Genomic DNA, 71,554 nt, shown 5'->3' on the forward strand with positions numbered 1-71,554 from the left:
CTTCTGTCACACGCTATGTAGGAGAGACTACAGAGATGAGGATCAAACAAATAGTCTTTATTATATTCCAGAACAAAGGGGTAATCCACAAGGAAACAGCAGATACACACAAGACAATAGAGACCTGACCAGAGCCGCTGCTGGCCAAATGGGTGCCCTAAACAGAACTGTATTATTGAAGCCCTATGGCTATGATTTTATTAATACAGTTGTCTGATTGATTTTTGTGTCATCTATACCAAAAGGTGGCCAAAAATGAAAGATTAAGTGGATATTTGAATTAAATGTTTGGTCAATATTAAACAAGGATTTGATCGTCATTAGTATAATAGCAGCAATTACCAGGCCTTTGGCTCCCTTTGCAAGCATTTGTAATAACATGTAATGTACATAAATTGTTTATTTTGTATTACATTATGTAGCTATTTTAAGTGTTATTCAATGATACCATATTATTATGAATTAATCATTATTGCCGCTTTGTTTTATATAATGCATTTTAAGTCATTTTAAAGGCTGTTGTTGGTTTAGGTCTGTTTTTATAACCAGAAAAAACAATATTATCTTAATACTTCTTTGTAAATTATTATTTGAAGTAACAAAATCATGGTTAATTTGCAGTTACCATGGAGCTGATATTATTATTATTTAAAAAAATTTTTTTTTTTTGGACAACTGGGATGGTGCCCCACTGGAAGTAGATGCCCTACACAAACTGCATACTCTGCGTAGGGAGCAGCGGTACTGGACTCAACAAACACAGACTGAACAGAATGGGGCTTAAATGCACAGGATAACAAGGGACAGACAGGTGCAGGGAATCAACTAATAATCAAACTAAACGAGGACAGGAACACGACACAAACAGTCCAGAATCCTGACAAAAATAGCTGTTTTCTATTTTAAAATATTTTAATTCATAAATTCCTGTAATGGCAAAGTTGAATTTTCAATAGCCATTATTCCAATCTCCAATTCTTCAGTTTTAATACGCTGATTTGGTGCTCAGGAAACATTTTTTATCAATAGACCTATCAATGTTGAAAACTGTTGATTTTTGTGGAAACTGTGGCACATTTCTTTCAGGAATCTTTAATGAATAGAAAATTTAAAAACAGCATTTATGTGAAATAACAGTCTTTGGTGTCACTTTTGATCAATTTGATGCATCCTGTGGGACTCAAGCCAAAAACTAAAGCTAAATGGCAGATACATGCTAACTATTTATTATTAGTTATGTTGACAATTGTTAAAGGCCACTCTAAACTGGAAGGATTTGCACACTTATATATAACATCTCTGAAAAAGTTGATCAATGCAGGCATTTGAAACTGCCAAGCAGGCAGTAAACCCATTTACCAACAGCATCACTTTTCTTGTATAAATCTACATTTAATGACAAACCAAAGTGTGAAAATATGCCATAAATCAGTTTAAAAGTGTCCAGTATCAGAGTGCATACAGAAGTAAACACCACAGCAGGCACAAATGACTGAAAGTTGGGCAGTTAAAATGACAACACATATCTCATCCAAACATACAGATGTACACACCCCTTACTGACAATACAGCTGCTGCATGTGTCAAGCACATTATGTTCTTAAATACACAACCTGCCATAGGCTACGTGTGAGAAAGCATAAAAGTTGCAAAATTGATTGTGCAAACATAAGCTAAACTCAACAGTGCACATTTAACTTTTCAAAAGCTCATTAATATTAAGATATGATTTTATTGTTTATTTTGGTTTGAAATGTGCATTTGGTCTTTGAACAGAAAGAAGTCTTCAGGCATGTAACCATCAAATCCAGATTCGTTTGAAGGGTGCGACGCATACCATTCATAGTACCTGGCTGAACAGTCATTGAGGCAACAACAGCCACGTTTCCTTCATCACCCACGGAACGAAACTATGAAAGGCACTAACAAGATTACCTTTATACAGGCCTCTGCATGCACTTATGAATCAGTTTGCGGTGTCTGTCACCTTTTGATATAAATAAACTCTTATATTCCTTTAAAGCTTTATGGTTGCCATTTGTCATGTCTAACGAAGACGCAGTTTGTGAATGTGAATCCGAATCCGAATCCGAATGGACATACTGGTTTGGTAAGAAAACACAGAAGTGAAATGAACAGGCTTTTCTTTACCTCAAATGAATAATGCCAAAATGTGTCATTAATTGAAAAAAAAAAAAAAAGAACAAAAAAAGTAGGCATGTCCTAAAAAAAAATTTACGCAAGAGACACTGACAAAGTATTCGCAAGACTATGCAAACAATGTGCAAACAATAACTATGACAAAAAACAAGACAAAAGACAGAATGAAGGGAATGTTGCAAGTCACAGGAAGTACATACAGAAACTGTAAAAATGCTATATGTAAAAAAAAATAAAATAAAAAAAACTTTATTGTTAGTTAAGTACATTTGGGTTTTGTGTTACATCATGTTGTTAAATGAATATTTGTTGGATCATTTTAGTGTTGTGTGTTACCATGATTGTGTTTTGTATCTGTATGAAATTTAGATATTTACCTCAACTTGTGGGAAAGCTACGTGTGATGCGCTTTGATTCTACATGTGACTTTCTTATTACAACCTGTGTTTTTAGGTTGTTGTCAGTGTATTGTAAAGGTACAAAACAGATTTTAGTACTTCTGTAGGTTAACATTATATTAGTTAATAAAATAGACTTTTTGGCTTTTTTATTTGCCATAAATTTCACTTATTTTTCTACAAAGCACTTTTCAATTACAAAAAAGCCTTGTGATACTGTAGCAAAATTAAGCAATGAAACTCTAATATGAAATCAAAGGTTTGACATTTGAGACTTCCAGTAGTTTTATCTTTGAACTGCCAAGTTGTTGTTTGGAAAACTCCCTGGTTGAAGCAGCCAGCTTTTATTTCCCAGAAAGGTGTGGGAAGACGATCAATGAATGCCAGAGTATGAGGACATCAAAACATCAGGCTGTCATTGCCAAACAGATCAGACTAGGCCAACCTGGTATCTTCAAACAAAACAGGACAAGTTGTGTCACGCTATAGGTGACATTACAGGAACTGTACAGTGACAGAAGTGTAGCTCCACTGTGTACATAGTACATTTCTGTGAGGCTAGAGCAGCATTTGAAACTGCAGGCCTACTACCAATGAATGTACTGAGATATTGAAATGCTTAAGGTGAAAATGACAACAAAGCCCTGCTGGAAATGTGTTTCTAAGTAACTAAACCCTGCATGGGAAAAAAGACAAGAGATCAACTGAAATAAGAGTCGGTCGTGGGAACAGAGCAGTGACAAGCTCTCACGTGTTTACAGTTACTGTCAAGTTCGCTGTCAAGGTCAATATCTTAGTGTATAAATAACATGAGCTCAATGTTGTTTGGGCTTTCTTGCAACAATCTGAAGTATTTAAGCTTGACTTTTTTTAAGACTGTAAAACATGAGAAATCCATCTGAAAGTCAAGATGGCCATTTTTTTAGTCAAGGAACTATGCAACCTGATCTTATTATTCAGGTATTATTTTGTAACTCTTTAGCTTAACATGATTCAGTCATGGAAAGTGGTTCCACATGATTGAATCATGTTATTTGGACATGTCAAATTTTAGTTTAGTTTACTGAATTTACTTTAGTTCATCCTACATTCAATATTTATGTAGAGATAACATGTTTCCATCATGTAGAACCACTGTCCATGCAAGTTCAGCCAAAGTGTTATAACAACATATTAGCAAGCATGACTATTTTGCATAAAACATGAGAACATGAGAAATCCATCTGAAAACTGCATCAAGGAACTATGCAACCTGGTCTTATTATTTGTATAATTAGCACATAAACCCACACATTTTTTGTGGATTTGGATATACACCAGTTTAAATGGAAGAATACAAAGACATAAAGCAGCCTATTAATTTGGGGTGAAATTATTATATAATCTTGCTCATGTATTATCTTTGGGTCTGCATGAATTAGTTTACTTTGTTAGTGCACTTTTCTATATTAGTCTTGTGGTAAACAATTAATGCAAGTGAATCCACAAACACAAAAAAATCTAAATCTGAAAATTTGCTTACCTTCTGGAATAACGTTTCTTTTCTGATGACATCAGCTTGATCAGAACATCCTTAAGCACTTGCTTCCAACCGTCTGGCTGTTTCATTTGGAAATACGTCACAGTACTGAAGCTGGTAACAATTTCTGATTCACACAAATACATTTTTTATACAATGTACAAAATAATCATTCGTGCAACACAGACATTGCAACAATGTTATACAAGTCATTTTATAAGTTTCAGATGAGTTTCTTCATCTGAAAATTTTGAAGAAATCCACAAGTAACCCACAGGACTCCAGTCTATCAATTAACATTTTGTGAAGTAAAAAGCAGCATGCTTGTAAGAAATAAATCCAAAATTAGGGCATTTTTAACTTCAAACCACTGCTTTCCACTAAAATATGAGTCCTCTATCCTATTGCTTTCTACAGTGAGAAGGTTATCTCAACTCAATCAGGAGAGAAATATGCACAGATCAAGCAATTCTGCGAGATGTCGCAACTGACCAATCGGAATCACATAATCCAGAGAGCTGTGTAATAAATTTCTCTCCAACCCTAACCTCTCCCCAACAATACAAAAAAAGCAATAGCAGGTAATTTTACAATGATGACCATGTTAATTGGAATATTCTATACTGTAGATTTACCACCACACGTTATGCACTGTAATAATAATGAGATCACGTTACAGGATGTACATTTAACCATAATCCACCAATGCAGCTGAGACTCTAAGGTCATCGGTCACTTCACTCAAGATCATAAGGTGGATAAGGGAAAAAAAAAACAAACAAAAAAAACATTTAAACATGTTAAAAAGACCATATGGAATGTATTATTTCTATATACAGTGAGGAAAATAAGTATTTGAACACCCTGCTATTTTGCAAGTTCTCCCACTTAGAAATCATGGAGGGGTCTGAAATTGTCATCGTAGGTGCATGTCTACTGTGAGAGACATAATCTAAAAAAAAAAATCCAGAAATCACAATGTATGATTTTTTAACTATTTATTTGTATGATACAGCTGCAAATAAGTATTTGAACACCTGTCTATCAGCTAAATTCTGACCCTCAAAGACCTGTTAGTCTGCCTTTAAAATGTCCACCTCCACTCCATTTATTATCCTAAATTAGATGGACCTGTTTGAGGTCGTTAGCTGCATAAAGACACCTGTCCACCCCATACAATCAGTAAGAATCCAACTACTAACATGGCCAAGACCAAGAGCTGTCCAAAGACACTAGAGACAAAATTGTACACCTCCACAAGGCTGGAAAGGGCTACGGGAAATTGCCAAGCAGCTTGGTGAAAAAGGTCCACTGTTGGAGCAATCATTAGAAAATGGAAGAAGCTAAACATGACTGTCAATCTCCCTCGGACTGGGGCTCCATGCAAGATCTCACCTCGTGGGGTCTCAATGATCCTAAGAAAGGTGAAATCAGCCCAGAACTACAGGAGGAGCTGGTCAATGACCTGAAAAGAGCTGGGACCACCGTTTCCAAGGTTACTGTTGGTAATACAGTAAGACGTCATGGTTTGAAATCATGCATGGCACGGAAGGTTCCCCTGCTTAAACCAGGCCTGACTTAAGTTTGCCAATGACCATTTGGATGATCCAGAGGTCATGGGAGAAAGTCATGTGGTCAGATGAGACCAAAATAGAACTTTTGGTCATAATTCCACTAAACGTGTTTGGAGGAAGAAGAATGATGAGTACCATCCAAGAACACCATCCCTACTGTGAAGCATGGGGTGGTAGCATCATGCTTTGGGGTGTTTTTCTGCACATGGGACAGGGCAACTTCACTGTATTAAGGAGAGGATGACCGGGGCCATGTATTGCGAGATTTTGGGGAACAACCTCCTTCCCTCAGTTAGAGCATTGAAGATGGGTCGAGGCTGGGTCTTCCAACATGACAATGACCGAAGCACACAGCCAGGATAACCAAGGAGTGGCTCTGTAAGAAGCATATCAAGGTTCTGGCGTGGCCTAGCCAGTCTCAGACCTAAACCCAATAGAGAATCTTTGGAGGAGCTCAAAGCCAGAAACCTGACTGATCTAGAGAAGATCTGTGTGGAGGTGGGCCAAAATCCCTCCTGCAGTGTGTGCAAACCTGGTGAAAAACTACAGGAAACGTTTGACCTCTGTAATTGCAAACAAAGGCTACTGTACCAAATATTAACATTGATTTTCTCAGGTGTTCAAATACTTATTTGCAGCTGTATCATACAAATAAATAGTTAAAAATCATACATTGTGATTTCTGGATTTTTTTTAGATTATGTCTCTCACAGTGGACATGCACCTCGATGACAATTTCAGACCCTCCATGATTTCTAAGTGGGAGAACTTGCAAAATAGCAGGGTGTTCAAATACTTATTTTCCTCACTGTACATAGAATATATAGCGTCTGAAAGCGTCAGATAGTTCTCTTGAACATGGTTCTTTCATGAAACAGAAAGGAATTTGAAAGTATCCGAACATGTAATAGCAAGTTTTTTGAAAGTAAAAAACACCCACACATTTCATGGTAATACTTTTTCAACAGAAAAAAATTAATTAATTAAATAAATCTAAATATCTTACATAAGCTGTATGGCGATTATGTGCTCACATGTATGAGTAAAGAAACAAAAGACACCTGCAAGCTGCTGACAACCTTTGGCCTATTTACAATATCGTGCAGCACATGCAAAACAGCTGACAGGTGAAAAATGATCCCTTTCTATTTATCGTGCCTTGCATGTGTTTACATTTTATCATCTGCAACATAAACCTTCTGAGGATTTATTAGTCAGAGTGAAATGTTTCCTCATTTACATTTCTTCTCAGGAGTTATCTTGCACGCCCTAGAACAAACATGCTGCAGCAAGACATTCCATGTCAACACCTTTTCCAAACACAACACTTTGCATTTAGGCTGCTTTTCCAGACATGCATTTTGACATTGGGAAAAGAATTTAAAAAAAAAAAAAAAAAAAAACTTTGCATCATGCAAAATAATTACAAATAATAAGTAAAGGGGAATCCTGGTTTTCTGATACCTTCCTGGATGTAAATAGGTGTGGTTTTGGCAGTTTCCTTGTAGAAATTCCCAAAGACCACAGATATGCTGTCACGGTGCACACAGCAGGGAGGAACAAGGAACACTCAGACGAGGATAAACTTCAAAATAATAGTCTTTAATGAGGACATCAGGACAGGGCAAGACAAGGCAAGGTTGACACAGACAGGAACACCGGGGAATAACGAGTAGACCAGACCAAAACTAACTAAACAGGCAGGAACTAAATACACATGACAATCACTGATAATAACTAAAACACAGCTGGACAAGACTTAACTAATAATCACACTTAACAAGGACAGGAACATGACCAAATATGGAAACAAGAGGCGGGAACACATGACAGACACAACAGAGGACTGACATATGCTAAGAGCTCAACCCACTATTAAATCTAATGTATACACAAAAGATAGATTTTTTGTGTATACATTAGATTTAATAGTGGGATGCTTTTAAAAGAGAAAGAAAGAAAGAAAGAAAGAAAGAAACAAAGAAACAAAGAGTGTACCTAGTTTTCCACAAAAAATATCACAACATCTACTTCTCGATATTTCATATGACAGCATGTGACAAAAAATCCAGACATTACCATGATTATCAGCTTTAAAAATAGCAGAAAGGAGAACTCAGCTGAAAGAAGAAAAATTCCATAGGACTGTATTTGCAATTTCCCCTTGTAACATGATCTCAAAAAAAATTAAATCCATTACATCATGATTACCAACAGTTTTGATTGGATGACTTGTAATAATTGAAGAGTTTCACTTTTAAACACCTCACTCCAGTAGATAGGGTAGACAGATAAATCTTATATAGATCAAAGTTCAAGCCACATACAGTGTGTGTTCAGTCTATGGACCGTTCTTGAACGTCATCCTTCTATGACACGTGTGTCCAATTCCAATCCTAGAGGGCCACTGTCCCAGAGTGTAGCTTTCAACCATCTCCAAAACACCTGCCTGCAAGTTTCTAGTAATCCTGAAGATGCTGATCAGCTGCAGGTTTGTTTTATTAGGGTTGGAACTAAACTCTGCAGGACAGTGGTCCTCCAGAAACTGATAACAGCTGGCAATTACAATTATCTGTATCTTAGGGGCATTTAGTATATTATTTTCTTCATTTGTCTGGAAGACCTTTTCTGTGCATATAATAAAAAAACTGTTCAAATATTATATTTAGTTATATTATAGTTATTTTATTACATTATAATGCATAGAGTCACAAGAATATGTCCTTTCTTTGAGCATTTACAAGTTTGGAAAGTAGTAAAAGTACAGAGAAGCTAATATTACCAGAATCTTAAGCAAAAGTGAAAGTAACTCAATAGATTTCTGCTTTGGTGAAATAATTGACCTACAAGCATTTACAAAGAAAAGAGGATGAGACACTAGTATTAATAGCATTCGTTTTTATTTGGCGGAAAAGATAGGAAGATGAAATATACAATGGCAGCAGACTAGGCCTATATGATATATATGATATAGAGATATAAAAGTGCTTGAATTAATACAAAAATTATTTTCTTCATCCCCATCATCCATTGCACTGATTACACACAGCTGTAACCAATCAAACACACACTATATTACACCCATTCAGATCCTTCTCAAACTGCCGAGTATTGTTTAGCGTTCATCACTGTTTAGTTGGTAGCTACTTTACGGAGACTACCTAGCTTTCTCAGTTTAGTTATAGTCTTGCCTTGTCTGTTTTTCCCGTGTTTTTATTCTCGCCTGTGTTTTGGAATTACCCTTTGCCTTGCTGTTTCGGACTGTGTTTGCACCTCGCTTGGACTCTAGCTTGTCTTGTGGATTCCCCGTTTGCCTCGCCCTCAGGATTCTGTTCGCCGTCGACTGACTCATACCTTCCTTTGGATACTTGCTCTTGTCTTGCCTGAACTATTCCTGTTGTTGTCGACCTATGCCTGTTTCATGACCACGCCTTTAAATAAAAGCATGCAGATGGATCCGCATGTCTCACGTCTCTGTCGCCCCGTAACAGATTACTCGGCCACACAAGGATCCCGCGGCTTTTCGAGTGAACACTGGCCAGGTATGGACATTGCAAAACTGTTATTAGCCCTCGAACAGGGCACACGATCACTCGAGGACTATATTCAAGAGTATTTGAACATTGCTTATTATTCTGATCTGCCAGCTTCAGTTAATACAACTAATTTTGAGCTGACCAGTCTATACCATATCAGCCCATGAATCTGTTTGTGAACTACCTGCCAGTCCAGTTTCCTTCAATGAGTCTGATTTTTAACTGTCTGTCTTGCCAGTTTCTGTCACTGAACGGTCTACTTCAGCCTCTGTCCATGCCCTGGATTGTGAATTATCTGCCAATCACTGAACTGTCTGCCAATTCAGTACCAGTCAAGGCATCCAATTGTGAACTGTCTGTTGGTTTAAATTTTGCAGTCAAATCTGATTCTGAATTATCTGTCTGTCCAGTCTCTACTAATGAGCCAGAGTGTGAATTGTCAGCCTGTCCAGTTTCAGTCTATGAGCCTGATTTTGAACTGTCTGTCTGTTCAGTTGTCATCAGGGAAACTATTGAGGAACCTTTTGTGTTCCCTGCCTTTGGCCCTTGGGGCCATAAATGCTCCGTCTGTCTTGTGTGTCTCAGTGTTCCCTAGGTCCCAGTCCCTGCCGTGGTCTTCAGTTCCGTCTGCTCCGGCCTGGTGGTCTTCTGCTCTGTCTGCTCTGGACTGGTGGTCTTCTGCTCTGTCAGAGCAGCCCCCCGTCCCCATGGCGGAGATGTCACGAATCCAGATCATGGATTTCCATCCAATTGCCACCAGAGGTCGCCCCTCCATCATATTGACCCTCACACCACACAGACTGTTACATGTCACTCTGGACTGCATTCCCCATCATCCATTGCACTGATTACACACAGCTGTAACCAATCACACACACACTATATTTCACCCATTCAGATCCTTTTCAAACTGCCGAGTATTGTTTGGTGTTTATCACTGTTTAGTTGATAGCTACTCTACGGAGCCTGCACTAGCTTTCCCAGTTTAGTTATAGTCTTGCCTTGCCTGTTTTTCCCGTGTTTTTATTCTCGCCTGTGTTTTGGAATTACACTTTGCCTTGCTGTTTCGGACTGTGTTTGCACATTGCCTGGACTCTAGCTCGTCTTGTGGATTCCCCCGTTTGCCTCGAACTCAGGATTGTGTTCGCCGTCGACTGACTCACACCTTCCTTTGGATACTCTCTCTTGTCTTGCCTGAACCATTCCTGTTGTTGTTGTCGACCTATGCCTGTCTCATGACCACGCCTTTAAAGGGGTGGTTTACTGCCATTTCACTTTTTTCATTTTAAATAGTGTGTAATGTTGCTGTTGGTGCATGAACAGTATCCGCAAAGTTGCTGCGCTGAAAGTTCAACGTAAGCGGAGATATCGTCTTTTAAAAATCAGGAAGTTTAATGCCTACAAAAACGACTCATATGGGACTACAACGAGATACTTCCCGGGTTGCATATGTAAAAAACCCATAAATTTGCATCAACCCCTCCCTCCGGAACATGCCAAAGAGGGGGCAAGGCCATGTTCTGCGGCTTTGTCGAAGAAGAAGAGTTATAGTGGAGAGTTGTAGCCATGCCGTCGAAACGGTGTTATTTTCACCCAGCTGTCAGGTCTTCTGTGTTCGGGCTTCCTACGGATGCTGTAGTTCGTCAACAATGGTTAAAATTTATGTTTGATTATGTTCCTGACAATTACAATCCTAATTTAGCTCTCTGTGCTGCGCATTTTACGGAAGACAGCTTCCAGAATCTACACGAGTTCAATGCCGGATTCACACAGAAACTTACTAAAACATGGAGCGGTTCCAACTTTAAAACCAGAGGCAGCAGTTGTAGTGCCACAACCTGTAAGTAAGATTTCATAATTTTAAATGTATTTGCATCTATAAATTCAGACGTAATGTTTTAGTTTTATCAAGGACGTAAACAAATGCCAACGCTGGCTTTAGCCAGTTAGTTAAATGCTATTTCGTGTGTCTATGACAAGCAGCGTACAAACATTTTGGACCGAATTTGTAATTATGTACTAATTTTGTAAATGTATTTTCCATGTATACTTTATGACGTAATTTTTCGATTTGATCAAGACTGTAAACACAAGCCAACGCTGTTTGGTTATAGTGGCCAGTTAGTTCGATGCTATTTTGTGTGTATAAGACAAACGTGTACAAACTTCAAATAATTATATGTAATCACAACAGCAAACTTCCATTCAGAAACGTTTTGTAAGAGCCGTGCTTGCGGAAGTTCTGCTTGACTCTCTTCATTACCGCTTTCTGGGTCTGATTCTGGCTCAAACTGATATTGACTAATATTGACACCATTATTTACATTTGACCGCAGCACATGCAACTGTCGCCCATAAAGGTAATGGGCGTGAAGTTTCGGACAATGTGCAGTACGTAGTTTAGCCAATCATAAATTTTTAATTTATGGGCCCAACTAACCAATCTGAGCCCATTGCCTGTTTCTGAGGGAGTGGTTTCATAGAATCAGGAAGTCAAGCGGTCGTTCAAATGACAGAGGAGAAAGCGGCTTACAATAAAGGTGAAATATATGAAAAATAAGGCGTTTTTTAACAAACGAAACACGAAGACATGTTATATTGCACCCCATAAACACAATCAAGCAAAGAAAAAAAGCAGTAAACCACCCCTTTAAATAAAAGCATGCAGATGAATCCGCACATCTCATGTCTCTGTCGCCTCGTAAAAGAAGCTTTGTATAGATTATATGAACTATATGGTTAAAAGTTAGGTTATACATAATACACAGACTATATGGAATCATGAAGTGCTTGAATAAATACAAAAATATTTTTGTAATTTTCATGAGTTATGGTATTACATCAACAAAATCTGAAACTTTAAGAAAAAAAATACATATTTAGTTTTTATTTATCAGAAAAACACAGGAGCTTATACAATATATGAAATGTATATTAAAAACAGACTTTTATATAATACACAGACAATATGAAATCATGAAGTGCTTGAATGAATACAAAATGATTTACATAAATCTCATAAGTAATTGTAATACATCACCAAAGAGCTGAAACATTTTTAGGAGAAAAATAAATATATTTCTCAGAAAAACACAGGAGCTTATACAGTATATTAAATATAAATGGATGAAAGCAGTTATACATAATATACACACTATATGGAGTTGTGCTTAAAAGTGCTTGGAAAAGTGCTTAAATTAATACAAAACGATTTACATAAATCTCATAATTGTAATGCATCATGTAAAAGCTGAAACATTTTTAGGGAAAAAACATTTATTTTATATTTCTCAGAAAAACACAGGAGCTTATTCAGTATATGAAATATGGATACAAGCAGACATATACAGAGACAACATGGAATCATGAAGTGCTTGAATTAATACAAAATGATTTAGATAAATCTCACAAGTCATATTTTAAGGACATTGTGGCATCACACAGTACAGTTTTGCTATAGTGAATTATTATTAGAGAAACTGTTCAAAGTATATCAGAATAATGCAGAATTATTAATGAATCAATCAATAAGATAAAGACTTCAGAAGCAATCTACAGAAAAGACACTTACTGAAAGTATTTAATTTCTTATGTCATGCTAATAAGCTCAAACCTGGTGGAAACCATATTTCATACAGCTGGAGTTGCTAGAGGTATAAATCATAGCAAATACACACATTTTTGACCACTACATTTTTCACAACATCAGTCAGTCTCATATGTTCCGAGTTTGAGTCAGTAAGTTATTTTGACAATGAATGTGTGTCATAGGTCAACAAACCTTTGTCCTTCTTCACCTCAAACATTTTACAGCCTGAACAGAATCAGACCAGACCAGACCACATTACCACTAAAGACTATGTACCTGCTGCCTGTCAACCACACATCATAGAATAAGGTTTACAGTGATGATGAGGATTTAGAGTAAAATGTCCACAAACATGCTGGCGTCTAAATCTAAGAATTAGTCTTCCATAATGGCTATACCTGCCACTTACTCAATAATCTTCTATGTAAACAGTTATTTTAACCACTTGCTTGGCGTTCTCAAAGAGTATAACAATCAAAACACTGTTACGTACAATATGAACACAACAGATTTTCGAAACTCTTTTGCTTATTTAAAAATTGTACCAGATTGTATTTCAACAGCCATTGAAACATCAGTAGTAACAGAGTAGAAAATGTCCAGTTGTTACCAATGTAACAGTTCAACACGTCAGACTACCAAGCACTTTCTTCTCAAACATAATCACAATCTTGAGCAATATCTGTTGTGCATCCTTGGTATATAAGCTCTCACAATGGAAACACATGATTTGTATTACATTTACATATGCATGGAATAAATGACCCAGGACAGAAGTCTCCACAAGAGGAAAAAACGTGAGCGAGGGTCAGAATAAGGGAAATCAGATGAGATAAGATGAATTTATTTACACCATGTATGCTATTCGACAGCCTACCACATGTGCCTTGTGAGTTTTGCCTCATGCGTTTGTGTACACAGTACATAAACCAAGGAACACTCAATCCAAGACACAAGTCAGGTGACTCGAAGGTAACAGTGAGTCAAAACAATATTTTTCTCCTAATGAGCTGACTAATATAGACCACTAGGAACTGTTTAACCATTTAATCAGAAGATAAAATATTAGAAATATTTATCAAATACACAAATTACGCATAAAACCCATTACCTGAGGGGTCAGAGGGCGGCACACTTTTTCTGATTTTAGAGCGGTTATCTTTATGACAGCGTGTGGAAATGATGTGTTTTCCTTGTGGAATTACGTGTAGAGGAAAGGTCACAAATCTGATGATCCAGCAGTCTGTCATGACTATGAATTCTTCTATCAACAAGATTACCAGAACATGAAAGCTAAATACTAGGAACTTCATAAAAAAAAAAGGAAATAACGAAAACTGTGATAAAGTTAAAGAGCTATGTAAATGAAGTGTCACTGTTCAAGCAGGCCAACCAACTTCCCTGCAAAACATGTGATGAGATAGTTTGGCCAAAGAATGATATTTAAAGATTATGCATAAAATTTCCTTAAGATAACACAAGCTCATTTTTTTTAAACACCAAGGGTTTTCTATTAAGGTCTTTTCTGCCTGCTTCCTTTTTATACAATATAGTGCATGCTCCTCCTCCTATTGTTCCACATTCAGAGAAATCAATAGACAATACATCTAACAAAGTGGTTTCTAATATTACATGCAGTCTGGATATGCCCATTGTTTGTACACTCTTTACATTAACAAGCATTATGTTCCATTGGATTTTTTATTTTTTTTCCCCCCACACTAAGTAGTCCATTGTATAACACAGCAGTCTAGAATGCTTGATTCTTATTGGCTGAAGGGCGTTCTAATGTTTTTCAATAACTGCACGGTTGAAGTAGTACCACATTACAGTTCCATATCACTTCGCAAATTTATTTAGAGCCTTTCGATTCACATATACACTGGGAACAACATAAAAAGGGAAATAAAGAAAACGTTGATGAAGTTAAACAGCTCAATAAATGATCGAGCAGGGCCACCAGCACTATTTCTATCACTTCGCCAATTTAAGTTATTTTAAAAAGCCTTAGAGCCTATAACTGCAAAATACACTGGCCAAGCAAATCAATCAATCACAAATGAATGGCTTTTAACCTCTCACTACAGATATCTGTTGTGTGAAACTTAAAAAAAAGAACAATCCATGGACTACCATAGAAAAAGATTGTACAGATTAGTACGTGTTGTCACATGGCTTTACCTGTATTCCACTGAGTTTAACAGCCATGTGCCGCCTGGCTCAGGTAACCACAGCAGGTGCTGCTGCTGTGAGCTGGAGGATCAGGTGAGGCCCTGTGTGTGTCATTACCATAGTCCTCATTAGACCCCACGGATGGCCTGTAACCAGACACAAAGCCAATCTGAGCAAACAAGAACACTCACACAAATATTGTCAAGCTTAGCCAGAAAAACCAATACAGACTTGTTCCTAATGAAGGACTAAACTGTGTTCTGTCAGGAGATTCTTTTGCAAATCAGGTTGAAATGTTTTAAGCATGCAGGCTAATCTGATATTTCAGCAGGATATCCTGGATCTTAAAAAAAAAAAAGGAAAAAAATGCTGTATGTTTTGATAAGCAAACTTCTGGCTTAAAGAGTTAAAGGGGTAGCACCCAAAATTAAAATTCTGTCATCATTGCTTCTGTCATATTTGAAAGTCTATCACAAAACAAGATATTTTGAAAAATGTCTCAGTGTACTTTTGTTTATGAAAGTAAAAAAAAAAAACGGTCTCATGGTGATTTGGCCTCATTGACTTTCGTTGTATGAAAAAAAAAAAAGCATTGAAACATTCCTCAAAATATATTCCTTTTGTGTTCTACAGTAGAAAGTCACGCAGGAACCAAATGACAGTGAGTAAATGACAACAGAACATTCATTTTTGGGTGAACTGTCCCTTCAGGGCATTCATTTAGCTTTTTTCTAGCATTAAGTTGTCAAATGTGGGAATGCTAATGAAACAAACTGTTTAAGACCCACTGAAAACTATTTCTACCATTCGACACAGCATTGAGCACTAGTGTCATAAACCATGATACATTCAATGTGTCTCAAATACATCTCTTCCTATAAGCCTATACAGGCTGTATTCCTATTTCATAGACTGGACCATCACTGGAGTGCCACTGCCTTGCTCATGGTTCATGACATTTCCTTCTTTAACTGGCCTTTCCTTATCAAGGGTATGAGATACACGCATGCAAAGTATTTAAGATATTTCCAGAATGTCAACACATAATGAATTGTCATTCTACTATCTAAACATTTCCTGTGAACTCTTACATAGCCGTGGATGTCATTCACTAAGGGAGGGGACATTACCATGTAAGCCACTAACATCTGATTTCATTCACAGCAATTTCAGCCAGAATTTTTTTTAAACAATATAAACTGCTGTGGTTTCTTAAAGCTTCATGTGATTTTTAAACTCTGGCCATTCAGCATTAAAAAGTGACTCATTGTATGGAAGCGTAGGGTCAGTAAAGTAAATCACGCAAACCGTGTGACAGTCACGATGTTAACAAACATTATGTTAGCAAGCATTACTTCCACATTGGAAATCAAGCCAAACTGGCTACATCCAGCAGCTTCAGGCAAAAAGTACAGCAAACAAAGAGATTAAGAAATCAATTGACGAACTTCCTCTGTATAAGGATCAGAACACAATGACAAATACTGAGTTCATATTTACAACGTCATACTTCCTGCTACACATTGTGCAGCTGGAAAGGAATTCATATGTAGTGCTATTATTTGTTTCTCAGAATAAAATAATTTAAGACAGATTATAGGTGACAAAATAAAAATATATTTTGAGCCAGGATTACAGTCAAGATACTCAGATGTACAAATAATCATAGACATCGGTGGCTGGAAGATTTGGTTACAAACCCTTTATGGCAAAAGCTAAAAGGATGGCAAGGGGTTTGTATATGAAGTATTAATATGCTTGGGTCCTACAGTTTGAACAGTGTGATTCAACAACTTGGCTAAGCAAACAAAATCAACTCTTTGAAATAAGATACATGAATTCCTCCCTCCCCCCTTGAATGGTGTTCACATACATCAATGAGTTTCTTTGTGTCTGACAAACTTGCTAAAATATTTCCACAGTACAGTGCGACTTTTTCAGAAGGCCACAATAACATATAGATATGGTCAACTCTTTAATTTACACAAGTCTGCTGTATAACAACATGTACAGATGAAAAGCTAGAAAACCTTTGAAGCTACAAATGATTAGCTAAATAAAGCACATACAGTTTGTACTTTACCTAGCCACACATTTAATGGTGGTGAGAGATTAATTAACTAAGAATATTAAAACTAGGTTTAATTTGCAGTTTAGAAAAAAGGATTCACAGAAAAAGATCATTGACCATGACTTCTCATTGACCATGACTTCTCAAACTTCTCAGTGTATCCAAAAGGTCAATCTGCAGGCAATGAAAACATTTAGCAGCCTTGTGGTTAGCTATCATAGTCCTAAGCTTAGGACTCAAAAACAGAACCACCATAAGCTTTTAGATAAAAGCTTTAAAGCTTACTTATCAGCTAAAGCCAGCACCTGAAGTCATATGTGGATACATGCACTATATCGCAAGAGAATATTTCTGAAACAAAAAGTGACATTGTGAAAAGGTGTTGTGCTAAAATGGCTAATTACACAATTTTTTAAAATCTGTTGCAACAAATAGTTGTGAATTTTAAATGTACGGCTTTTTCAAAATTCCCAATTTAGCCAAGTATATCTCTGGCATACAGAACACTGCTGGATGTGTAATGACAATTTAACATGCGATTCTTGTGTAAACTGCACACAAAAACTGGCATTGAAAGAGTTACCTGCACATCAACAATTGAGATCTGAACATTTTAAATTTTACTTTTTAATAAAAAAATAGTTTTCCATTGGAACCAGTTTTTATATACACTTGAAATTCAAAAAAAAAAAATATTGAAAACAAAAAGCAAACTGATTTCTCTTAGATGTTTCAAAGAAGAAAAAAAAACATGTTCACTTAGAGTCCTTTTTGTTTTTCAATATCTGTCACAAAGTCCATTTGGATTCACCGTATCAAATAAGCAAGTGCAGCTCCGAATGTTGCCACGCTACCGATGGCCATCAATGTGTTTCTCACAGCTGCCTCTGTATCCGGGACATGAAAAAATTCCACAAAGCCATCCTAAGGAGAAAAATATACATACACAAGGTGAGTACAGGTTACAAACAAATGAAAACTCAAAATAAGAGCATATGCAGGCCTGTCATGGGGGGGGTGGGGACTCACCCATGCTTTGTTTTTGAGCAGCCAGTCCCGTTGGTCTGTGAGAATATAGGAAGAGATCTCTTCCCCCACCAGACTCACACACTTGCTAAGTCCTCTATCAGTCTGATGCTTGCATAAGATTGCCCCAAAAGTCAGCAGGCTGGCAATGCGACCCCAGTTTGTGATGCCATCGCTGAAGAGTTCTGTTGCCACAGTCTTGACAAAACTCACATCTTCTCCTTTCTGCTCCAGATTCAGCCGTCCAATCATACCTGAAAGAGTGAAACGTTAAAGGCCACTGCTGACTCAACTGTAGCAATACGTGGCATGAAGCGGCGCAACCTGCCAGGCCAGGTGCGTGTGTTGAGGGTGAGGCTGCCATAAGACTCTTTAACAATATTTGCCCTGCTCTTATCAACCCATAAACATTATGAAACAAAGCGAAATGGAAGCCGTAGAGCGCTACTTGCGAAAAGGAAGCAAGTAACCTACTTGTGAAATTACCTTTGTAAGCCAGTTCGTGCTTCACCACGAGACTGTCCACGACCCGCTTCATCGTAGACAGAACCGGGTTTTTTCCACTTTTTTTAGAATGAGGGAGTCCTGTATAGGTTTTTAAGAAAATGTCAATAATCTCTCGCGTGTCCATTTCCATGGCGGCGTAGATGGAGGTGTAATCATCTCTTTCCTCGCAGTCCGTCTCAGGCGAGGATGGTACCGAGCCCTGGATACCGTTCCCTGTGAACTGGTTTAGAGTTTTCAGTTCTGGCCTTACCAGAGGCTTGCGACCAAACCCGCTCGAGCTGTTGTTGACGTTAAGAGCTGCTATTCCAATGCATGGCCAAAAGCCGTTGTCGTTTGAAACTTTACTCCCAGGGAACATTTTCGCTAATTCACATTAATGCTTTTAATCCAATTTATCAACGACGTCCTTCGAAATTGAAACTGCAGTCAAATCTACTACAGTCAAATCTACTACATTTTACTTTTGCAAGGCGGAAGCGTATGGGAGAAGCTTGCACCGTTTATATATATACATTCGTACAGGGGCGGGACTTTTCGTCTGTTGACCAATAATTGACGAAACACGTACAGAACGAGCTTCGCTTTCGAAACGTTTGGTAGGTAGCCTACAACTGGTTCGGCACGTAAAATGCGCCCCACATTTGTGTAAAGCCCCCAAATCTGTCACAATGAGAATGTTTACATTCTCTTCGCAAAAAAGCACCGGGTTTGCATCAGCAGAGGCAATAATAGGCTATTTAAAATTTGATGTCAAAATGTTTCACAGCTAGGTGTTTGGTAGGATTAACGACCAATTCAGTTTATGAACGACCAGAGGAGTTCATAAAAACAACATCTGTATTCTTATGTTTGGGTTTAAAAATTCCACCCTATGTTTTTCTTTTGTTGGTCCGCCCATTTCAGCTTTTCAAAGAGTGGCGCTCCCTCTAGTGAGAGATAGTTGTAGAACAGAAAAGCAAATTGCAAGCAGCCAAAGCTTCTGATTTCTCACGGATAAGTTTATATATTTTCAAAGAGCCCCATTTAATTTTGCAAACAAGATAGAAATGGGCACATTTGCAACTAGTAGACACAATTTACTTGCACTATAATACAAGTTTTTAATATCACAAAGGTACACATATGGACATTTTTGTTAGAAAAATTAAAAAGTACCACTCAGCGGTTTTGTTATTAATGTAAAACTTTATTTGAAGTTCAGACATAGCTCCAGTATTCATTTTAAACATCTATCTTTACTGCGTAATTCGCCATCCTTCCATGTAAATATAATTGTAAGAGACCAGATGACCCTGGAAAGATCTGGAAATCCACTTTCAAACACAATTTAATTCAAGCAAAACATCTGAAACAATAAAGAATATATAAATGGGGCACAAAAATAAAATAATTAAAGACTAAAAGCTCCATAAAGTATGCAAAGAATACATCTTTGTGTGTCTAACAGAGAGCGCCTGAAGTAGTAGATTTAGAGTTAATATGTAGTTACCATGAATATTACTTTGAAGTATAGTGGAAAGGTTTTTAGAGCAGATTTGTCCGAATTTAATCCAACCAATTAAAAAGTTGTCTTTGATTACAATACAAGCATCCTTATCCCCAATATTTACGTTTCTCACACTAGAATTGATGATGTTGTCAATATGTTGCATCAAAAAGCAGAGAGAGATTCAGACACACAATATTAACAAATAAAAGATAAAACACAAACTTGGTGTATATTGGAAAGACAACTGAGACGTATAATGCAAGACAAAATGCACAAATATGACACCAGATGCACAGTTTGACTATTTACAATTTGGCTGCAGCACAAAATAAGATTATCTCCTAGCATTGTGCAATAACGCATTCCTCAAAGGAAACATTGTACATCCACACATACCATCAAGTGACAAAAACTAAGTGCAAGACCATCATATTTCCCTGATGTATTGCCAACTGCCACCAGCACCTCAACCATACATGAAAAAACACATTCAATCCCTTACATGTAATTCACCTTTTAGTGAGATTTACATAGTGATAGTACAGTAATTTTGTTTTTGCCAAGAATAACATGTTAACTTCACATGGCTAAACACATTTTATTTTAAATCTTCAGGCCACGTGTAGGTGAGTATGTGGTTTTAGAAGGGGCAACTTGATTAGACTATGCAAATCCTGACTTAGACACCTGGATTGACTGCCTAGTTTGAGTCTAGATTTGCTCTGTAAAGTATCTAACCTCATTCTAGGACTCTGTAAGGAGTGTACAAAGTCTTACAGCCTGGAATAAATTAGCTGTTAAGATCCACTACAGAGTTACCAATGATTTACAACAGCCCTGCACAGACTTCTTCAGACTTTGAAGAAGCTACAGAGGTTAATCGATTCATGCCCTCTGAAGAAGGACACTTTGCTAAATGATGAGAAAATTAAGGAAACAAATGGGTTACAGGATATAATATTCCCTAAAGTCATTTGTATAACTGATGTTGGTTTGAAGCCCGATAATAAGCTGCATGTCAAAGCAATCTATTGGTAATGTTTTTCAATACTTTTTATATGTTTAAACATGTAACTTTGTCCAAGTTTAAGTAGAGAATTTTACTGTTTAGATCTAAAATATTTTACAAATATTGAACCAAAGGTGCTGCTTAATTCTGCAAATTTCCTTCCGCATCTCATTCCTCAGAAAACAAAAAGATATTTAGGATCAAATCGACTAATTTTGTTAAGATGGACAAGATGATTATGTCGTCATTATCTGAGATGATCAAAGGGGTCATGTGCTTCACACTATATATGCGTCGAATATCACAAAATATCGCACATTAATCCCATTAATAAATACACTGCTGTTAGTGTACAGAATGACTCCAGATGCCCTAATGATTTAACACATATAGCCACTACTTTCTATGAACATACTTTATCTTTTAACGCATGCTTTGTGCGATGACAAGATCATTTTCTTAAGCCCCTTTTGTTATCATGCCACATTCAAAGACCATTTCTGCTCTTGGCTATAATCAGTGAATTACAACATTCTCTGTTTACACCCAAAAACTGAGATTACTATAATCTAATCAGCCTGATTGGAACCGCTTGCTCAGATCCTACCATGGAAGGTGAAGGCTGAGAATAGTAAAACAATCCAGTCAGAAGCAGCCGTTATTCGGTTCAACTGAGCCATATTTAGAGAGTGAGAGGTAGAAGAGCGGATGAAGGCTACACGGCTACCAGCCACTCTTTACCAAAATTGCTCTTACCATTTGTTCAGACTTTTTCAAAGAAATTCTCATAAAACATTCATTCATTTGTCATTATGAATGATAAAGAGGGCTGCCAATGTACATCTGGGGCCAATTGCTGTCAAGTATTATCTATAAAGAAGAAAATGCCTTTTAAAACAATCTTAAATCATTTTCAAATTATTTGACACTTTTAAAAGTATCTTTTGAACAGCATTTTATGAAGTCTTCTGGGTTTTGTTCATAATATCACTGATGTACAGGGTACACAGAGTAAAGTGCATCATGCTCCACCGGGGCCTGAAGTACCGAGGGTTTAGTTTATTCCTACTCTATGTGGGACACTGAAGAGGGTAACAGAGCTGGGTTGGTTAGACCTACTGAAGTGAAACGAAAATGACAGCAAAACCCTAGACCCAAATGAAAACAAATAAATTGATAGCCAGTCCTGATGAAGCTGGTCTGGCGGGGCTGGGGAGGTTTTGGAAGTTTGGTAAGAAGGTTTATTCAAAACTTATGGGTGACGTTAGCCTGCCAGTTTACTTGTAACCAATGAGGACTTTCTCTGCGGAAGGTCTTGAGGGGTTGGAATGTGATCCCCGGTCACAATGTTCTTGTCTGGACCGGCTGCGGCAGGCAACTGTTTGTTCTTCATCTTTGCCTTGGCCATGTTGTAATCTCCTGAGTCAAAATACTTTTGCTGGAGACAAAAAAAGCAAATTGAAATTTTAAGAAATAATAAAAAGGTATTGTTTGTTTTGGCTATGTTGTAAGCACCTGGAACTGTACAAAAATCTGTATGAATGGATGCCTTTAAAATAGTGGTCGACCAATATTGATTTTTTTTTGACAGCTGACTCCGATATCTTGGAAAGCAGGGTGGCCGATGGCCGATATAATTTTATTTATTTTAATTAATATTTAAGAAATCATTTGAAAAAAGATTAAAAAATAAGTGTGTAAAATAAACATACTTGTTTTAGATGACAAAGTATTTTTCACAAATAAATACTTTAAAAATATATAATTAAAAAGGAAGTAAACACTGTAACTAACAGGGCACTCAGTATTCTGGGAAGTTTGTGTGCATTGGGAATCATATTGTTCAAATAAAGCCAAGGTAACAGTCATTTTACATACAGCACACAGTGAAAATGACATGAATATGACAGTGGGCAAATACATAAAACGCAGCATAATTTAGCGCAGCATAATTTGAAATCACGAGTTTAAAGTTTGTTGATTGCGCGTTTCCTCCTGTCTGCATTCAATTCACACAGACTGACCGTCACACAGACCACACGCGATCATGCAATACAAATGCACATTTCACAAGATCTCACAACTGGATTCGACCAAGTTTCCAACGTTTGTGAAATTAAATGTTCATTAGTCTTTCAAAGATTTTGATATACATGCATATTTGCTGAATGCTGATGGCAAACGAGAAAGTATTATAATGTTTGCCTTTCTGTTACTAATAATATAAAAGCAATGGTTATAATACTTTTTGTAAATTTAATTCCTCCCAAACTAGGGAGAATGTGAGCACTGTGTGCTCAAAATAACTGTGCGCCGTCAAAATAAAAGTCCCGCCTCGAACGCATTGGCCAAACAGAAGAACTTATCGGCCGATGCCGATATTTGTAAAATATCAGTCAACCACTACTTTAAAACACGCTTTTTTTCAGTTGTTGAAATTTTAAAAATTACCCCTTTCTGCAGTCTCTTCATCAGGAAGTCAGAGCCACCTGGCTTTTGACCCAAGTTTGGATACTTTGCTTTCAATTTGGCCTCCTCTGTCCGCACTGGGTTTGAGTTTGTGTCCTGGGATTCCTGAAAAACATTTATTGCAATGTGTAGTTATTAGATATTAGTAAATGCTTTAAAAATTCTTAGTGTAAAATTCTTATATGCACACTGCTGTTCAAAAGTTTGGGGTTAGTATGTTCTTTTTAATGTTTCTAAAAGAAGTCTCTTATGCTCATCAAAGCTGTATTTATTTGTTCAAAAATACAGTATACATTATTATTGCAAAATATTATTACAACATAAAATAACACTTTTCTATTGCAATATTCTATTCTTGTGATGTTAAAGCTGAATTTTCAGCAGCCATTACTCCAGTCTCCAGTGTCACATTATCGTTTGTAATATATTGATTTGAAAGTGAAAGTGAAGTGATGTGTGGCCAAGTATGGTGACCCATACTCGGAATTTGTGCTCTGCATTTAACCCATCCAAGTGCACACACACAGCAGTGAACACACACATACACCGTGAACACACACCCGGAGCAGTGGGCAGCCAATGGTGCAGCGCCCGTGGAGCAGTTGGGGGTTCGGTGTCTTGCTCAAGGGTCTCACCTCACTCGTAGTATTGAAGGTGGAGAGAGCGCTGGTTATTCACTCCCCCCACCAACAATTTCTGCCGGACCCGAGACTCGAACCCATGAGTCACGACCTTCGGGTTACAAGTCCGACTCTATCCATTAGGCCACGACTGCTCAATTTGGTGCTCAATAAACAATAATTATCATCACTGTTAAAAACAGTTGTGCTGCTTGTTTCAGTATTTATCTGAAACAAATTTTTTGTAACAATGTAAAAGTGTTTACCGTCACTTGATCAGTTACTGAATCCTTGCCATTTGAAAGTAGGGGAAACATACCAATTAAGCACACTTCCATTTTTGAAATCAGATTATAAAAAGAAAATCCTACTTGATGTCTTAACCAATTGATATGTTTGTTACTAGGGATGCACCGATACCACTTTTTCCAGTACTCACCCGATACCGATACTTTTATTTTTGGTACTTGCCGATACTGAGTAGCGATGCCGATATTTTCATTGCATTTGTACATTTATTAAATATTGGGTACAGAAACCAAAATAGTATGTATAATGTTAATTGGTTAACTTAATTTATCAAATAGATACAGTCAAACCAAAATTTATTCAGACACCTTCAACATTTCTCACATTATCACAGTTTATTCGCTATAGTTTATGCTAATAAAATATGACAAGAACTCAGAGTTAAACTGCGTCAGAACAAATTCAGCTTGATAATGTCAGATAACTTTGATAGAAAGGTATGTAATGGATTACAATCAACCAAAATTATTCAGACAGCTGTTAGTATGACAATATTTACACAACTATCAATACTTTGTCGGGCAACCCTTAGCCTTAATGACAACCTGTAGTCTCCTGGGCATGCTGTCAACCAAAATTGAACTTCAATTTTTTCCCAGATTCGGTATGAATTATTTTTGGTTCCAAATTTGTATCAGTTTTATTGGTAGTCCACTGTATGAAACATTTTCGGGTATAATATGTAACAATTTACTTTATTTTGCTATCCTCACTTAGATAAATGTCCTAGTGACCTGCACCCACTAGTAAAAAAAATATCAAAAATTATACTTTTTTTTATACTAATTTTTGGTTTTACTGTATATCCTTCGGTTATTTTCACACTTAATTATGCACATTAAAATGTATTTTACAAGTTTTTGTTACTTTCACTGTTCTTTTTTTGTTTGTTTTTTTGCTCTATGGTATATCATCTTTAATTTAATAGCATTATAGCTGCTACATTGCAGTGGCTCAGTACTGTAATCACCAGGGGTGTGGACTCGAGACTTGACTCGGGCTCGAGTCCCAAATTTGATGACTTGCGACTCGACTCAACATAATTAAAGAAGACTTGAGACTCGACTTAGACTTTGGCAGCAATGACTCGAGACTTGACTTGGACTTGAGCCCTGTGACTCGGAGACTATAGCACATAGCCCCTAAATTTAGCAATCAACTATGCATATTATATACTTAACAGTATAAGATTGTGAGCTATGCATATAACATATTCAATCACAGGCATTACTGGCTTGTGTTTTACATCCATAATATTATAAATTGACAGTTTATTGCTGGTCTGTCGTTTTACAGTGCTGTAATTTTGAACGATTTCATATTATTTTAAGGTGAGCTTAAAGGGTACACGACTATGAAAATCACACAGCTTCAGTGTAACATCAATAAGAAAAAGTATAATTTCATAGATATTGTTAATAATAGTTGTTCATATTAAAATATGTATGAACTTAATACATGACCTAGACTATTTATTTAACAAAAATCCTGTCATTTTAATAAATATTACATGAAATTTATTAAAAATTGTTGCTGCTCCAATTAAGCTCAGTGTGCTCTCTTTAAGCTCTTCCACATTGAATGTCAATGTAAATACTTCATAAACAGACTTTAAATATTAACTGATGGTTGTCATTTTAAGTTAATCGATTTTTTATGGATTCTGTCGACTCAAATCTGCAGACTGGCTCTGATCTTTGGCAACTAGCATCAACTTCTCCAGACTGTAAATCGGTGGAAAATCGGGACAAAAATCGTGTAGCGTATTCCAGCCTTAAGAGAATATAGATAAGTTGACATCCATTTAAAAATAGGTTTCATAATGAGGCTAGTTTCTGTGTTCATCCCCATGAATTGTTTTATTGGTTTGTTTTATTTGATTTTTGAATGTATTACTTAGCTGAACGTGGACTGGTATAGATGTTGCAATGTGTTTAAATGACACTTCATTATGAATATATAACTGACCAAATTGAATGCCTTGTTGCTTGATTTTAGTGTTCTGGTTTTTTTTTTTTTTTGTGATTGACTTTGTACCTTCAAAAATATATATTTTTACAATTATTCTTTAAAAATTTTCCTTAAAATAAACAAGAATTTTTAATAAAACATGATGTGAGCTTAATGGGAACAGGGGTGTGCTTAAAGGGTACAAAAATATACCCATTAAGCCCAGCCAGACTTTTTGAATTTAATGATGTATATCTTAATTGAAATGCTTTTGTCATTTAAAATAAAATTAAATATTTTTGTGTGAGAGATTAATATTTTATTTTAACATTACTTTTTGTACTGAAACCAATATCTTGTGCACTAAAAATGTCTCAATGTAGATATTGGTGAGCTTAATAGGTACGTTTACCCTATTTTTTTTAAAGAGGTATGAAATGATTTGTAATTATGTAAACAATCTTTATAAAACAGAAAAAGTAGTTTGCTTTTTTATTTAGTCATATTACCATGACTATAAAGAGGAAGAAGGAACAAACTAATAATCAACAATATCACACCAACAATATCATAACACAACAATAAAACAAAACCCCTTTCATCATGTTATTGTTCCTCCAGTAATTCCCAAAAGGTGTGGTCATTAATCACATTTCAGGGCAAGGTACAGCAGGACTGTTTAGCTTGCCATTAAATTCCCAGGTGTTTTCTGACTTCACTTTTCGATAGGGAAACTAAATTTTGGTTTCAATCTGAATGTCTGGAAATTCTGTCATTCGAGTTTAGACTATTTGTAAACATCTTCACCTTTCTAGCTCGTTGTGGTGTAAGATGAGATAATTGTTTTGACCAGTAAAACAGCCAAATTGGTCGTCAGGTCTTACACAGGACAGCAAAACACAAGATTACAGAAGGCTACAGAAAGACAAATATTTGAGGACCTCAGTTGTTTGGTTGCATTTTGAATCATCCTCCGTTTTGCCCTAAACTGAGGAATCATGTGGGGGTGTGTTTAGACTGAGGCCTGGATAATTGTAAACAACAAAAAAGCAGCCTTTAGAGAAGACTAATGATATAGACCGCAGTATAGATGTTTAAGCATGCTTCCATTATAACTGCATGACTTGAGATAAAGACCATTTTTCTCAAATGACTAGACCGTGTGTCAACAAGTGGCAGATCTTTAATTCTTGTTATGCTGGCTAAAAGACACATACATTTTCATGCAATTGTAGCAGAAAGCAGACTGCAGAAAAACAGGTTTGTAAATCATCTCGACACAGTAACTAATTCTACATGCTACACCCTATGAGTCTCCGTGAGTCAAAAACAATTTATAAAACAGCATTTCAAAACACAAATACAGAGTCTATTCAACTCAGAAAGGATCCAAGAGATAGCATTTTATTTTTCTCCCATGATATTGATCAGTTTTTTGATCAGGTCTATAGAACAAAAAGTTGTTGTTTTTTAATATGTATTTTTTCCTCCACTGATAGCAATTTCCACACACAGTTTGGCATTAATAAACACAAAAGACCTGAAGAAGAAACATACTCTTCTGATTAAGTCCGATATGCTGATTCACTAGGATCTATAACAAGTAATTTATGAGCTGCTATATTCAGCACCATCTGGAAAAAGCGCAAACAAGGCTATTATGTTCCCCTCAGTCAAAACTACTCTTAAAAACTGCAAGTACTTGGGACTTGTGGTGGTGTCCTGAATCTAATTTTCTCATGTATGCATGCCATTTTAGCACAAAATTGTCAATAAACACTGTGTGTTTTCTATGAATGTCTTAAATAAACTGAGCGTGGCTAGTTCAAATAAATAAAGATTAGAACTTGGTTATCATAGTTTAGCTTGACAACTTAACAACATTATGCGGAAACATGAAAAATGGGCGCCCCAGTTATTTTCGTTCATACAACCCAACTGACACCATCAGGTTAAGATAGGCGTGACAAAATCTAAAGTGACAGAATAAACCAATCAAACACTGTTATTTCGTGACGTCTGAGCTCCCTGACCAATCAAAAGGAGGCTCATGCTTGTGGAATGCTCGTCTATCACCTTATTCAACTCATGCAGGTGACAGCTCAGAAATCGAATTGCAAAGAGTCAGAGAGATTTCTGTGTTAAAGGTGTCAATGAGCAAGAAGCAAGCATCCATTTCAATATAACAGTATTTACGCGTAATGACATTATAGTGGATGAAACTGACAGACACCACAAGAGACTGCACCGAGCGAGGCGCAGCCCGAGTCTAATCCCCACCTGAGTCTCGTCCATCTGCTCCGAATGCGTCTCCGTGTCCTGGTTATCTGATGACATGGCTGCTCTGCGTTTGCTGACCAATTAATCAACGTGTTTGAGTGTAAATTTCGCTGTCTATTCGTACCCGATCTAGTCCACCCACGGTGTTCAGTATCAAAATGGCGTTCGCTGCAGTGACGTCATTTTGGAGGACGGCCACGCAGCGGAAGAGCCAATAGGAATCTGGATTGATGTTTGACAGACAGGAGAATCAGCCAGTAGATTTCCAATAGTCTCATCAAAATAGAAAAGTGACCAATGGTAGGCTACAATGTCTTTGGGAGCTCACACAATAATAAACATTATGGGGCAATTTAAACTGTTAAATGGTATTACAATCTTCAGGAGACGTTGATTAAAAACTCTCAATAAATGGCAGGTTTTTCATATGTATCATGCCAGCGACAATACTGTTATATAGGAGAGACCTTTTAATTACTATTTTTCAGATAGTAATTATAGGGCCTAGGCCTAAATTGACTTCATTTACAATTCATCAGTCATGCTATGACGTTTAAATAAGTAAATCTGCAATCCCCTACCCCAAATGTGTTATATTTCCCCACTGTGTTCAAGGCTGGCATAACCTGAGGTGAGAATGACATTTATATAGATCAGTGCATTTAGTAATTTTAACAATGCGCTGATGATAAAAAAAATACTGTATTTTAAAAAATGTTTTGTCTCCATTTCTAAGATTTTAGTTTTTTAAATGCTTTCTTGTCACAAACAGTCAAACTTTATAAGAAATTGTATGTCAATACACAAAAACAATTGACAAAATGTAAAAAGAAAAAAAACGGTAACCGATTTGATGCTCTTTTCTATATTCAAAATGGCATGATTTTATTTTTGTATTAACTTTTCATAAGCCCATGTGTGATTGTTTATATGGTACTTACACATAATTAGACAAGAAATAAAAGAGAAGTCACATTTTGTTGTTATCCTGTTATGTTATATTTCCGCACTCTAGCTCTCCTCTTTTCGGCATGACGTCACGCAGGGGTTTATGGCTGACTCGCGCACGCGCTCTATGGATTGCGCGCGAGAGTGACTGGCGGTTAAAAGTCGGTTGAGACGGGCCAACGTAATTATCGCATATTAGTATATTTGCCATTATTGTACAGTTTAACCGTCCGTCAGAATCACTGAGATTTTTACTGTCAACTTTATCTGGTAAGATAATTATATTCTTTACATATTTATGTGCTTTTGAGTGACTGAAAATCTGCCGCATTTGCCGAATACCAAAGGCAGTGACATAACGTTAACTGAAAATCGCTCATTATATTTGCTGATGCTAATTTTAGGGTTTTGTTACAGTCATCATGGCTTGTGAACAGAAATTGCGTCCTGTACAGGTAAAGTTGTTTTTCTTTCTTTTCACATTTAGCGCAATACCACGTACTGTGTGACGCTAATTTAACTTTAGTTTGTCCAGGCTTTTGCTAGCCTTTCCATTAGCTGTAAATGTATGTTTCTTACTGAATGTGTTTTTTTATGTGTTTTTCAGAGCTGTCAGATGCTGCCTGATGTGGTGTCCACCGAACAACAGTCACTGGTGCTTGTGAAGAAACTTTTAGCCATTGCTGTCTCAAGCATCACTTACCTCAGAGGTCTTTTCCCAGAAAAGGCCTATGGACACAAATATGTTGGAGGTAAAAGTGATACATCAGAGTGGTACAGGTAACAGAAATCCTGATCAACTTTTTTTTTTTCATTATTTCTTTCTTTTCACAGAGCTGAAAGTCCTAATACTGCGAGAGCATAGCTGTCCTGGTGCACAGCAGATTGTGCAGTGGTAATATTTCCTTAATAAAGTGCATATACATCATTTGGAAGTATAACATGCTGTTTGGAGAGTATCTTACCTCTACTATTTCAGGTTGCAGGGATGTTTTGATGCACTTCAAAAAAGATACGTAAGTCTGTGCTTTTGCCCTCTTCTGTATTTTTGTAGATTTTTTTTTTATAGGTAATAACCAGTTTAGTAACCAGATATATACTGGTCATCACTCTCAGTAACCATTGAACCTTTTGACCTTTTGCATCTGCTTTACTTTATCAGCTGCGCATGGTTCTTCTATCAGTGAGTATTAACTAATGGATTTCAAAACAAACAGTAATCAATTTAAAACTAGACTTTGCATGCAGAAGTATACTAGTTTATATGCTGTATCTTATAATAATATTTTTTAAATGAAAATGTTACTTTTTTACTTGTAGATTTACTGTGATCCAGACAATCCACAGGTGATCAGACACCATACTTGAATGTTACTTACCTTTTGAAAATAATATAATAATAATGAAATCAGTGCATGATGACCTTGTTTATTTAAGACTTTGAATTTCCATTTTTACTTTTGCATTTTTGCTTTTGTTGTAGAAAGTGACCGAATGCTACCAGTTTAAAATCAAGTACACAGAGAACGGACCTCAGATGGACTTTGAGAGGTGGCCTATCTGTCTGAGCAGTTATCAAAACTAGTTTATGGATTACAACCATTAACTTACTATGTTCAGCCCAAAATACATAACTTGTATTTGTATAGAATGTCCTAATAACATTTTTACAGCATTATTATTTACTACCATGTGTTTGCATATTGACTATATTAATGTTGCACTTTTGAAAATAATTGTCCGTGTTTCCAGCAAAAATGGGCAGAATGAGAGTAAAATCACCTGTGACAACACCCAGAAGTCCAGTATGCTGCTGGTGCGCAAACTTTACGTGCTGATGCAACATCTCGGCCCGCTGCCTGACAACATCTGCCTCAACATGAAACTCTTCTACTATGATGAGGGTAAATTTTAGAGATGTTCCAATACCCTTTTTCCCTTCCCGATACTGATTCCGATACCTAGGCTCAGGGTATGGGCCGATGCCGAGTACTGATCCGATACCTGGGTGTGTATCTGTATATACAGCTGTATGTACTACTAGCCCTGTATGAATTGATAGAATTATTCTTCAGACTTATCCCTTAATAAAACATGAACAAATACATACAGTGAACTAAAGTATTTTTATTATCTGACATAGATTTGACAGTAATATTATTTTTCTTAAGTGAAAAAGAACTTCAAATGCAGCCACAAATCTAACACTGTAAACTGAAAAAGGTATTTTATGTTTTCTTCATTTAAAATCGCAGATGAAATCAAGTTATGCGCACTGTACAGAACACCATTATAAACCTGTATGGAACACCGTTAAGCCTTATCATTTTCCGTACACTGGCGGAGGAGGTACTTTTCCCCACTTTTCTCAAAAACTATTGGTCCTAAAGACATCAATCAAAGTGTGGGCTGTATAATGGGTATTTCCTCAGGGAATGATCACTCAAACATGCCTATCTGTCTCTCAACTATGGAGGAGCGGTTGCTGGAGCGCGGTGAATAGCGAAAAGTGTACTGGACATGGTTAGTCTACATCATGTTCTTCGGGGTGGCGTGTCTTCAAATGCTTAATTAAGTTACTTGTGCCACCCCTTGAAATTGCAGCAGGTCATATGAGACATGTCGCCGTTTTACTGGCTGGTTAGTCCAGTCTGAAATACTGCCAAACCGTGGACATACTGCTAGCACGTTTATATTTCTTTACTGCTCTAAATAGTGGTTGCTTGTGGCAACACAGCACAACTTCCTGTGTTTGCATTCTGAGCAGCGAAGAAGAATTGATTTCCGATTTGCAGCGTAAAGCAAAGCTAGCGGGCATAACTAGGTCTTGTTTAAGAAAAATCGGTACATGGGCTCAAGTACTCGCCGATACTGATGCCAGAATTTTGGAATCGGAACAACCCTAGTAAATTTATGCTTGCTATATGACACAGACAATTTCATGTATTGTTTTTTTCTAGTATGTGCTTATTTAAGTTATTGTGGTTAACTCAATATTTATTTGAGTTATTTAAAAGCATTTGATACATTGCAGATCTTCACACAACATACAGATCAGAGATGCACAAACAACAGCCTGTGGCTCAAATTTGGTGCATGATGACCTTTAATTTGACCTGCCATATCATATCACAAGAGGAAGAAATTCCCTTGAAACACATTTTTATTTCTAATTTATCTTTTCTAAAATTTTTCATTTTTACATTCCAATATAGAGTATATAAGTTAATTTGATTAAATAAAATGAATATAATACAGTTGGATATGATGCAGTATTTACTTTTGTACAACAACCCTCCATATAATTTGGTTGTCAGCTTTTCATTGCAAAATGTTTGGTGGCCTCTGCTCTGGTATCGATACTGTGTTGTTCAGAGTCAGTGTGTATTTGTGTCTCAGTGACCCCTCAGGAGTATCAGCCCCCTGGCTTCAAGGACGATGACAATGAGACGCTGTTGTTTGAGAGGGAACCAGTAAATCTGACCATGGGAGAGGTGGTCACACCTTTTCATAGCCTCAGAATGAATGTCACCACTGAGCAAAAGAGACTTGAGACGGTGAGATAAAGAAGCTAGACATCTACTGATCTGTCTGGAAGAAAATATAAAATCAATGATTTAAAGCAGTGATAAATGTCTTTCATGTGCGTGAACAGTTTGATGAGGAGGAGGTAGTATGTGTGAGTACAAAATGGTCTTTGAACATGTTTGAGGATGGAGTGATGTCTGAGACTTCAGTTCAGCAGGTGGGGTCTTTTTAATAATTAGCAGATATTTTCTCATTTCCTTTTCTGCCTTACCTTTACAAAATGTGAGGATGAATCTCAAAAGATGGATGTTTTTGCTTGCAGGAGTGTATAACAAAGGAGAATGTCATCACTGATGCAGGCATTGAATACTCAGGTGCATATTAGACTCTGCTTTGCCAGTTTAATGAGATCAGCATGAATCTAAATTAAGGAAAATGCAACCCACTCCGAGCAACTGTTGCTCATGGTCTGTCGTTTACAGAAACTCAGGAAAACTCACAACAGGGTCACAGAAGTAGCAAGGAGGATCTTAACCTAACAAATGCAAAGGTAGCGCTACACAATTCACCACACACACAAGTGAATTACCAGTCTGCTTTAATGGCCTGTGGATGAGAGGAAGTTGTTTTAAATTATGTGATGCATATTTTAGATGGACAGTCTGGTAAAGAAAACTGCTGACCTTAAGGTGGATGCAAGGAAGACCAGGAGCGGACGCATCTTTGACCCTCAGGTAGGAAATACACTGTCCACATCCCATATCTGTATCTTGTCATGTTGGTTGGATTTTTATCACATCTTTTGCCAGTATAATCACTGGAATTTTGCGAACAGTTTTAAAATACAAAATACAGTGTGTCATTCTGATGACTATCGTGCAATCCGAGCCAGGAAAAAATGTAAAGTAAACAAATCAGTCACATAAAAACAGGCTTTTCAAGTGTTCTTGTTCTGGTTAACTGTAATTTACCACAACTAAACACTTCCTCTGTCTCTGCAGATCTCTCAGTTAGAGTTCCCGCTAAGCCAAGATCCCCAGCCATCAGCCCCGAAGAGGCGCAAAGTCAGTGTACCAAAAGAACATTGACTTGTACAGTATTTCTAATACAGTCACACAGCAACATACTGACACATGCTGTTTATTTGTTTTTTAGATTAATTTAGTTGCAGAAATGCATTGTTAACATGTATGGTTCAAGGGAATGTGATAACATGAGGAGTGCACAAATGAAATTTGTATTTTGTTATTTATGTTAGTTTTCTATCTGATAAATTTGAAATAGTCATTTTTTGCTTTCAGTGCCAGGAAATGTTAGTAGCATTGCAAGATTTAGTCTCTACAGCTACAGTACGGTGTACAGATGTAATGAGTCCACTAGAGGGCAGCATGCACTGTGCCTGATTTTTTGTATTACAACAGTGATTCCAATAAAATAACACACAGTTTTCTGTAGTAAAGCAGACAGTTTTATTTATGTACTTGAACCTGAGTGATATAGTCTAATGAATAATGAGTTTTAGAGTTTATGTCTAGAGAAGTACAGATATTAGACTACAGACATTTGAACAGAAAACTAGATTTGGCTTTGTTTTCTGATGCTGATCTATACAGCTGAGCAACATAGCATTTTCCAGTGCGATTGGTGATGTCTGTGAGTTGTTTAAATATATATAAAAATTAATCCACAAAAGCATTAGCAGCAAATGTAGGCTGTAAAGTCAAGGCCTGAATCTTTCTGTATATTTGCACCTGCTGACAGTCAGCTGTTAAGAATCAACTGTTTAAAATAGGAGAGTTTTATTATTACTTGTAAATATCTTTTTATTTTTAAAAATCTTACATCTACTTGAAAAAAATAAATAGCAATGGTTGTTTTGCAACCATATTCTAGAATTCCATTGTAACAATAGTATGTAGTAGTCCCCGTTTACAGCAGCATTCACTTTATCTAGTTCCAAAATATTTGTTGGCTCATTGCCTGAGTGTTCTAAGAAGTTGGCTAGAGATAAAAGCATCTTAAAAAAAACAAAAACAAATTCCAGATATGCAGTTTCAGGCTCGGCTGTAAAACACTGTGTTTGGGACTTGATTTGTCACTACAGAAGCCCCTTTGCCCATTCACACAAGAGCTTTTGGTATTGACATCAGAGTTTCGACCATTTAGCATCTTCTCCGCCTAGTTTACAGCAGAGCAGCTGCTAGTAACTCACATTGATGACACAAACATATCTCAGTTTGGACCTGAAAGTACACTGCAAAAAGAGACCTGCGGGGGGGAGGGGGAGGGTAGTGGAGTGGAGTTTGGACCAAGCAATCGAACCAAGTTAGCTGCTGTCAGGCTGTGTATCTATGTGTGGGGGGTGATATCACCCCTCAGGGCTCAGGGGCTTCGGACATTTAGCAGGGGACTGTGATCCCCTGACCTTGCCAGAAGGGTAGAAAATGTTTTGCTGCTGATTAGCAATTCTTCAGCTTAGCAGCTTGGCTAAACTTTTAGTGCAATTTAATTTTTTGCTGTTGTAAAGAAGGCCCACAAAAATGCTTAAATAAGTTTTCATTGTAATAAAAATACAGATGATAGTTTCAGTTTGATTCAGCTTAATACAAACAACATGTGGTCGGTGATAGTGTACTGTTTTTCCTTTGTTCATTATCTAATCTAAAGTGTTTAAAAGAGTTTCATTTGAATAACAATACTGTCCAAATTTTTCAGACCACACTCTCCCATAAAAAAGGTACAATGCTGTTGCTGGGTCTGTACCCTAAGGTACATCTTTGTACCTTATTTACCCCTAAATAGTACATATTAGTACTTTAAAAGTTCATATGTGTACATGTTAGTAACTTTTGAACGCTGAGAAACCACATATGAACTAAAATTGCACATTTATTTATGACCAAACAAAAAAGCACAGGATCTTTTCGAGTGGCTTCCATTTTTACCCTATTGATTAGTATCCAAAACATGAAATAAAATGTGTCACGATCAAGCTGAATTCATGCTTGGCATCTCTCAACTTGACAGAGTGTTTTACACGTGTGTTCCCTCTGAAATAGCAGTACCATACACTTGACCTTGGGCTGGATGTATGTGCCTGTGAGCTGCGGACCATCACTCCTGTCAGTGGAGTGTGTGTCTGACCTTGGGCTGTAGTTACAGACTTGGCACTGACTAATTTCAGTGCTGGACTTCATATCGACACTGCAATCGCTAATATGTTGGATGATAAATAACTATTGACTGTGAAGTGAATGGAGCTCCTGGACAGGACAGAGTGGCTCGCTAACGTGGACCTCGAATTGAATACAGAAACTGGCCACCCATAGTTCCAGGACCAGTGCTATCTGTCTTACATTTGACTAGAAACAGCATTTAAAAAACAAAACTGATTTTGGGTCAGTATCTATTTATAAGGATTTCATCTGTAGTCTAGATGGTTATGTAGATAATCAATAACTTCTGTTACAAAAACTAAAAAATTATTTTTAATAATTTATATGTTGATCATTTGATAATTAGTAATTTTAATAAATTCTTAAAAATAATTTTAGGAAAATGAAAATTCTGTCATTTATTCAAACTCATGTTAGCTTTCTTTTAAACATCATTAGATCCCATTGACCTTCATTGTATGGACAAATAACAGACATTTTAAAAAAAATATCTTTTGTGTCCACAGAAGAAAGAAAGTCATACAGGTTTGGATCGACCTGAGGGTGAGTAAATACTTGAATTTTCATTTTTGGATGAACTATCTCTTTAAAGGTTAAAAGTGGTTATGTAAACATTTGGCACCTAAATTTACACTGTTTACCCAAATGTGATCAACATCGACTATGATTAATCTGAGCGCTTTGAAAACAAAGCGAACCCAATGAGAAACTGTTCTTTAAACAAAATGTAGGCGAGCAAAATCTTATATCGGTGAGCCAAGAATTTAAAAAAAAAAAAAATTCAAGGCACAGCGTCTGACAAATCTCAAGAATTCCGAATCACGAATCAAGACACAGCTCGTATTAGAATGCAGTGTGCACGTCTGCTCCATAAAGTTTTGAAGTGTGCTGCCAAGTTCACTGCAGGCTCTCACTCTCACAACATATGCAGAGCGCTTGAGGCAGAGAAAACTTTCCCTCCATCACTCCTCTCTCCCACATGCCCGGCCCCACCGCGCCTGACTTCTGCCCCGGTAGCCGCTGTGCCTCTCAGAGTGGATGGGTTTTCATCTCGCAGGGATGCGAGGGCAGCCACTCCGCTCCCCCTCACACTCCGTCCCCGCGGAGCATGGATTTACATTTGTACCGCTGCACAGAGCTCAGTACTGCAGGCGAGCAGCCAAATCCATGCAGCACAAAAACACAAAAACAGCTTGAGCGACTTCAGTCGAGTCTCTAGAGATCAAGGACTCCTCAGACTGGCATGACGGAAGTTTATGCATGTAAAAAAAAAAAGATCAGTGAACAACGTTCTTAGGAAATATATGGAGCTGGTTTTCCTTTAACGCACACAGTACTAATGGTTTGAATGTAGACTATGCAAAAGCTTTTTTATGATAGTATTAGTATGCTCTCTTAGTCTATATATAATTAATAATATAAAACAGATTTTATACGTTCACTCAAGAAGTCAAACCTCTCAGTAATTCTTCTTAAACTCACACTAGGGTGTTGCTGGGGAGGACAGAGGCAAAAAGAAAGATGTAACCGACATCTCAATCATTTGAGTAATTTTTCTGAGCAGTGGCCATAAGCAAGGAAAGGGCCTTTGTCCTAGACCGGCTTTCATTTCCAGCACTGCAGGAATTGTGATGGCTGTGCCTCGGGGCAACAGAGGCACCTTAAGGAGCCCCACCTTTAAATCCAGTGCGCTGTGACTCCAACCGTGACCCCTAGCTGGAGGGATCCCTCAGGCCAGATTTAAACGAGCTCCCGCAGGTCCTTCTCCGTGCCTCGCTCTCCTTCACAAGCTCTTGCTGAACCGTAGCAGCCTGGTCTTCCTGGCCATTCTGATTTGTGTAACATTCAAAGCAAAGGCTGGACTAAACGGCTTCACATTAGGTAAATGGCGTGTGGCTGTTCGCATATGCAGACCGGGAGATGTGCGGAAAAATCGCATGTGACATTTTCTGTGCTGGGGAAACCGAATTTTGTGTGGGCCGCAGTAAAGCACATAAGCGAATAACACAGGCAAAGTGTCATGATGGCTGTCTATTGTTTTTAAAAGCGTGCCTCTCGGTTCAAGAAGGAAGTGATTTTTTTTTGTGTGACGAAATAGATCCAGCTGCCTTTTTATTATTGTTTCAGGCTTCTTCCTTTTCTTTTTGATTCCCTCTCACTATCATTACCACTATTATGGAAGCCATGAGAGACGCAAGGCAAAAGAGGCATACAATATCAGGTATTGATCCACACCCATCACCACACAGAGAAAAAACGTGGGTTCAGGGGCTGCACAATTCAGACTGGACAGTGCGATCGATAGGATGCTCTATCAGCCGTTGCCATGGCAACTCACAGAGCAAGGACAGAGCCCCGGCGTTTATTTACACCTGTCTTCTACTCCCTGCCACCTTGTGCTAGTCCCTGGCAGCTTGTGCTGGTTTAAGTGCCACCCAAAAACGTTATACATTGTTATACCTATTGCCCATTGTATTTATGATTGTTTTTTTTGTCATAGTGCAATTTGCATTTGCTTCCCCAAAAAGCGTATTGGATTTTGTAGGTGTACACAATATCTGTGTCTCAATGGTCGCTGTTTGTCTGCGTTCTTTGCACAAGTGTAGGGGTCTTTACTTTGCGTTGACCCCAATTTGCAGGTCAAGTAAACATGTTCAATGCTGCAGCCGTTGACTTGTCGAGGTCATAAAAGAGAGCCGGAGAAGAACAGGCTAAGGCTTTTTTCAATGAGCGCATGAGTGAGCAAAACACTACAACAAAGAGCGGATCAGCAGACAACTTAACTCTAGAAGCCAGCCAACTTAACACAAGAATCCTCTTAGATGCAATCTATGTGAATATGGATCGCATTCAAAGAAGTCAAATGGTTAAACGAGTCATTAAATAGAACGTTAGTTCATTTTTACAGTAAAGTGAAATAACGTGCTTAGTGAAGCTGATGTAACGTATAAAATCAGCCTACACTCTTATTAATAAAAAAGGTTCCAAAAGAGTTTTTGTTTTTATTTTTTTATTTATGTATTTATTTATTTTTTTGCAGTGATGCCATAGAAGAAATATTTTGGGTTCCCCAAATAATCTTTCAGTGAACAATAGTTAAAAGAACTATTTTTTCTTAGTTCTTAGTGTAAAGATCATTTTAATAATTTAAAAAGCCTTTTTCCACTATTTAAAAAACAACCAACCAAACAAACAAAAAAATGGATGTTCAACGTTCTTTTTAGAACCATCAATGCCAAAAAAGAATGTTTATTTTTAAGAGCACAAATTCTCAAAAGATTGTTAAAATGATTATAAGTAGAGATGCTTGGCTATTTTATTTTATTTATTTATTTTGGCCAATTCTGATAAACTTTTAAATTTCATGTAGCTAATAAATATCCAAAATTAAAATTATGCGTTTTGTTAAAATGAAATAAAAATAAAATAAAACACTAAAGACTAATATTTACGACTTTAAATGCTACATTTAGGCATATTATAATGATTATAATTTAGGCACATTTACATTTAATGTTATAATGTAAAATGGATTGTACATTTCAAGATTCACTAAATATTACTTTTAACAGTGTTATTAAATTATTATTGTTATTAAAGATTAACTTTCAGTGAAAAAATATAAAAAAATAGAGGAAACGGGCATGAACAATTACATGTCCAATATCTCAAAAACAGAAAAAAAAACCCACTAAAATCAACCAAAAAACAATATATTGTCTATTCCTAATTATATAAATATAGTCTGACTCCGTAACGCCATTGTGCTATGGGCGTCCTGAGTTCGAGTCCCGGCTCAAGGACCTTTCCCGACCCCGTCTCCCTCTCTCTCCCACTTCGCTTCCTGTCTGCTATTCACTGTCCTATCAAGGCAAAACAATTTATACATAGTCTGAGAAACTAAGGCTTTCATTCACTTAGAATGTGAGTTGTGATAGAAGGATACCAGCACACCAAAATCTTTCGGCTGTGCTGTGTGTGTGTGTGTGTGTGTGTGTGTGTGTGTGTGTGTTTAAGTGTGTAAGCATTACCGAGGCCATTTTGAACTCCCTATTGCAGTGTTAGGAATTGAGGTGAGCCCCATAACCTCACACACATGCACAGCTCTGATAGTCAAAGCTCTCCCTACCCCCTTCAATCAATGGTAGTTTCATGTGGCCTCTCAGCCCTGCAGTGACGTGTGTGTGTGTGTGTGTGTGTGTGTGTGTGCGTGTGCGTGCGTGCGTACGTGAGTGAGTGACCTATTGATTTATCGACTGTCTGGCTCAGCCCGGCCCATGGTACTGGACAGCCTGAAGCTGTGGATCATTGGACCTGCGGTTGCTGGGGTACTTTAGCCAAAGTAGCCGCAATGCTAAATGACACAGGTTTGCCGCCAGGTGATAGATTCTGTCACAGTGCTTACAAGAAAATGAAATCCAAGGTGGAAATCAGGTGGCCAACTAAAGTGGGTCATTGCTAACTTGCTAATTGTCTCTCTGTGGGGTCTATGTGTGCCAGACCCGCTTCTTCTTTTTTTTTCTTCTTCTTGGTTCCAATTGCTCTCATCAACACCAGGCTATTAAGCTTTTCTCTCGCTCACATGTACCCACACACACTAGGACACCCCCTGAGGAGGCAGGAGAGTGGCGAGTGTCCAGCTGTCCTCCACCCCACCCCATCCCTGCCTTTTCACTGGTCAGTGTAGGCAGATTGAAGGGGCCTAAGGGTGTGTGCGTATGTGTGTGTTTGGGGAGGTGCCATTAGCACAGAACTAGTAGCAGCTGGCCTGAAAGAAGGGATTGAGTGTCACTGACCTGGCCATAGTGTCCAGCTGAGGGTCACTGCTCTGCCCTCCTTCAGGCACGTGCTGACCAACCATCTGTGTGTGTGTGTGTGTGTGTACAGAACGGCCTTTTCTTTTTGAATGGAGTGACAGTTGCCTAATCTCAAGCTTGTTTGTTAGCAGCTGGCCTGTTTGGCCTTCAAAAAATGTCTGTGAAGCAATACTAGGGTCATCTTTTAGAAGGAAACATTAAGGTCTGTTTACACCAGGAATGATAACTATAACTTTACTTGCATCCACACCAGCAGATGATAACATTCTGTTTATTATAACTGCGCACTGCAATTACAGTACGTCGACTGCAACTTTGAATGCTTTTAGAAATTCTCATTGGCTGTCAATAGCTATGTTTCCATCCACCTATTTTTATTTGCTATTTGGTATATCGCATAAAAACGCTGGATGGAAATGCCAAGATGTGCATAAATTCTAAAAATGCGCATAAAAACTTATGCGCTCAACTAAGTAGGATAAATAAATTTTCCGATAAGAAAACGTACATAAACTATGATGGAAACACTTTTACCGAATAAATTCCTTAATGCTCTTCAAAAAAGACATGTGACTTTGCGATGGGACAGCATAAAACTGGACCATCCAACGGACCGATCTCATTGCACAGCATCTGAAATGCTAGTTTTGTCATTCTAAAATGCTTGAGCAAAGTCTCGTCAAAGTGCTTCGTTATAACTAACTCCCAGAACTGTGTTCCCAAATAGCAGGCTCCAAAAATAAGATAACATGACCGCGTTTCGTCTGCACACTCTGAAGCTCGTAATTTATTGAATACAAAAATTATTATAGACAGTGCCTTCTCCTATTGCAGCAAATTGATTTTTTTCTTCGTGATATTTAGCGCAAGTTAATCGGGAAGTGAAGATTTTGTTCTCTTCAACTCACTGGATAGAAACTGTGCTTTATTCGTAAATGTTTTATGTAATATTCCAATTTTTCACATAAGTTTAATTCGTAACTTTGGATGGAAATATCATTTATCAGGTGGAAGAAATTGCTCTGAAAGTGATTTCAAATATATTGTTCCTATTTGTCATTATAGATGTGGTGTAGACTTCCCTATTCAATTAGAATTCTAATGATTATTAAAACTTTAAAGTTGTAATTATCGTAATTTAACATGGAAGAAATTGCATGCACTGTATAAAGGTCCTAGAGATCATGTAAATTTCACAACTTTCAATGCTGTTTTAGGGAATGTTTTTTTAGAAAGATGTTACATGGCGTGCCAATAGCCTCGAGGGCAGCACACCAACATGTAGCACCATTGCGCTTTGAGTGCCCCAAGTTCGAGTCCTGGATCGCAGACCTTTCCCGATTCCGTCTCCCGACTAAGGTCTATGGTTGTTATTCTTGGTGTAAACATGACTTTAGTGGTTAAAGTATTCTGCTTGTCAAGTCTGACATCTCATGAATCCAAACGCTCTATGATTGGTAAAACCAAACAACAAGTGGTGCTAATATACACTTAAGGTGTGCTGTCATACTCCCGAAAAATCATGATCCTAACCTTATCTTCAGACTGATTGATCTTTTATGAATCATTAAAATATTCTTCTGGATGCTGTGAGCCTGTAGACTGTAGTGTACACAGTGAGTTTTTAAAGATGTATTTTTGCCGTTTTTGCCTTTTATTATGATAGACAGTTTAGATCTGACAGTGGGAGAGAGAGAGAGAGAGAGGGGGACAGGATCCTTGAGTCAGGATTCGAACTTGGGACGCCCGTAGCACAATAAGGCTATTGGCGCCAACTCACTGTGAGTTTTTAAAAGCTTAGCTTAAATGTATGTAATACTGAATAAACAGTTGTTGAGCTATATGCTCATTTGAAACGCATAGAAGAAGCTTGGACCTGGCAACACTATTTCTTACGTCACAACTTAACAAGCGGATTAGGTCATCAAGGTCATAAATTCTCATATGGTGCCTCCTGTGTCGGAAATGATGATTAAACTCCTCTCAGATGATGTCAGGCTGAAGGTGCGGTAAGTGAATTTCTTCACATTTCACCATCAGATTAAAATACAGCACAGATGGAGTCGAGGTGGATGTGCCTTTCATTCTTCTGGTCTTCATCCCTCCATTCAAGGTGCTGCAGGCCCTGATCAAGGCACAGATTAATGCTGCATCTGCACCCATCCATTCTTCGGTCCCTTTCTCCACCCCCCTCTTTTCATTACCTCCTTCCACCCTGGACGTGCTGCCTCGGACTGTTTAAGGTGATTGGATCGTGCCCATCCTCCTCTTGTGGTCAGCTGGGGTCAGAGGTCAGTGACCTTTTCTTGATTGGATGAAATGGAATGGTCATCGTTGCCCTTTGTTGTTATTCAGTGGAAAACAAAGGTTTTAGTGTCAAAAGTGTGTGGGCACACTTTTTCATCCCTAATATTTTTATTTTCATGCTGAGTGGCAGATTATACTTTAGTGTTTCCTGTACATGCGTGACAGTCAGTTTGCAATGCTTTACTTGACAATGCTTAAATAGAGGCTTAATGTAAAATATACAGTATAAAATGATGCCCGTAATTCTGAGATTCTATATTAACGTTTCTTGGAGTGTGTGTAATATCTGCGATAGCCCCTGGTCTTTGACCTCTGACTACTAGGCCTCTGTTGCTAGGTGACTGGTGCATTTCTGATGGAGGTTTGGGTTGTGGGGTGACAGTATAAAGGGGGGTCAGGGGGCAGTGGTCACTCTAAACCTCCCTAGGGACACTCGCACACACACGCCACATTCGGAGAGAGCCGTGAGCTGAAACACAAGCTCGCATCAGTGCCAGAAATATGATAGGGCTTCTGTCATATCAGAGATTTCTGGAACATGGCACTTAGGCTTTTTCAATTAGTCATTAATAATTCCAAGCATGTAAATAAGCCACATTTGATGGGTAAAGCTTAATGATACTGTATATGAAACTGCATATTTTTAAATAGGAACGTTTGCCTTGTACCTCTCACTTAAATGGATAGTTGACACAAAAAATGAAATTCTGTCATTTACTTGCCTTCAAAATATCTTTTCTCACCTTTATATTTTCTTTTGTGTTCCACAGAAGAAAGAAAGTCATACAAGTTTGGAACAACGTAAATGATGATAGAATTTTCATTTATCCTTTTATGGAAATATTCTGGGTTACACAAAATTGACTTGTCCCCCTTGTCTTTAAAAAAAGCTACATTTTGAGTTATAAAGCTGCAATATGCAAACAATATGAATTACTAACTTTGCATTTAAAATTATTTCCCATTTTTTCCCAACTTTTGTTGAAATGACAACATAATGCCCGTAAAAACATAATAATACATAAAAACAATACATTTTATCAGAAGAATCCATTTTAAAAATATACGCTTCAAATTTCTGCTTTTAAATCCTGTAAAAAGGGCCCCATTCACTTGCATTTTAAGTGCTTTACTATAATCTTGATTTTTTTTTCTCTTTTAAAAAGAAAACGAGGGATGCGTCAAATTTATTTATTTATTTGTGTTAATCAATATAATCCGGCAAATGCTATTGATTAAGCTAACTTCCACTGAACACAGAAAATTCCTTTTACAAAATCCTTGAATTTTACCCTTTATCCAAAAAAGGCTTGCATGTTTAAAAATGCAAAAAAAACACTTTATCTTTAGAAGAATGTACAATCTAGTTTCTCTGATCCGCCAGCTCAACATGCAAACAGTTAGGTCAACCAAAGGCAAACATAAGAGAACTTTGCTATGTACACACTGCAAAGAAACTACCATGAAGTAAAAGCATGACCGCAGGTCTGCAGAATGTCAGCTTTAAAGGCCATTCTGTGTTTGCATGTGTGTTTAATGTTTTTTCTCCCCCAAACACTTTCTTCTGTAAGGGAATTCTCTTTATCCTCTGCCATTTTTCTCTTTCCATCCTGTTGGATTTGGCCATTTGTAGAAGACCTTACCCTGGGGTGAAGAACACACATACTCACTATGAGATATTTTTACTCTTGTGTTGATGTGGGAAAAGACGTGTATCACCATGTGCTTTGATACAAGTGAAAAAATCATCCCTTTGTGTTTGCGGATCCTGCACATTTAATAAAGCAAATGCTTGATTTCCCTATTCCCTATTCTCCACACTTCAGATTCCTTAAAGATACCAGTATCAGACAGAGCACTGTTGAATGATCAAACTTAAACTAAAAGTATTATTCTCTCAATGTTATTATATATATTTATGTTTACTATTTAGCCTTTGTGCTTGCTCTTAGTGTGTGTACGTACGTGTGTGTGTGTGTGTGTGTGTGTGCGTGTGTGTGTGTGCGTCAAAGAGAGAGGGGAGGGAGGCTGAGATGGTATCAATCGCCAGGCCATTGAACGTATTGATTAGTTACCTTTCTTATTAACATGCTGATTAAAAAGAGCAGGAACAGAAACCGCATCTAGCCACACACACACTGAGACAGGGAAGACGCCACATCGCCGGGCTGGAAAGCAAAATGGATACAGGACAAATTGTGTGGAAACAGACGGATGCAGGACACAGAGGGGACTCACAAAATGGGGGATTTCTAGGGACAGGAGAACATTGTCTTATGATAAAATTGAAGATGGGATGGAGGATGTGGATACTAGCTCACGCAGAGAGGAGCGAAGAAGAGAGAGGGGAAGAGGAAAAAAATGGAAGAGAGAGGGGCAGGGAAAAGGATGCTAACCGACTGCAAGGCAATCTCAGACCCTCCACCCACCCACAGAGCATCTATTAGACGGGATATACAGAACACACACTCTTATAAACATAAACAATGTGAAGGTTCACTTCACACTCACAAGCTGAGTTCTAAATGGACAAAAAGCAGATCATTGTGTTTGCATAGACTTGTGTTTATATTGTGCAATGCATGTGGGTGTTTTAAGTGCTCTGCTGTTGCTGTTATTTTGTGGAATGAATGTGCAAAGGAAATCAGAATCATGCCAAAGTGTTTGTATGTTTAGTATTGTGAAGATGAGGATTTTTAGCAGTGGAACTGAGTGCTGCTCTATTTAATGCTGCTATAGTTTTGATTTGGAGAAGGCCTTGCATCTTTAATTATTTTAGTGACAAAAAAAATCTAACGCTATTTTATTATTAGAATTTTAAGAAATGTTGTTAAATATGATTCAACTATGCTTTAATTCCAAACGGATTAATCTGAATTGCATCATCTTGTTGCATTTGACGACCATGTCGTTAAAATGTTAACTAAAGACTAAAATGCTGTACTTGTTTTACTGCGTAATTTACTTAGGTTCAGTCGAATTTAAACGCTATGCAGTAGCATGTAAAACATTAGAAATCTTTTAGCAATTTATATTAAACATGCTGTATTATATATATGGCCGGTTGTTAGACTCCGATTGCTAATAATTCACAATGGTAATAATAGATTGCCATCCTGCATGTTGGCAGCACGCCCATGTTTCCCAATCGATAAACAGAACCAAATACACGGGCGCGCGCCCATTTGAATGCGGCTGAACACTTGCTGTGGCTCAGAGGTTAAATCGTAAAATCATAGAAAATATTATCCTTTAACATTGTGGTTACGTTTGTGAATGTGACTAGTGAAACGTTACTGAAAGCTGAATATGAGCATGACCTTCATAGTAATTCAGCAGACTCCTCTAATACAGTCTTGTCTTCATATTTGTGAAAATTATAAATCTCTCTCAGGGTTTGTCTGAAAAGCGTTTTTAGAGTATATAAAACCTTTATATTAAATACCTTTACACAAATAAAATAGGATAACCTACCTATATGTAGGCCTGTAGGTAGGCCTGTAACATATTTGTATGTTTTATAATTGTAAATTCTAGTGAATAATTCAATCTCCTGATGCGGTGCGGGGAAAGAAGCATTAAGAAAATATTTTTTAACCGAATAATATAGCCAGTGCGCATAAACAGCGGTACTGTATGAAGATGCTCGTAGACATAAGATCGTGTGTAATGTAAGATGTAGCCTGTTTTACATGAACTTGATGTTATAATTTTATTTTTATTTTTAAAATCTAGTCTTTACTCTTCAACTTAATTTTAAACTTTACAACGTAAAGAAAGTTACATTTTCTGATGCAGTCCGTTAAAACACCTTCCCCAGAATATTAAATATTTAAAAAATTGCAAATGTAATTTTAAATATTTATAGGCTATAGAACATTTATATATGTATGTATTTTTAAACTTTTTGAATTGTTATTATATAGCCTAATCCTCTGTTTAACTTTCGTATAATTGTAAAGTTATACAGTCAGGCGCACAAAGTTTTATTTTCATGTGGTTTTCCATGTTTCATGGGCCTGCTCTCCGTGAGGTTCGGGCATGTTAATTGAGTTATTGACTTTTTCATCGATCGCCTTCTTTTTATTATTCACCATGCGTCCTATTATTTTTGGACGAAATTAATTTGTTCTAGCCCTTTTATATTTCGCATTTGAATGTACGTTTTAATTTGTAGTAGGCCTACGTGTCATTTTTAATTCATTCATTTTTGTCCTTTTAGACACTTGTTTCCGAAGCCAAAATATTAAGACTGATATAAAACATTAACAATAAAACAGGACACAAAAACGCATGAAAACAAATATTGTTGAATATAATGAAGAATATAAATAATCACAGTTTTAATAACCTACTTCTCAGATGGATGAAATTTGTTCAGTCTGAATGGAATAAGTGACATAATTGTTAACAGTAGTAAAATATTTTTATTACAATTTAAGCTTGCTGCACAATTTCTTTTTTTTTTTTTTTCGTTGCATTAGCAGATTTGCGTTATTTTTATTTTCTTATTTTGTTATATTGCTTCTGGTTTTTAATAAAGTCTTTAATTGTAATATTTTGTTAGGCTAAAGCACTGCAATCAAAAGACAAACAGATAAACATTGATGAACAGGAACAACTAGATTTAGGAAATTATAGGCCACTACTGCAAAATAAGGTTTTTTCTTTTTTAAACAATATTATTATTATTTTTTTTAATTCCCATCGTAACTCTTATGAGGCTACAAGTATAAACAGTGATTACTATTAATTTCTCTATTAGATGTTTCTATACTTGGGCTGTATGAAACATACCGTGTTTCAACAGAAATGATTTTCGCTTTGTATATTGTCTCCTCACAAAATAAGTGCAAAGAATAAATTCTATTCTGATACAAAAATTTCAAGAAACCACACAAACAAGACTGTTTCCAAATGTGATCAATAACATTCATGTCTGAGATTTATCAGAAGGCCGAGAATACCAAGGGAAAACAAATCTAATGCATATTACTTTTGTATTGCCTTGAATTATAAAGTAATTCCGTAAATAGGCTAACATAAATATATTTTATATACAGAATAATCTGTAAATTTTGCAAAGTCAGTTTAAACTAGAAATGTGCTTTCGGTAAAAACTGAGGTTCTGTCGCACGTCCATCGTTTTATTTATTCGGTTTTACGCATTTAGGCCACTACATGAAATATATTTAATTGTTCTGAGTGATGTGAGCTATTCAACATCGTCTCTACGGTCTCAAAGACAAGATAGTGACATTATGATGTGAAAGAGTTAAACTCTTCAATAACTTTGAAAGAACACACACTGTTCGTATCTGTCTGCTTAGCTCTGCTCGTTTAGCCTCATGTACGTGTTAACCTGCAGGCCTCTTGATACCCAGCACTCGGGAGGAGGACGTGGCTCGACCAAAGGCTCAAAGAACTCAATAGACAGGTATAAATAATTTACTAACTCGCTGGCCGCTGTTTTGATTTCCACGGTTTGTTTTGAACAATGTTTGATCATTGATACGTGTCCCAGACAGAAAAAGAGAATTGGTGAATAATATTCTGCAATGCCTTACATGGTGCCGAACTTGTAGCTCTCAGATAAGCTCTCTCTAATTCGTGCAGAAATCTTAACAGTGCTACATAAAATTATTTTGAAATAATAATATTAAAAAATGTATATTAGCATGTCAGGTATGTCAGAAAGGAGAGGTCATTGTTACACAACCATCCATAATGATCATTACTGTTCATCTATATTTTAAGATATTTTTCTTGGTGTTCTGCTAATGTTGAGTTTTCACCTGAATTTACTGACACACACACACAAATCCCATTCAATCCACATGCTGTTCTGTATTTTCTAGATGGCTATAAAATGCACAAGAAAATTATTAAAAGGTTAAAGGGAAATTCTTGTTTTATTTATCAGGATTTCAAATTGTAAAGGGTTATCAATGCACTCTGAATCGGATTGTTTTCATTCGAGTGTTCTATCGTCTATCGAGCTCTCCAGCCGCAGTGAGTGAACTTTCACCTCGACCCTCAAACAGACCTTTTTTTGCGGTAAGAGCTGACCATTTTACCTCCAGCCACACACTCTCCACATGCACGCACGCACACACACACACACACACACCCCTCCTTTCCTCCCTCCCTCGGCCCTGCTCGGCGCGGATCGATAGTGCAGCATCTGCTGCGGGAAGACAGCAGTCCCACATCGCACTGGAAAATTTTTCAAGCGCTAGAATTGCTCATCTCTAAAAATTAAACTGACAGACAGATATGATTAATATTCCAAGTTTCAAACACCTACCCGCATCAACTCCCACCTCTCTCTCTCTCCGACGCACACAAACTCGCGAAACATGGAAACATGACAGAAGTGTAATTTTGTTGTTGATTGGATAGCGCGGTTTAGGAAAGGTCGCGTATGCTCTTCGAAAGAGGGTCATAGGTGCGCATTGGATAGATCAAGTGCATTGATCTTGTTTAGCACTTCTGTGATTGAGGAGCAAACTCTTATGTTAATTGTCCACTACACTGTAAGCTGACAGCTGATAAGAACCGCTCTCTGTCACTGCGCTTTGTTGCTTCAGTTAATTGCCCTTGGTTTGGGAAAATAAAACTAGTTAATAGTACATAAACGCTTTGGCCTTCTAATTGCATTGCACAGGTTTTTTTTTTTTTTCTCGTACATTTGAAAAATTCCAAATTTATTATTTATTATCAACAAAAATAAACCTAGACACAATTCTTGAAGGGCTGTAGATTGAACTAAATACAAAATATTACATAAACATCACATTTTATATTTAGACTCAAAATATTGCTGCGCGTTTTCAATTTTAGCTAAAAATTGCAAAATGCAAAACTGCGTTAGCCTGAGGAAGTAACCATAGCAACAGTACGCTGAGCACTTTTCGTTAGTAACTGAACACTAAAAAATATAGATGTCTATTATGTATCGCTTTATTAAAGATTTACATATTACAAGCAGCCTATGACAAAAGACGTGTTTTGTTTACAGAGTCTTAAAGATAGGCTATTTAATATTTGGATAACTGATTAGGGCATAAAAAGACAATTTGGGTTACGCGAGAACCTCAACAGATTGCGCCTTGAAAATTTTCTTATTGAATTCTTTTTTTAAGTCAACTCTTCTGAAACTGTATAATTCGAACACTGTCACGAGCCCCACCTAAGACAATGGCTTCTTGAGGTCCGCAGGAGGGAAGGAGTTAACGAGGGTTGTAAATTCACCCCACATCTGTCAGATTTTAAGAGTGTGACGTACAGAGAAGGGGGGCAGGGGGAAGAGAGAGAGAGGAGAGAAAGAGTTGGGGCCGAGATCGATGAGGATACAGAAGGGCAAAACCACAGAGATAATGACAGCGACGGAGCGTGATGCTTAGACATACATCGGTGCTCATTTTTGACACGGTTGCAGCATATAGCGAAGTCCGGACATCGGACAAAATCGTACGGCCTTACGCGTCGTTTGTGTTTCATCCTCGACAGTTGTGGTCCAGCGAGAATCTAGCGGATAACGGGAGTGAAGGACCGGACCGAGCCGTTGCTTTTTTTTTTGAACACCGAAATGTGCTGATGACACACAAAAGTCGTTGTTACGTAAAACCGACTGTTGTGTGATGGTAAACTCGGGATTTCTGCAGGTGTATAGAATAACCCATCCCATTATCGGCTTTTGATTGTGTTTTGGAGAGGCTGTTTCGCTTCTCTCCATCCTGTCGGATAAGCTACGTTGTGAGGTAAGCAAATCTTATTTAATTCTTCTCGACCTGTTTTTAAACCTCGATATGATTGTTAAAGTTAATTTTGAATGTAATGAATTTTATAAACAAAATAAGGTTGTTATTAATAAACAAACAAAAAAAAGTTACTTGTAACGGAATTAATCATCATGGTGGTTCAAGTATTATTATATTTGCGACTAATCAATAAAGCTGAATAAGTCATCCATAACAAATCAGTGATCATGGTCCTCCTGTCTCTTTTTCAGCTTTGGTCAACAAGGCAAAAGCAACACTCACATGGATAAATTCAGAAGCATTTATGGAACACAGAATTTGCTTGCGTGACCCAAGATGGTGCCACTGTGATGAAATGTCTCTGAGAGTACACTGAAGTCAGATTTTGAGATATAAACAGCATCAGGAACTGTTTTTAGATCATATTACAGAAACCACACTCTAGAGGTTAGAAAGACACACCAGCTGGAATTTAAAGAAGTGGAGCAAGGAAGGTACAGGTATGGATGGTAATATGGGTGAGATGTCCGTGCACAGCCACATAGAGCTGGCACACAGTCAGGACAGCCGAGCCATGCTGCACACTCGGGATCTCACAGCTGCTTTTCCTCGTCCCTCTCTGGGAGGCCCTGCCATGGGCCTGGAATCTGACCACCAGAGCCCCGCATATGACCACAGCATGGCAACTCTGGGGTACAGCAGGGACCCACCAACCAGCTGTGGAAGCACCTACACCACACTGACACCCCTCCAGCCCTTTGATGACAAATTCCACCATCATCATCACCATCCCTGCCTGCCTGTGAGCAACGTCATCGGCAGCTTCACTCTCATGCGAGAAGATCGAGGCCTGGGAGGAAACTACTATACCCCATACGGAAAAGACTTTGGTTTGGGGCAGGGTCTGTCTCCACCGTTGGGCAGTGCAGGTCTGGAGACCGCCATGCATGGCTATGGCAGCCTGGGAAGTCAGAATGGACACAGTAGCCAGATGCTTCCAGGTGGCCATGAGGTCCATATGGGCAGCAATGGGGGTAATATCTGTCGAACAGCAGCAGACTTCGGGAGGGAGATGTCACCGCCCTCTCTAGGGGGCGAGCATGGGGTCAGCCACCAGCTAAACAAAATGGATGCCCATCAGCACACTCCCACCTACCACCCCCATATATACAACCAGAGTTATCAGCACCACCTCCAAAGCCAACAGGCTTCCAAACTCGGGGATCTCCCCTCTTCTTCCCCTTCCTCCTCCAGCTCCAGCTTGGGAAGGGAGGGCATGCTGGCCAGCTCGCAGAACGGTGGTGGAGGGGAGGAGATCAACACCAAAGATGTGGCTCAAAGAATCATCACTGAACTGAAGAGGTATAGCATCCCACAGGCCATTTTCGCAGAGCGGGTTCTGTGCAGGTCTCAGGGCACTCTGTCAGACCTGCTTAGGAACCCCAAACCTTGGGGGAAACTCAAGTCTGGCCGCGAAACCTTCAAGAGGATGTCCCGCTGGCTACAGGAGCCAGAGTTTCAGAGGATGGCCTCATTACGTCTGGAAGGTAAAAAGCTTGTGCTTGTTTAGTTGAATTTGAAATGGATTGTTGTTGTGAAACAGAACAAATCCCCAGAATTAGTAGTAAATCTGGGCGAGTATTGATAAAAACAGTAGCCAGTGGTACATATATGATTAACAACAAACAAAGAAAATTTAAAGCTATTCAGTCACAATACATGAAAAGTACCACAGATACAACAGTGTCTTTGACCAACAATTGCATAACGTACAGTAAAATACTGGCACTTAAATGTTTCAAAAATGCAAGAAATGAACATTGTGTGTATTATTGAGAAAGAAGTCATATTTCACTTCAAATCCAGTGAATCTTGCCGTGTTACAATGTTTTGACATTAAAGAGGCTGAAACTTTAACTGTTGTCCAAAGCACACAAAGAGATCCAGAGAAAAACAGTAACATGAGAATGGACGAAGGTGGGGGGGTGGGGGGGCTGCGATGCAGGGATGGGGCGGTTTTCAAAATGTCGGCTGGCGTGCTGCAGCAGCCACTGAGGATTGTGGGGTGGGAGACAAACACAGACACGCAGATTCTCCCGAAATCTTTCCGAATCCCAAGCGATCAATCACCTAAGCATGAAATACGCTTCAGAATGAATTATTCTGCTTGCATTACCACTACAGATATTGATTGGTGACCACTGTGCCCTCAGTCGAAGGGGTGTTCCATGCAACGAAATACATGGAATCAATCAATGCCCTGTTGGCCTGAGCGGTACCGTGTCCTGCTGTTGTTTTCTGTGGTAGTCGCTAAACATGCCATTGTGGAAATTTTGAATGGCACATTTACGTTCATTTAGGATGATGAGCGGTGCTGTGATAACGTAAGCCTTGTTTATTTATGACCTTTTTTTTTAATATGCATAATGCATAATTTGGGTTTGGATTATTAGTTGGAATATTTTTCATAAATTTTAATTGATATTGACTGCAAATTTTCTGTTGGCCAATCACCCTCTGATGGATTTTTCTTAAGGCTTTTTTCACAGCTTCTGTGCACAAAAGCATAAGTGGACACCTCCGTATTTCCCTATATAACCCACTTTCCATGAGTGTTGACTTTTCTCACCATGCCCTTTGTTTAATTACTAGCTAGTATTGATTTCCTTGGGAAAGCAACGCAGAAGGCTCCAGCACACACCTCCTGTGAATAAGACGGCGTGAGCAAACATTACAATGCATGCGGCTACACGCCTCCTCTCTAGGAGACAGCAGGAGTTCAACTTACCGACACATTTAATGATGATTCAGCTTAATGCAGTGATTTTTAACAAGCATTTATACAACAAATACCCATCCTTTTAAAATCCATCAGCACTTCTTAGGTACTCACCGTCGTTATTGGGAGGAAAAATGATCCTTTTTTTTTTTTTTTAACCCAGTGCAAACACGGCCTGAGATCACACTGCATTTATTGTACAACAAATGCATATTTTAATATTTTATAAGCTAGATTTATTGACTTAAAATTCGTGTCCTGGTTTTCCTAAATATCCTGAATTGTTTCTCTTTCTCTCACTCAGTTTTTCCTCAGGTCTTTTGTGTGGATGTGTTCTGTTGGTTGTGTCTGTGTTTTCACAGACTGGCTAAGCTTTGATTGGGAGAGAGATGAACAGAGAGAAATTCAGTCGCAGGGCAGGGTAGAGATCATTACTCTAAAGCTCGGCATTCGGACAGCATTGGGATTTCACACACAGGCACTGAAGCCTAAAGCTCTTGTCTTAAGGAATCACAGAGATATAATCGGCTTAAATAGCAGAGGCTTTTTCACTGATGCTGTTACTTTTACATTTTCAGCCCCAAACTATTTTTATAAAAATTGCATAGTTAAGTTTAGATCTCTGCCGCCCTGCAGAGATTGACAATAAATGTGGTTTGGCACGTAGAAGCTCCCCTTTCATCCAGCACTAAAGGGGTTAAAGCTCCTCTATAGGTCGGGGAGTCTGAGCAGCACAGATTTAATCAATAATTTCTATCAGCCCCTGGCCGAAAAAAAATCAGCAGGGGGTGGAGTAGGCAGGGAGTACGGCTTCGGGGGGAGAGGGGGGTGATAGGCAATTGGGGGGTGGGGGTGGTTTATGAAAAAGGCTTTCGATCACGTTTCAGCTACATGAGACAAGTGGTATACATCATGATTAGGGCCTGCTCCCACGATCATAAGAACTCTATGGGGGGATGTTTATGTCTGAGAGTGTGGTGCGGAGCACAGGATTTATAGCATGGTAATTCCTACCTTTTACACATGATTACAACATCAGGAAGCATTTAGTTAATGGTCGCCATTGTATTGGCGAAAGCAAGTGGGCCCGATCGAGAGAATCAGGAGTTTGAATATGATACAGTGGTAAATGCTGAACTGAAACATTTAGCATTTTAAGGACAATAGACTTTCTGAACGTTTTGTTTTTTTCTGGTTTGTTGTATTTGATATAGATCATTATTGTTCAGCACGTTTACAGTCTTTCTCTTTATCACTTAATCTCCCTTATCCTGAATTTCCACTCAGGGATCAATAAAGTACATTTATCTATCTATCAAGTTGGCAGTTGTCTGATAGAGACTCTGGTTTTCAGGCAATAGTCTGGTCTACACCCAGTGCAGTATTTAATTAAGCTGTATATTATATAACATTAATAGCGATTTATGATAAATACTGCAAAATGAAAATGCAGAGTATTGACAACATTGGCTCTAACTGATCTGTTGCATCTTTCTACTGCACAGGACTGCTCAGTTTCATTTTACATGCAATGTTTTCTATTTCTATTTTCTTTTTTTTTAGCTTTTGATCATAATTTCCTGATCGGTTGCATATTTTTCTGTAGTAGTAAAGGACTTATTCATCATCTTACAAGCTAGTTGCACTTTAGATGCAATGTTTAACATTTTAAAACGGTGAGATCTTTCAAATTTGCAATCTTTCTATTTTTTTTAGCTTTTGGCTGTATTTACCTGATCATTTGCATATTTTTTTTCTACAACAGTAAAGGTCTTCTACAATAGCAAAGTAGTTATTCATCATCTCTCAAACTAGTTGCACTTCAGATGCAATGTTTAACATTTTAGCTTTCGGCTGTAATTTCCTGATCATTTTTTTCTACAAAAGCGAAGGACTTAATTATTATCCCTTAAACTACTTATACTTCAGATTCAGTGGTTAGCATTCTAAAATGTTGAGATCTTAAAAATCTGAGAATATTTCAGCCTTTGACCATAATTTCCTTGATGAAACTGTCAACCATTATGTGTGCATCTTTTTCTCTTTTTTTTTAATTAAATTATTGTTAAAGATGCAAGTAACACGTTAAAAATCTACACTGTATAGACCTTTATCAAACACTATTTATGGTTTCCGCAATTAACAAAGTGTGGAGCCTATTAGAGAACAAAGATCAATTGCTAATAATAATGGAAAGACCCATTAAGATTTTCAGGTCTAATTTGTAGACTAACGTTTTTCCCTCTCTGTCTCTTTTTCAGCTTGTAAGCGCAAGGAGCAGGAGCAATCCAAGCTAGAGCGCAACCAGGGGCCCAAGCGCACCCGGCTAGTCTTCACAGACCTGCAGCGTCGCACTCTCATGGCCATTTTCAGAGAGAACCACCGACCGACCAAAGACCTGCAGATCACCATCTCTCAGCAGCTTGGCCTTGAGCTTTCCACAGTAAGCAACTTCTTCATGAACGCTCGGCGCAGAAACGTCAACCGCTGGACAGAAGAGGGCCGCCCATCCTCCACTGGCTCATCGGGGTCCAGCACTGCATCTCCAGCCGTGACCTGCTCCACAGCATGATTGGAAAATGAGCCGTTTTATGCTCTGCACAGCACAGGTTTACCTGTAGCTCCTAGAGTTTGAGATTTTTAATCAAAGGTGTTTTTGTATACAAATCAACAGCATATGAAACCAAAGATGAAGTCTGAAGTTCGCAATGTCTAGATGAGACGGGAGTTGATTGTAGTTTTAGTGTTGATTATTTTAGCTTTAATCGCAAAGGATGGGCCCGACACATCAGGGCTTATGAAATCACTCACAAATCAACATATTGAGGGTTATGAAAAGCTACTGAATAGATATTGAATCTATTAATTTTGTAATTCGTTACAGCGTCTAAAATCAGTGCAAATGTTTCTGATTTTTCTTTGTTGATCATGACAGTCAAAATGATATTTTTAGAGTTCTCGAAAGAGAGAGAGATGATTTTGCAACAAATGGAAAATTAATGACCAAAGAAACAAAGAAGGATGCAAATGAATCTTTCAGAGATTCCTTTAAAGGGAAAAACTACTGGATGAAGAAGCTAAAACCAAAATATGAACATTTTTTGAGAGCTTGCTTTCTTTTTATACACCTTAGTTACAAAAAGCCAGGCCTCATAGTCCAAAGGCATCTGCTGTGGGACAACTACAGTCTCAGCACAGGACTGGAGTCGCATCCTCTCAGACAATATGAGGAGAAACTCGGCCATGACTCTTTTTGCAACAGACTTTTAACTTGAGTTTAAACTGAGTTTCTGCTGACAGAATGGCTGCGAAGAGGAATCCAGGACGCTCTTGCATACTTTCCATCTGATTTCAAATGATTTCTTAGATGTCACACTGAGGATGGAGAAATCCATTTGTTTTTGTAAAAATTTCAAGCACACAATCTGGCCGATGGCTGTTCGTACCGGAAAAAGCTCAAAATCTCAAAGACCCTGATGAAAAATACTCGCAAAAAGCTTGAATTGAACATGAACTGAGAACCACTTTGTGTATTTATAATTATTTATGTATTTATTTCCAATCTTCTAGCTATTTATTTTATTTATTTGCTAGTTACCGTCAGTATTTATTTCACCGAGTGTTGTTTGTGTGTGAAAAATGACCCTATCTTTGATAGGAGTCCCAATACCAAAGATGAATATTTGTCCTCCCTGAATGTCCGACGTTTCTCATCTCCTGAACGCTGTGTTAGTATTTCGATAGCCAAGCTAGCGTACCCATCCATGTTCCTCGTTCACATGTGCTGCATGTCTAGATTCTTTAGGCCACAGCCTGACCGAACAAATTGAGACTCAGCGTGATCGTAAAACAGCACACAAGTGGCTGTGAAGTTGAGATGATTCTATATTTAGGCTGTTGAACTGTGATCTCCTCACTGCAGTCCACATTTACTGTACGATGATTGTACGTGCTGTGCCGTGGTCTCTCGGGGTGGGCCGTCGAGGGAGAGATTGTCCCTTTTTCGATGCTCTTTCACGTTCCCCTGTGTTTAACCTTTGCAGGGCATGTAGTGAGGCCCCTTCACAGCACACACTTGAAAGAGGGCCCATGAAAGAGGCCATCGACTTTTGCCGACTTCAAAGAGGCCCTTTTTATCTGTGTCCTCTCGGCGGCTGAGGCCGGCGCTCGGCACTCGGTAGGGCCCATGGGCTTAGGGCGTTCACGGGGAGGGGTGGCAGATCAGAGGCAAGCAGCATTACCGAATCACGGTGAGGAAGGGGAGGGGTGGGGAATGGGAGTTTGGGGATGTGAATTAAAGTTTAATGAGCGACAATTGTAAGCATGCTGCGTGAGGGGCAAAGGGTGTCAGCGTGTGTGCGTCTCAACTCTCCAGGTCACCCTGTTGCAGCACTGGTGGTTAGCCGGGCCTCTCTTTTTGTAGAGATGTAATGATTTAGGGTATAATAATTTGCAAACTTAAGCGGTAGATGGTTAGAGATCACTCGACGACCTGTAGCGTCCCGAAGATCACGTTTAGCAGATCACGGCAAACGCGTCTATTTGGTGTTTGGCGCCTCCTAGTGGACATTTTTGTTCACACGCTTACTGAGAGGAACATAAATCACGCCATATTCTCGTAGTGTTAACCTCTTCAGGTTAGTCTTTCTACATTTGAAAGAGTTACTACAGTCTGTAAATCTTAAGTGGTATTTCCATTTCGCTGGCCCACTGAGGGGAACCCGTTTGGCCATTTTTGTTCTACCCGACAGCTCTAATTTCATCTACCTCAACTGTGTGTGATGTGTCGTGTAGCTGAGATGTAACTGTACCAAAGATCCCATCCATTCAGGGAGCGTCTGTGCGTTACTAAGTTTTTATAGCCAAATGTGCTGGAATCAATCCGTGAACACAACTAAATCACAGCCCTACCTGCAGGCAGAGAGAACCTTGTTTGTCTGTGTGTGTGTGTGTGTGTGTGAGAGAGAGAGAAAGAAAGAGAGAGAGAGCGATTGAAGAACATTTATCAATATAAAGACCAAATGGGAATGACAATCGGAGCAAGAGAGGGGGTCTTGCTGATCTTATGATTGCTTATCCCTCCAAAAAGAAGAAAAAAAAAAGTGTTACATTGTAAAAGTGAGGACAGAGACCAAAATAAATGTTAAATATGTTTGTCTCTACAAATATGATGCAATTATGTTTTAGCTGTGTCATATGGATCACCCGAATAAAAAACAAATATGATTTTAGCAAACTTGATTGTTGGATCACAACAGGCTGACAGAATTCATTCTCTCAAGGCATTTTTGGCATCTGGAGATCCACTTATTAACAGTTCAGATAAGCAGACTGAAAAGGTAGCAAGTGTTTTCTTTTTTCTTTTACCTATCACTCATTTAAAATCTCTTTCTGCTTGTGTGAACATCTGTGTCATTTTATGCCATTCTCTCCCTTGTGTTACCTTATGAATGTGGCTAATCAACCAAAGGTGTAAAAATCACAGCAATCTAAATGTCAATCATAACTGGACATTGTGTGCTGATCTTGAAAAATCCTTTAATACCTCATGTGAAACTGTTCGTTGTGATGTTGCACTGAATAAAACCAAGTCATTTGTAAACATACAGAATAGAGTGAAAGCAATTTTTCTTTTAAAGCTTTACAAGAGAGAGAAAAAGACAGATTTAAAGTTTAATATTTACATTGTGAGACATTCTTAAAATACATTTGTATTTTTTTTTTAAGACAGTGGGGGAAAAAAAACAAAAAAAACATACAGTATATAGAACACTGATTTACAGCTAAGAAATTAGATGATAAAATATTTCTTATCTATATTCATAGATTTCAACATGGGTTTCAGTTACATAACCGGATAGGAGGCATATGAGGCGATGCCACACATGTTGTTCTGGTTTCTGGCCATACGGATGTAGCCACCATCTCCAAATCCGGTACCCCAACTGTTCAAGCAAAAGATAACAATTAGCATATGTATTTATTCATCTCAACGTTTTGTCTGAAATAGATGTTCTCTTTTTACAAGACTACACTGCGTATATTTCGAAAAACAAAATCAGACCCAGCCAGTTCATAATCACAATACTTCACAATCATTCTGAGTGTACCTGTTTTTGACCAGCCAAAAGTCCTGTCCAGCAATTGCACCGTATCCCACAACCAGCACTGCATGGTTTATGATTTTGCTGCAAGATGGATCATTGTAAACTCCTGTGGACAGATGTGAGATAACATTACAATAGCTACCAACGAAAAATAAAAATAATTTTGACCTTCAGTTTGCAACCTGAAAACTTGGTAATCAGCCTGACTGAAATGTGATGACAAAGAAATACTCACCACTATGGTACATGATAAACTGAGGGCGGGTGGCATCAATGGCCACTGAAATGGGCCCGACGTTGGCAACAGCCTGCTTCAGAGCCTCCTCATCTCCCTGACTGACAGAATAGTACTTGGTGCAGTTTGCCGCACGCTGGGATGGATTGTATCTGCACTGCCCTTGCTGTAGGATACATTTATTTATTAGGTTATAGTCATAATAATGGGTTGCAGCTTTTTAAAAATGTGCCAAGCACTGACAAATCCAGCTCTCTGCATACACATTGCTAAAATCTTGCAGTGACATTTCCTGACACTTCTAATATGAAATGTTTCTACCATGTTTCTGTAATTATCACTTGTTTCTTCTTCACTTAGACCCACACAAACAACTTACCACTGCTTCATAAGGGTAAGATGACTCTGAGTCTATTCCACCATTTTTAATAACATACTGGAAGGCATCATTCATCCAACCACCACTGCAGCCATGGGTGCCGTAACTGGAGGAACAGTCCACCAGATTCTGAGGACTGAGTTCGACCAGCTTTCCTGTGGTATTCATCAGCTGACCTTCAAGAGCCCCAACAGAGCTGAACGCCCAACATGAACCACATGCACCCTGACAGCAGAGAGAGAAGTATGATAAAACTACTAAAACGAGGAAACAAGAACTGTGGAATATTTACACTTTTTGACTTCAAGCTACATATAATGGAAATATAATGTGAACCTGATATTCTTAAAAATGCTTTTGTCTCAGGTCTATCAAAAGAAACAAAAAGAGCTGTCCTGAGAAATAAAAAAATCTAAAAGAGAAAATTATTTTGTTTATGTATTAAAAGAGCAACAACAAATGGTATAATCACACCTGCATCTTCACACTGGAGACATATCCCTTCTCTCTCCAGTCCAGAGAGTCTGGGACAGCAGCTCTAGAAGAGCCCACAAATTCTTGTGCTTGCCTCTTAAAGTTAGGAGGGACACGAGTCGTAGCTAACGTTTGCAGGATCTCCTCTGTTGTCTGTGAATCAACAAAACATAGAGGAAAATTTGAGTTTCAGATGATGAAATTGTCACTGCATGTGATATAGCTGATGTCTGCCAAAATATAAAACTTTATGGCTGTGCAATTTAGACAGTATTAACTTAAATATCTAGAACTTTTGTAAAGAAAATGTATTGGATGAAAAAAACAATGTTCCCTCACACAGAATAACTTCATGTTAAAAAAAACAAACAAACAAGGAAATAAAGCAGTATTGTGTGTCATGCAGTTTTTTTTGTTTCTTTTTTAAGCAAACTGGATGCAAGTGCATGCAAACAAAAACCACAAATAAATGCAGTGGACACACTGGACTCATGTTCTCACCATGTCACCCATGTGGTTCATGCCCAGGTCATATGAATGCAGGCCCATGGAGGCCTCCAGGTTGTGAAGGGTGATAAGTTCAAGGTTTCTCTCCCACAACTCCCTCCTGCCCAGTTCTTCAACCTGCCAACATAAACAACAGACAATTCCACAGTTTAATACAGCAATATATAAAACTATTGATATCACAGGTCATAATAAAGTCTCAAATGAATACATTACTATTTCTATAACAAATAAGCCCATGAATCAAGCTTTACCAGTTTGATAAGAAACAAGGAAGAAATGGAGTTTGTATTCCTCACAGAACATGTGATAAAAAACATATTCTAGATGTAGGTAAAAGATAATCTTTTAGATCATCTGACAGATGATTGAAATTCATATTCTCACCTTACTGGAGTAAAACTTGTTATGCATCTTTTTCCACAACTCCCAGTGCTGGTCTAGATTTGTGTTGAAATGGGCCAGTGCTGCGGTACAGCACACGGCAAACAGCAAGCTCCCGAGCATCATGGCCTGACAAGAACAAAACGGCAAGTGATAATTACTGCCATGCGATAATATATTCTCATTGCATTATGTCGACAGCTGGTCGACATATCAGCCACAATATGAAGAAATTATTTCATTGAATGACTTCTGAAACTATAGTATATGTCCATTTATATGTTCATATCAATGGAACGAAACCATGGAAGTTCCTAGGGTTGGTTAGTATTTGGGGCTTTGAATTAATAACGATTTACTGAAAACGGGCTCTTAGTTCCACCTACTGGCCGTAACAGGAACTGTTCAACTTTAAAACTGAAGTGAGCTGAACAAAAGCCGTTCACACGGAACGCGTTTGTGCTTTAAATACGCAAACAAAATGGAAGAACACAGACTATCGAGACACATTTTTCAACTTGACACAGCGTTTTGAAAACGTAGCGTGAGAAGCTGAAAAAGCAGAGAGGCTAGACGCAAGGGTTAAAGACGTCTGTTGCCGTATGAAGTTTAAATAGAAAAACAACCTTTTCTCTTTTTCACCACTAGTACAGAAGAAAGTGTAATAATTTAATTTAAAATCTATATTATCTGATGTGATCTTAAAAAGATCAGGGGCTTTGGACAATACACACTATATCATTACAAATCAAATCACTGAGGAAAGCTATTATAACCCAGTCAATGTCTTAATTAAAACAGAAAGAGAAAGTGTTTTGATTGAAAACACCAACAAAAAAGGCTTTTGTTAAATAGATTACAAGTGGGGAAAAAATTAATTGATGTAGCCTATCTTGTCTCACCTGTGTACTCTTGTTAAGCTGCACTTGGACTCTGTAAAGGAGGTGATGATGAACGAGTTCCTGGTTGCTTTGCTTTTACTTCGTTCCATCACGTGCTAATATCCTGCCTATTGTCATATGACACAGCTGTCTTCTTGCTTTGTTAGGCTACATGAGTGAAAAAAAATGACTGAAATAAAATTAACAAATTATTGTTGGATCTAGACAGGTTAATTAACTATATAAAACATACACATATAGCCTACATTTTTGGCATCTTGAGATCCACTGTAATGTAATAGTTCAGATAAGCAGACTAAAAGGTAGCAAGTGTTTTATTTAAACTCTTCTAAATCTTTTTCGGTTTGAGTGAACAAATGAAATGCCACTCTTCCTTTCCAGATGTGACGATGATATGCTGTGGATCAGAGTATGGGGTTCGATTTGTGCCAAAAATGCACGACTGCTTTGTGTTTTATACTATACATTTGTCTTTGTCTACAGTCCTTGCCTACTTGTTCAGCTAAATCAGTATATGTTGACGTGTATGTTGTCTGTTGATGTTGTCTTAATCTGTCATCCATGTCTTTTTCTCTGTTGTTTTTACTGTCGTCCTTATTGTCATTTTATTCTGTCATAATGTTCTGTTGTTTTTACTGTCATCTTATTCTGTCATCCTAATGTCTACTTTGCTGTCGTCTTGTTCTGTTGTCCTTACTTTCACCTTTACTGTCATCTTGTTCTGTCATCTCTTACTGTCGTCTTGTTCTGTCGTCTTGTTCTGTCATCATAACTTTCATCAGCACGGTAAAGTTAGTTTTAGGTTTGATATTTGCTGCATATTCGACTAGGCTGCTTTTGGGACATCTGCAAATTTCCTAAATGCCTAGTGGGCAAACTGACTAAATATATTTTGCCAATATCTCACCTTAGACAATACTTCCAATATCTCCCTCACTGTCTGTACAGTACACAAATAATTTCATGAAATAAATTCGCTAAAATATATATTTTTTCACATTACAAAGGTTGTAGTATGTTTTTAGCAACAAGAATTACTTACTACAGGTGAGTTTTTGCACCTGCTTCTAAATTTATAGCAACAGTTTGGACAGGAGCAGGACCCTTTTCTATTCTAACATGACAATGCCTCCGTGTATAAGGCAAGGTTCAAAAAGAAATGATTGATTCAGTCAGTGTGGAAAAACTTGACTGGTCAGAAAGCAAAGTCCTATAATCACAGCTGAACACCTCTGGTGTGACTTTAAATGCAGACCTTGAGCCAAAAACTCATCACCAAACACCAATGACTTGTACATACACTATATGGACAAAAGAATAAGTACACCCCCTTCTTTAGAACAGAAAAAGGCACTTCCAAAACTGTGGCAACAAAGATGGAAACATAATTCATGTGTTTAAAATGGTTTTTCCATCTCTGTTGCAACAGTTTTGGAAGTGTCTAAAATGACTGTACCCATATGTACAAGTCATTGGTGTTTGGTGATGAGTTTTTGGCTGATAATGATTACCTCTCTCGTTGAAATCACTATCTGATTGCCTAATCCTAACCCCTGCCCCACACCTAACCCTAAATTTACCAGTACTAGGGGGTAATAATCTGGTGGGGGTCAGAATTCAACACAACACTGTTTTTTGTAAAAGCCATCGTTAAACAGATGGCATTGTCCAATGTGCAAGAATTTATACAAACTTTACCCCTTGAGTTATCTTATGAGTGTGGCTGATTGATTAATAGTGTTTTTGTTTAAAATAAACAAAAATCATAACTAACTCAAAACCATAATTGTGTGCTGATCTAAATCGTTTATTTATTATCTTATGTTAAAATATGTGATGTTGCACTGACCAGTTGACATTTGTAAATATACCAACCAGTAATAGCATACTTCCATTTAAAATTTCAACACAAGATTAAAAATTTCATATTTATTTTGTAGGATTCATAAAATACATTTGGATTTTTAAAAGACAATGGAATTGTAAAACCACATACAGAACACACATTTACAACTAAGAAATTAGACTATAAAACAGTAAACTTCTTACGGTTCTGCTTTTACAAGCTTTTGAGTGGGTACATTTAAAAAAACTAAATCATAACCAATCATACCCATACCCAGAACATTTATGGTTTTATCAAAACATTTATCAAAAAACTTCACAATCACTCTGATTGTACCTGTTTTTCACCAGCCAAAAGTCCTGTCCTGCAATCACAGCCACACAGCCAGCACTGCATGGCTCACATTTTTTGTACAGGTCAGGTCATTGTAAACTCCTGTGGTGGACAGATGTGAGGCTTCATAAAACCACCACTGCAGCCCTTATTGCTGTAACTGGAGGAACAGTCCACCAGATTCTGTGGTCTTCATCAGCTGACCTCCAAGAACCTCAATGGAGCTGAATGCCCAACTTGAACTGAACACTGATAGAAGAGTGAAGCATGAGAAAACTACTAAAACAGGAATAACTTAATGGCTTGTGAAGCTGCAGAAACAGCATTTTGACCAATCAGTCTTTAGTTCTTGGTTTCTGAATTTCCAACTCATCATAGAGGAAGTTACAGGAAAGGGGAAATAAATTTCCTCAAACACTGACTGGACAAAAATAATTAAAGGGGAAAAAAAGATGACAGCAAGTTCTCTGACAGAGACTGTGATCAATTGACTTGGCATCATGAGAGCAACATCAAAAACAACATCTAAAATAAAAAAAGACAAAGCTAATTGAGCGGATATCATTTTCAAACAGACCCGCATACACACTTCATATCCCTTCTCTCTCCATTCGAGAGAGTCTGGGACAGGAGCCCCAGAATAGCTCACACAAATTACTGTTTGCCTCTTAATATTAATATTTCCTTATTAGGCTATATTAATTAAACAATTTATTGTCAAATAGAACCAGTGTCCATCCTAGACTTCTGGGGGCCCTATGCAAAAATGACTCTCTGGACTAGTTTATATCTTTAAATATGCTGAATAAATTATTTGCACTATTATGTTGTTTTTGTCCATGTTTCACTCCATCTCGAATTGCGCTCAAGGAAAGCGCTCGAGAAACAGTATCTCTTCTGCGGCTCGGTACGCTTTCAACTCGTTTTTTTTTTTTTTTAGTAAGAGCAAGATATTCACGTTACATGATTTGGAAATGGATTATCACTTTTGACCAATAGGTGACGCCGTTATCAAATCGATGTGTTATCTTCTGTGAGGTTACAGTGGTACACACAAAGTTTGGTGTCAATATGTCAAAGCTTTGCAGAGATACAGCCTCAGAGTAATTTTGGTATCATGCTTCAAGTTTGTTGCGATGCAATACAAAAATGGTTTCGTCTATCAACACAAAATCCATGACTTTTTGTCAGCACGGTCTGAAAATGATCTGAGTCAAATTTGGTGAAAATTGGAACAACGGTCTAGGAGGAGTTTGAAAAAGTAGGTTTTCAACAAAAATCAAAATGGCGGACAGAAAGTTTGGCCGACTATGGCAAAACTGGTATCTATGTTCTTGCCATAACCAAAGGAATATTTTGAGACTGGTTTCATTACAATAGGCGAATGTAAACAATAGTTCATTTTTGAAAATTTCATTATTAATTATTAATGAATGCTTTATAACTTTTGACCAATAGGTGGCACTGTTACCAAATTGATGTGGCATGGTCAGTTTGAGGCGACAAAGTGGCGAATTTTGAAGTTGTTTATCCGTTTTCTACCTGTGAACCAAAAAAAAATGAAAATCGAGCCAAAATCTCAAAAAAACGAAAAAAAAAAAAAATACCGTTTTCTCGTTTCTGCTTGTTTAATTTCAAATTGAAAAACAAACCGTGTATCAAAACATACATGGACCATGGTGCCGAAGACATACCGAGTTTCGTAAGGATTCACTGACATGGGAAAATGTGGTATGGTTTGACTCGGCATGCTGCACGGAATCTAAAGAGACCAGCATAGTGATTCTTATTTTTTGCGTGCTCTTCTCAAATTCGTTCATGCGTTATTCGAGAACAGTTTGACTAATCAAATTGATTTCCATAACTTTTTGCCAGCATGGTCTAAAGATTATCTGAGCCAATTTTGGTGAAAATCAAACAAACCATCTAGGACGAGTTCGAAAAAGTAGGTTTTTCGAACTACTAAAAATAGAGAAAAACTAAACCTTTCCAAAATCTCTTTAAGACAAGTCATGTCACTATATGTCACTTAATCCGCATTTCGTATGGAATTAAATAGCAAGCACTTTGAGTGCCTTGTTCATCATATTTATATTCATATATAAAGCAACAGAACTGAAATCATATCATGTTTATCAGCAGCACAGCATATGAGTGAGAATAACAATATCCGCCTTTGATCTCGTTGGTATCTGCTCCACCTCCAGAGGGCAGAATTGTCCATCTTGACTGCGCTTATTTCACTCCTCCCCTCACTGCAGCCGCTTACTCTAGCCTACATTTCAGGCGAGGCGAGGTGCATCTCAAACAAGCCTAGTGTTATGCTAGCTTTCACTCTTCTTTACTGTTTGTTCTGCCTCTGGAAATATAGTCCAATCAGCGTCGACTCACGTTCTATGTAGTACCGCCCCTTTTTGGGCGATTTCTGTCAGACTGAGAATCGCCCCGAGCTTCCCATAGACTTCCATACAAAGATTTTTTTTTTTTCAAACTGCAGGCACTGCAATGCAACCTCTATGGGTTCCGGGAGGGCTAGCACTCGTCATCATGCGTAACCTTAACTTGTACAGCGATTGGTCGGAACCAACATACCGCAAATAAGAAGAAATATGAAGTCTGTATGGGCTGAATAAAGCAAACCAGTACCAGTGAAGTTTTGATGGATGACGATTGTAATGGAGGTAAAGACGATTACAGTCAGTGACATACATGAATCGTAACTTACATTATTATACGCGGTCGAGTAGAGTCCGTTATTATTAGTGTGCACAGTGCAAATAAACAAACCATGAATGTGCGCTCTCTGATAGATTTATGAGCACATTTCAACTGAAAGGGTAGTGTGCAAAAGGCGATAGTGACTGAGTGCGGCCGCATTGACTTTGATTATGAAAGACGCGCATGACGTAGCCAATCACAAAATTGTTGTGATATTCAACTGAGGTTCATATATTTTTTTCTTTTTCGTTTTCTTACCGCCCACACCCACATACGTGCTAATACTGTATTTTCGCGCATCAGGGAGCCGCTATCAATATGCGCAGAATTGAAATCCTTTTGAATGAGAGCTTGCGCCTTTCACTTTCACTTTCGATTTGGCCATCACGCGTACAGTGCTCTGTGTAAAGGGAGAACATCTTACAAGATCAGATATTTGTCAGTGAGCTAAGAATCTGTTGATGCATGGTTTGTCAGTCTCAGTGGTGTAGTGCAGGGTATATTCAGGTATACGGCGTATCAGTCGGCTTTGCTTAGCCTATACCTACTTCTAAATACCCTCTGATGCGCATTCAGTGGTGCCTCGCATTAGCCAAAATAATGACAGTCCACCACATGATTTGCTAATCAAATCATCTGTGAATAAATGCAAATATTCCCTAAAAACACCCAGTAAAGACAGTGATGCGGTCAGGACGCGTCGGTTTCCGTTTAAATAAGATTGATGATTGCGCCCGCGCCTGCTTTGTCCCGAGACAAGATGCTGACAGAGTTGCTGCTTCTTCAACAACAACAACTTCGAATGAAGACGTCAGCCAAAGTGAACACTCTTTAATAACAGAACCAGTGCATGAAATGTGACGGACACTCCGTTACGCATTACCGGCACTTTTATATTTTAATCTTTATCGCTCAGAGTCAGAGCGTCAGTATCAGGGTAATTAGAAATGATACTATAAAAATCAGACTACCCAGGAAGGGGCACCGTGAATTACCTCTCATCTCGACAAATCATGTGAATGCAAGGAGAGTCGGTCTGGGGCGTGAGAGTCACGGGAGGCGCGCAAAGTGGCAAAATAATAATGAATTATTGATACAAATAGCTTGTAATTTACTAGAGGTTCTGACAAAATGTTAATTGCTGCGGTCTATTTAATTTTTAAAATTTGAATTATGTATTGCAAAATTTGCACCTCTGTTGTGGCTAATATTAATTTCATAATTATCCTTACTCCGTGAAGTAGCAGAAGTTAAGTGAAAATGTGCAAATGGCCCATTTTGGGGTGAATTAAATGCAAGTCTTAAATGTCACTGTTTATAATATAAGGCATTCATCCTTTCACTTTAAAAAAAAAATGGGGGCATAAAAAGAGTAGCCTCCCTTCTGCATTCTGAGTGTTCTGACCCTGTTCGCTACAATACCTTACTAGCCCTAATAATTCAGGTAGCCCTCCGCTACAGGTAGCAAGTGTTTTCTGTCATTTTATGCAATTCTCTCCCTTGTGTTACCTTATGAATGTGGCTAATCAACCAAAGGTGTAAATATCACAGCAATCTAAATGTCAATCATAACTGGACATTGTGTGCTGATCTTGAAAAATCCTTTAATACCTCATGTGAAACTGTTCGTTGTGATGTTGCACTGAATAAAACCAAGTTATTTGTAAATATACTAAATAGAGTGAAAGCATATTTCCTTTTAATGCTTTACAAGCCAAAAAAGAAAAAAGAAAGATTTAAAATTCTGTATTTATTTAAGACATTCATATAAGGAAATTTTAAAAAGACAATGGAATTATAAACATATTTAACACATTTACAGTTAAGAAACGAGATTATAAAATAATAAATGTTGAATCTTATTTTGATTTATTCATAATTTCAACAGGATTTCAGCTACATAACCGGATAGCTGGGGTATAAGGCAATGCCACACATGTCGTCCTGGTTTCTGGCCATACGGATGTAGCCACCATCTCCAAATCCAGCACCCCAGCTGTTAAAGTAAAAAATAACAATCAGCATTTGTATTTTTTCATCTTAACATCAACAGATGTTCTGATTTTACATGCCTTTGAGTAGGTATATTTCCCAAAACAATATCGGACACAGTCAGTTTATGATCGCACAATTTCATAAGTCAGCCTGTACCTGTTTTTGACCAGCCAAAAGTCCTGTCCAGCAATCGCACCATATCCCACAACCAGAACTCCATGGTTTATATTTTTGGTGCAGGACGGATCATTGTAAACTCCTGTGGACAGATGTAAGATTATGTTATAATAGTTGTCAATGAAAAATAAATAATTTCAACCCTAAACCTGTACCTTGATCTTGTAATCAGTCTGATTGAAATGTGTAGGGAAGAAATACTCACCACTGCGGTAAAAGACAAACTGAGGGCGAGTGGCATCTATGGCCACTGAAATCGGCCCGATGTTGGCAACAGCCTGCTTCAGGGCCTCCTCATCTCCTTCACTGACGTAATAGTACTTGGTGCAGTTTGCTGCACGCTGGGATGGATCATATCTGCACTGCCCTTGCTGTAGGACACATTTATTTATTATTACATTATATTCATAATGATAATAGATTGCAGCTTTTTAAAAATGTACCAAACACTGATAAATCCATCAATGTAGAGACCTAACTGCATATGTATCACTCAAATCTCACAATAACAGCTCCTGTCACTTCTAATATGGAATGTAATCTCATTGGGTTTTTTTAACACATGGACCCACGCAAACAACTTACCACTGCTTCATAAGGGTAAGATGATTCAGAGTCTATTCCCCCATTATCAATAACATACTGGAAGGCATCAGTCATCCAACCACCATTGCAGCCCTTGTTGCCGTATTTGGATGAACAGTCCACCAGATTCTGAGGACTGAGGTCAACCAGTTTTCCTGTGGTCTTCATCAGCTGACCTTCAAGAGCCTCAACAGCACTGAATGCCCAGCAAGCGCCACACGCACCCTGACAGAAGACAGAAAAACATAATAAATCTACTAAAACAGGAAACATTTAGCATTTGTGCTACATATAATAGATGCTAGGACGGATTTATGGAAATACTAATAATGTAAAGTAAATAAAATTTTGGTCTCTTCTGGTCTATTGAAAGGAAAAGAAATGAGCTGTTCTAACAAAAGGCTACACAGACACAAATCTAAATGTGCAAATATCAGATTTTATTCGAAATATACAGTATAATCATACCTGGTTCTTCACACTGGAGACATATCCCTTCTCTCTCCAGTCCAGAGAGTCTGGGACAGGAGCCCCAGAAGAGCCCACAAATTCTGCTGTTTGCCTCTTAAAGCCAGGAGAGACACGAGTAGTGGCAAATGACTGCAGAATCTCCTCTGTTGTCTGTGAATCAGCATGACACAAAAAAGACAATTTGAGTTACAGGTGATGAAATTGTCACTTGTTTCACAGGGCATCTATTATAGTCAATGCCTAGAAAAATGTATTTCATGGAAGTTTAATTTCTAGGTGCTATTGAAAAGTAAAATTTTCTAAGAAAGTATCTAAAAAATCACAAAGAATCACAAATAAATGCAGTGGAAAAGGGAAAAAAGACACACTGGACTCATGTTCTCACCATGTCACCCATGTGGTTCATGCCCAGGTCATATGAATGCAGGCCCAAGGAGGCCTCCAG

At 37.9% G+C, this 71,554-nt stretch overlaps 6 protein-coding genes across 7 annotated transcripts in view; 2 read left to right on the forward strand and 4 right to left on the reverse strand.

Moving 5' to 3' along the window:
* Window positions 1-16,546: 16,546 nt before the first annotated feature.
* mcl1b (MCL1 apoptosis regulator, BCL2 family member b) lies at window positions 16,547-19,043 on the reverse strand. Its single transcript, XM_058747616.1, has 3 exons — window positions 18,532-19,043; window positions 18,049-18,299; window positions 16,547-17,943 (listed from the first exon to the last, which is right to left on the reverse strand). Exons 1-3 carry the CDS (start codon window positions 18,908-18,910, stop codon window positions 17,827-17,829), a joined length of 747 nt encoding a protein of 248 aa, XP_058603599.1. The 5' UTR covers window positions 18,911-19,043; the 3' UTR covers window positions 16,547-17,826.
* Window positions 19,044-19,723: 680 nt separating this feature from the next.
* ensab (endosulfine alpha b) lies at window positions 19,724-28,950 on the reverse strand. Its single transcript, XM_058747136.1, has 3 exons — window positions 28,679-28,950; window positions 23,502-23,624; window positions 19,724-22,488 (listed from the first exon to the last, which is right to left on the reverse strand). Exons 1-3 carry the CDS (start codon window positions 28,733-28,735, stop codon window positions 22,315-22,317), a joined length of 354 nt encoding a protein of 117 aa, XP_058603119.1. The 5' UTR covers window positions 28,736-28,950; the 3' UTR covers window positions 19,724-22,314.
* A 754-nt stretch (window positions 28,951-29,704) lies between these two features.
* hormad1 (HORMA domain containing 1) lies at window positions 29,705-34,617 on the forward strand. Of its 2 annotated transcripts, none has more exons than XM_058747135.1 (15): window positions 29,705-29,896; window positions 30,031-30,081; window positions 30,234-30,378; window positions 30,461-30,521; window positions 30,606-30,642; window positions 30,789-30,809; window positions 30,947-30,973; window positions 31,110-31,177; window positions 31,379-31,530; window positions 33,026-33,183; window positions 33,282-33,371; window positions 33,477-33,528; window positions 33,637-33,704; window positions 33,808-33,888; window positions 34,156-34,617. In XM_058747135.1, the coding sequence occupies exons 2-15, from the start codon at window positions 30,049-30,051 to the stop codon at window positions 34,240-34,242; spliced, it is 1,080 nt and encodes a 359-aa protein (XP_058603118.1). In that variant the 5' UTR covers window positions 29,705-29,896; window positions 30,031-30,048; the 3' UTR covers window positions 34,243-34,617. The 2 variants fall into 2 exon arrangements, with proteins under 2 accessions (XP_058603118.1, XP_058603117.1); XM_058747134.1 differs by having other exon boundaries at window positions 29,710-29,896; window positions 30,044-30,081; window positions 34,156-34,616.
* Window positions 34,618-50,348: 15,731 nt separating this feature from the next.
* Window positions 50,349-59,607, forward strand: onecutl (one cut domain, family member, like). The gene is made up of 3 exons (XM_058746304.1): window positions 50,349-51,217; window positions 51,469-52,764; window positions 56,258-59,607. The coding sequence occupies exons 2-3, from the start codon at window positions 51,720-51,722 to the stop codon at window positions 56,566-56,568; spliced, it is 1,356 nt and encodes a 451-aa protein (XP_058602287.1). The 5' UTR covers window positions 50,349-51,217; window positions 51,469-51,719; the 3' UTR covers window positions 56,569-59,607.
* LOC131521518 (cathepsin S-like) lies at window positions 59,608-65,371 on the reverse strand. The gene is made up of 9 exons (XM_058746305.1): window positions 65,167-65,371; window positions 62,985-63,131; window positions 62,086-62,211; window positions 61,693-61,815; window positions 61,192-61,344; window positions 60,718-60,942; window positions 60,339-60,504; window positions 60,107-60,209; window positions 59,608-59,941 (listed from the first exon to the last, which is right to left on the reverse strand). Exons 3-9 carry the CDS (start codon window positions 62,206-62,208, stop codon window positions 59,842-59,844), a joined length of 993 nt encoding a protein of 330 aa, XP_058602288.1. The 5' UTR covers window positions 62,209-62,211; window positions 62,985-63,131; window positions 65,167-65,371; the 3' UTR covers window positions 59,608-59,841.
* A 4,241-nt stretch (window positions 65,372-69,612) lies between these two features.
* LOC131522036 (cathepsin S-like) overlaps window positions 69,613-71,554 on the reverse strand; it is a 17,392-nt gene continuing 15,450 nt past the window's right edge. Inside the window, exons 3-8 of the mRNA XM_058747250.1 lie at window positions 71,495-71,554; window positions 71,107-71,259; window positions 70,639-70,863; window positions 70,259-70,424; window positions 70,033-70,135; window positions 69,613-69,877 (exon numbers count right to left, since the gene is read on the reverse strand). The exon at window positions 71,495-71,554 is cut by the window's right edge and continues 63 nt beyond it. Coding sequence (XP_058603233.1) covers window positions 69,778-69,877; window positions 70,033-70,135; window positions 70,259-70,424; window positions 70,639-70,863; window positions 71,107-71,259; window positions 71,495-71,554 — 807 coding nt within the window. The 3' untranslated portion in view covers window positions 69,613-69,777. The remainder of the gene's footprint in view (window positions 69,878-70,032; window positions 70,136-70,258; window positions 70,425-70,638; window positions 70,864-71,106; window positions 71,260-71,494) is intronic.

Source organism: Onychostoma macrolepis, chromosome 16 (genome assembly GCF_012432095.1).
Source record: "Onychostoma macrolepis isolate SWU-2019 chromosome 16, ASM1243209v1, whole genome shotgun sequence".
NCBI lineage: Eukaryota > Metazoa > Chordata > Actinopteri > Cypriniformes > Cyprinidae > Onychostoma > Onychostoma macrolepis.

Bases quoted from the DNA above. Each gene is read 5' to 3' on its own strand.
- LOC131521518 (XM_058746305.1), bottom strand. From the start codon at position 62,208: ATGATGCTCGGGAGCTTGCTGTTTGCCGTGTGCTGTACCGCAGCACTG. The intron at 60,210-60,338 runs GTGAGTATTTCT...ATCTGTCCACAG, and splicing joins GTTTATCATGTACCATAGTG to GAGTTTACAATGATCCATCT. The intron at 59,942-60,106 runs GTACACTCAGAA...TTGCTTGAACAG, and splicing joins TTTTGGCTGGTCAAAAACAG to TTGGGGTACCGGATTTGGAG.
- onecutl (XM_058746304.1), top strand. From the start codon at position 51,720: ATGGATGGTAATATGGGTGAGATGTCCGTGCACAGCCACATAGAGCTG. The intron at 52,765-56,257 runs GTAAAAAGCTTG...TCTCTTTTTCAG, and splicing joins GGCCTCATTACGTCTGGAAG to CTTGTAAGCGCAAGGAGCAG.
- ensab (XM_058747136.1), bottom strand. From the start codon at position 28,735: ATGTCATCAGATAACCAGGACACGGAGACGCATTCGGAGCAGATGGAC. The intron at 23,625-28,678 runs GTGGGGATTAGA...AATGTTTTTCAG, and splicing joins AGCAGATGGACGAGACTCAG to GAATCCCAGGACACAAACTC. The intron at 22,489-23,501 runs GTAATTTTTAAA...TTTTGTCTCCAG, and splicing joins TGAAGAGACTGCAGAAAGGG to CAAAAGTATTTTGACTCAGG.
- hormad1 (XM_058747135.1), top strand. From the start codon at position 30,049: ATGGCTTGTGAACAGAAATTGCGTCCTGTACAG. The intron at 30,643-30,788 runs GTAAGTCTGTGC...TTACTTTATCAG, and splicing joins ATGCACTTCAAAAAAGATAC to CTGCGCATGGTTCTTCTATC. The intron at 30,974-31,109 runs GTGATCAGACAC...CTTTTGTTGTAG, and splicing joins GTGATCCAGACAATCCACAG to AAAGTGACCGAATGCTACCA.
- mcl1b (XM_058747616.1), bottom strand. From the start codon at position 18,910: ATGTTCCCTGGGAGTAAAGTTTCAAACGACAACGGCTTTTGGCCATGC. The intron at 18,300-18,531 runs GTAATTTCACAA...TCACTCTTTCAG, and splicing joins GCACGAACTGGCTTACAAAG to GTATGATTGGACGGCTGAAT. The intron at 17,944-18,048 runs GTGAGTCCCCAC...TTTTCTCCTTAG, and splicing joins TGCTCAAAAACAAAGCATGG to GATGGCTTTGTGGAATTTTT.